Here is a 72089-nt window from a genome sequence, read left to right on the forward strand (position 1 = left end):
AGCAATAAAAATGATCTCTATTGACTTTTAGAAAGGTCTTAACCTCATACTACAAATCCAACAGTTATTATCAAGACACAAGTTCAATCTAATGTATACAAAACACTAGTTTCTCAACACAGTGCAGCAAGTGTCATTAAGGTGTTGCAGAAATTAAGTGAAATTCAGGTGTTGCAGAAATAAGCAAACAAACAAATATGAAAGCCACCAATAATATCCACCAGTTAGAGAGGCATGGGCTATACGCATGAATAAACTGTGGGAAAGAACCGAAATATTTTGTCTTGAGCCAATTCTTCAACTGCAGCTCAGCCACAATTGAGGAAAACCTCGAGGCTAAGCAGCTTCTTACTTGATGGGCTACAATTTGGAAGCAGGTCTACTGTGAAACAAACTGCAGACAACAAATGACCAAATACTCAAGGACCTAAAATCAGAAGCACAGAATGTCATTCTGGTTGACTTTTCATCCTGGGTGAACACACTGAAGCAAGAGAACACCTCTTCCCAGCAATACCGTATGTGCTGTTGTGGTACCAGCTGGGTCCTCAGCCAGGCTTACTGGATGTGGAGATTGAGCTCCAACAAATTTTGAGACAAACAGCAGAAAAAAATCTCTTCTGCCTAAGTCCCACCTCCCTTCCTTTGGTTCTCAGGAAAATGAATGAACATATGCCAACAACACTCAAACCTCCATGTTGTTCGTGAAGAGGAAGGTCTGAGGGGGTTAGAGAGATGTCTCCCACACTAGTTTAAGGAAAATAGCAGAATGGCAGATCTGTCCCCTGCCAAAGGTAAGAAAATTATATGAGAGGAAGGATCATGTTGCTTTTGTCCATTAGTCTATGGTCAATACCTCTGGCAGTACCTGCTACAGAAGGGGCTCAATAAGGATTTGATTTAAAAAAATTATCATTGCAGAAGGTAGGAGTATGGATGTTGAAGTCAGAGATGGTTAGGAGACTTAGATTGGCAACTTTTTGGCTTTGTGTCTTTGGGTAAGTTATATACATTCATGTAATAATAACACCTATCTCACTGTGGGAATTAAAAGACATAATATATTTAAAGTGTTTAGCACATGACTCTGCTGGTTATCCCAGCTTGGTCCTCCAGCTTGGCTTGCTAGTAACGCTATTTTCTACTCTTACCATTTGAGGCCTGCAGAATGGTAAGGGTTCTCCACCATTGAGGATCTTTGGGCTCCTCAACATCCCTTACTGGTTTCTTTAATCCCAACCACAACACTGTAAGGTTTACTTACATGAAAGTTTCTTCAATCTTATGAATTGGATTTTGCTTCCTAATAGTATTTTGAGTGATATAGGGCCTAGAAAAGAGTAATAATGAGAAAGGATGAACTTCTGGTGGTGGTGTTGGTAAGTGGCATTAGTAATGGTCTTAGCAGTAGTAATCAGAGTAGTAGAGCAATAAGAATAGTGGCAACTGTCATTGTTACTGTTGAAGGGCAGAAAGTCTCAAAGTATGACAGAAAAACTGCTACAGCAAACAAACACAAACAATCTAAAATCTATCTTGTATTCCCTAAGAAGAGAGACAACTTTAGACAATAACAATTTTGCATTATCAAGAAAATGAAAGAAAATGTGGAATTTTTTGATACAAGATATTAAAAATATTGATATAGGGGCACCTGCGTGGCTCAGTTGGTTAAGCATCCAACTTTGGCTCAGGTTATGATCTGATGATTCGTGAATTCAAGCCCCACGTCAGGCTCTGTGCTAACAGTTAGAGCCTGGAGCCCACTTCAGATTCTGTATCTTCCTCTCTCTCTGCCCCTCCCCTGCTCATGTTCTGTCTTTCTCTCTCTCAAAAATAAATAAACATTAAAAAAATTTTTTAAGCTTTTGATATAAAATGATTAAGTGATGTATTAACTAAAAATAACAGTACTAATAAAGGAAATAATGTAGAAAATTAATGTTGTTACAAAATATTAGAATAAATTTTAAACTAGAACACGTATTAGCAATCTAAGAAATAGGATCAGTAACATACTTGAGAACTTAATTTAAAAAATTCCAAAGAAGCGGTGCCTGGGTGGCTCATTCAGCTGAGCGTCCAACTTCAGCTCAGGTCATGATCTCACAGTTCGTGGGTTTGAGCCCCCTGTTGGGCTCTGTGCTGACAGCTTGTTCAGAGCCTGGAGCCTGCTTCAGATGCTGTGTCTCCTCTCTTTAACCGACCCCCCCCCACTTGTGCTCTGTCTCTTTCTGTCTCTCAAACATAAATAAAAGTTAAAAATTTTTTGTAATTCCAAGGAAAAATTTTTTAAATGAGGACTGTTAAATAGATATTAGATTCCAATATATGGATAGTTGATTTTCTGAAAAAGAGAACAGAAAGAGTATTCAAAGAAGTATTAGAATAAAAATACTTTAATGAAATGGCATCATCCTATAATTCAGAAAGTTTCATTGCCCATGAAAAAGAGAAAGAGATGAGATAGAGACAGAGAGAAAAAGGAGATAGAAAAAGGGGGAAAGGTTATCCTGGTGAATTAGTGATCTTCAGTTATGTAAAAATATTATTCATTATGCAGGCAAATAAGTAAGTTTACTTATTGGGCTTCTCATTAGCAGTTTTGGATAAAAGAAAGCAGTAGAACAATATTATTAAAAAGTATTGAGTATAAAATTGTGAACCAAGAATTAAATATTTAATCAAGTTTTTCATATGTCAAAGATTAGAAAAATAGACTCAATAATTTAAAAAGTCCATTTGAATATTACTCGACAATCAAAAAGAATGAAATGTTGCCATTTGCAACAATGTGGATGGAACTAGAGTGTATAGTGCTAAGTGAAATAAGTCAGTCAGAGAAAGATAAATATCGTATGACTTCACTCATGTGGAACTGAAGAAACAAAACAGATGAACACAGGGGAAGGGAAGTAAAAATAAGATAAAAACAGAGAGGGAACCAAACCATAAGAGATTCATAAGTACAGAGAATAAACTGAAGTTTGTTTGAGGGGTGTTCAGTGGGGGGATGGACTAAATAGGTGATGGGCATTAAGGAGAGCACTTGTTGAGGATATCAATGACACAGTCATAGGGGTATAGAAAAACAAACATAGATTATATAGCAAATTACAGAAAACAAAAGAAATAAAAATAAGCTGGAGGATGTGAAACCAAATATGATTATTCAGGGGCACCTGGGTGGCTCAGTTGTTCAGGCATCTGACTCTTGATTTTGGCTCAGGTCATGATCTCACGGCTCGTGGGATAGAGCCCAGAGCCCCATGTTGGTTTCTGCACTGACAGTGTCGAGCCTGCTTGGAATTTTCTCTATCTCCCTCTCTTTCTATCCTTATCCTGCTTGTATGCGTATGTGCACGTGCTCTCCCAAAATAAATAAATAAAATTTTAAAAAATATGACTGTTCAGTAATAATTACAAATAAAATAGTGTTTTAGGAGGGGGCGCCTGGGTGACTCAGTTGGTGAAGCATCCGACTTCGGCTCTGAGGTCATTCATGGTCTCACAACTTGTGAGTTCGAGCCCTGCGCTGGGCTCTGTGCTGACAGTCAGAGCCTGGAGCCTGCTTCAGATTCTATGTCTCCCCCCTCTCCCTGGCCCTTCTCTGACTCATGCTCCGTCTCTATCTCTCTCAAAAATGAATAAACATTTAAAAATGTTTAAAAATAGACTTTTAGGATAAAATGATTCTTATTCAAAAAACTTAAAATGATGTGCAATCCACAAAAGAGATACTAAAAATACGTGTTTCAGAAAGTTTGAAAATAAATAATGATCCAAAGAAAAATCAACAGAAAACTAGTAGGAATAATGTCAAATTCAACAACTTACTTATGATGTGTTTTCTTCATGTTTCTTCTTCCTGGGATTCATTGAGCTTTCTGAATCTTGGGTTTGCAGTTTTCATCAAATTTGGAATTTTTTGACTATTATTTCATTAAATATTTTATTATGTTCCCCCTTTTTCCCAGGACTGAAAACATGCATCTTAGGCTGTATAATATAGACTCATATTTCATTGAGGCTCTAACTTTTGTTGTCTTTCTTTCCTCCATTTCATTTTGGTAGTTTCTATCACCTTGTCTGCAAGTTTCCCCACTTTTCTTCTGCAGTTTCTAATCTATATAATCACAGTACCATTTTTCATCTCTAGAATTTTGATTTGAATGTTTTTTATATCCCTCATTCTTCTCCTCATATGTTCATATGGGGAATTTAAAAAACATGTTTTAATGCTCTTATTGAATTGTATTACTTATGTCATTTTAGGGTCTGTTCTATTGACTTTCTCCCTCCTAATTATGGAGCATATTTTCTTGCCTCTTTGCATGCATGTTAAGTTTTGACTGTATGCTGGATATTGGTTCCTTTCTATCTCCTGTGCTGAATCTCTCCCTTTTTTGGTATGGGGGATTTTTTTCTGGGACTCACTAAGTTACTTGGAAACAATCGATCCTTTCATATTCTGCTTTCAAAGTTTGTTAGAGCAGGTCCTGGACAGCCTTTAGTCTAGAGCTAATTTGGCTGCTGAGGCAATGCTTTCCTGAGGACTGACAGATGCTCTGTGTAGAGGAGGCCTTTCCACTTGGCTGGTGGGAGCACAAATTATGTTTGGCCCTGTGTGAGCTCTGGGGATTGTTCTGCTCATTCCTTTCCAGTGGGTCTTTCCTAAGTCTTGGGCTGTTTTCTTATACACAGGTGCATACCAACACTGAGCCAAAAACTTGGGGGATCCTTCAGCAAATCTCCCAGACCATCTCTGTATCTTCCTCCTTCTGGTTCTCCGCTGTGAACACTCTATTCATGTCGGCTTTCATGAACTGCATACTGTTTCTTCAACTCAGCAAGACTGCTGGGCTCTGGGTTTGTCTTCTTTCTGGTACCATCCAGAAACTTGCTATAAGCTGGAGCACTCATAGGTCTAAATTCACTTGTTTTCCTTCTCTTACAAATCACTATCCTGTGTTGTTTGTTGTTCAATGTCTGAAAACTATTGCTTCACATATTAGGTATGGTTTTATAATGGTACAATGTGGGAGATCAGTCCCCATTCCTGTTATTCTACCATGTACAGATGGATATGTCCTCATGCTAAAATCAGACAAATTTGAATTCAAGACAAAAAGCATTAAAATGGACAGTTATTTTTGTTACCATTATAATCCATATGAAAGTATAATTGCCTTATACCTTTTGCACAGAATTAATTCTTTCATCTATTCCACAAATTTTGACTATCTACCATGTGCCAACACTTTTCTGTTACTGGACAATTTAAAAGGGGAGTCAATATTCCTACTCTCAAAAAGCTTCTAATGGAACACAGAAAGATATTAATAAATAAACACCTCCAGATAAAATGATCAATAGTGAATGTTGTAGAGAGAAGTAAAGTTGGGTGATATAATAAGTATTTATCAGATCAGAGCTTCCTGAGACATTGGTAATTTCACCTAAGATCTGAGTAACAAGAAGGAAACCACAATGCACAAAACAGGAAGAGGAACATTCTGGAAAGTGGGAATAGTACACACACTCTATTTATGTGAGTGAGCTTGTCTTATCTGAGGAAGAGAGAGAAGGCCAGTGTGGCTAGAGGGTGCTGGGGAAAGGGAAGGATACGGTCACCGAGAGACAGGCTCAAGCCAAACCTATATACTTTGTGAGCATATCAAAGTGTGCATTTATTCTATGTGGAGTTTGGATGGAAAGCTGTTGGGAGATTTTAAGCAGAGGAGCAGGGGAGTTCATTATGACTTCCATGTGAGATTCAAGAATGGAATCAGAAGATTACTGGAGGGTTGATTTCAGTAATCTATGAAGGAGACAGCTGGCTTGGACTAGAGTAGTGTTAGTAGAGAGAGTGGGAAGTGGATGGATTTGCAATTTGTATGGAGGCAGATTTAACAAGTCTTACTATTGAATTGGATGAGGAAACCCTTTTAATTTTTGGTTTGAGTAACTGGGTTTGTGGTCTTACCATTTATTTATAGAGAGAAGAATGAAAGACAATCTAATTGGGGGATATAAAATAAAAACAACAACATAAAAAATGAGAAACATAGACACACACCAAAAGAAAAACTTTAAAACACTTCAATTTTCCATTGACCAAGAAGAGAAAAGTAAAAATATAAAAAAAGACCAGGTTCGGAGTAATAGAAATATGTATTTAACCTTATATCATTTTAAAAGAGAATATATCTTTTGTTCCAAGGCTCATGAGGCATTTACATAAATTATCTGTGTATTAGGCATGAAAGGAAATGTCAAAAAATTCTAACATATGGAAATAGTAGAGACCAATTTTACTATAGTACAATAAAATTAGAAATAAATTAGGAAATTCAAATAGAATTAAAATGAATACTCAAATACTTGGAAATTTAAAAGTATGATTTAGAAAATAATTCTTGGGTCAAAAAGGAGCACAAAACTACAATGTAAAAAGAAAAAAATATTGTTAAAAATCTACATAATACATATAATGAATCCAAAGATGTGCTCAGGAAAACTGATAGCTTTAAACTTTTTCATTACTAAATAAGAAAAATAAATAAATCAGTACTCAACCCCCAAAACAGAAAATGGCCAACCAAATAGATACATGAAAAACACTGTAGGGAAGTAACAATACCAGAAAGAAAGACCTAAAATGAATGAAATGATAAATTCAAGGATAGTTTATTAGAAATGGCAAAAATACATGAATTATGAGCCAGAAGAAAAATAAGAAAACAAACTTATACCATATTAGAAAAGGTATTAACAAATGAAAACATACGCTATACACAACATTATAATGAGTGAGAAAATTTGGTCTAAACATACCCATTTCTAGGAAAATATAAAATATGAAACTTGAGCCAAGAAGAAAAATAAAAGGGAAAATTTATAGAATAACTTTCTTTTATGTCTCCAAGCCACAGATAAGTTCTAGGTGATTTACACTGTTCCAGAGCATAAGGAAAGAAAGCAAACTTCATAATGTTTTAAATGAATTCAGAAAAACTCAAAAACATTATTTTTCAATGGAAACAAAAAAAGTACAATTTCAGTCTAGCCCCATTTGTAAATATTCACATGAGTATCCTAAATAAAATGTTAGCAATTAGAATCCAGGAAAACATAGAAAGTCTTATAAATTCATGATCATAAAGATTCCTTCCAAGAATGCTATAAATGATGATTATTTTAACGAGTAAAAGGGGAAATATTATCATCCCTAATGATTTCTCAAGAAGTATTTGGTAAAAGTCACTATTTCTGATTTTTTTAAAAGGATTATGTGGGTTGTACCACATACACACATACACACACACACACACACACACACACATACATACACACACTCATGGTATATATTTTATACATAACACTAAAAGTCTGTGTTGAACTTAACTGTGTATCAAACAGACTAATTCTGGGAAATATAGTCAAATAAACTTAGGAATTTCTCCATTAAAATGTCTTTATTACAGGTTTATAAAATGTAAAAAGCACAATAAAAGCCTTACGACACTGTATAAAAGAAACTTGTTTAACTGTAATGGATAAACCAACAAAAAACCTTTTTTTTTCAGTGCACTATTAACATGTCCTGAAAGACTTTTCATCATGATCAGTTTTGAATTTATATACTAGAAAAGTTCCATTAAGATCAAGAGCGTCATTGTCATGTTAGCCATTGCCACTAGACAATAGAATGAAACACAATATTTTGATATTGGAAATAAATAGGTGAAATTATAATTTTTGTAGATAATATAATTATGTGGAATTTTCCAGAGAATACTAAAAAAATATGAAGTACATTAAGAGTTTATAAAAGTGGCCAATAACAAAATTAACATACAAAACTATACTTTTCTTTATAAACAGTAATTAATTAGAAAATAAAGGTCATAAGCTACAATATTAAAAACAAAATATTAAATTATCTAGATAATAATAAACTTAGAAATAAATATGTAGAACTTTACTTTGAGGAAAACTCTGAAACTACCAAGCACCATAAGGAAGACTTAAATAAAAAGACAGTTCTTAGTCCTATAGTTAACGCTAAATATTTTTAAAATGTAAATTCTCCTGGAAAGCATTTATAAATATATATAATTCCATTTAAAACACCAACTGGATTTTTTGTAATTTAATAGAAAATGATTTTAAATTTTAACTGGCAGTATAAATTCTGGAAAATGTTTAAGAAATTCTGATGAAAGAGAGAGTAAGGAGATATATGCTTTCAAATAGAAAAAATATATTATAAAATAGCAGTCATAAAAATAACTGTATGCTGTAGGAACAAACTGACATTAATGGAAAGGACCAGAGAAACCATGAGTAAGCACATCAGTGTGAGAGTTTAGTGTGATAAATATGACATCTGATGTCAGGTGGAGGGGTGCAGGATTAGTTATGCAAAAAAGGTGGTGAAATAATTGAGGAGCCCATTGAAGAAATGAAACATCCCCAACAAATTGTAGGTTGATTAAATGTTTGTAGAAAATTAAATTATTAGATAATGCATAAATCAAAATTTTTATAATGTTGAGGAAGTTCCTTCTAAATTTTCTTTTTTTTAAATTTTTTTATTTTTTTTAAATTTTTTTATTTTTTGCACTGTTGGTGGGAATCCTTCTAAATTTTCAAGCATATTGTACACATGCACAAGAGACGAGAGAGAGAGAGACAGAGAGATAGAGAAACAGAGAGAGAGAGAGAGAGAGAGAGAGAGAGAAAGAAGAAAAACATAAAAGCAAGGATGAATAGATCTTGATAAAATAAGAAGAGAGAACTTGTGACCTGCAGAAATATAGTAAATGAGTTTAAAAATAACCTCAGGAACCAGGAAAAATACTTGCAACATGTATAATAGATGAAGAGCTAATTTCTCTAATATTAATAAATACATTAAAAATAAATTTAGGGGTGCCTGGGTGGCTCAGTCGGTAAGCATCCGACTTCAGCTCAGGTCATAATCTCACGGATCATGGATTCCAGCCCCACATCAGGCTCTGTGCTGACAGCTCAGAGCCTGGAGTCTGCTTCCTATTCTGTGTCTCCCTCTCTCTCTGCTCCTCCCCTGCTCATGCTCTGTCTCTCTCTTCTCTCAAAAAAAAAAAAAAAAAAAAAAAAAAAAAAAAAAAAAAAAAAAAAAAACCAACCAATAAAACATTAAAAAAACTTTTTTAAAACAAATTTAAAAACATACATACCATGATAGGAAAACAGGCAAAGGAGATGAAAGGCATTTCAGAAAGGAAAAGCATAAATGACCAATGAATATTTGGAAGGATATTCCACTTTATCAGTAATCAAAGAAATGAAACTATCAATGAGTATTTTGAAGAGAAGCACATAACAAAACTCATTATTTTGGAAACGTGGGGACATCCTTACTTGAAATACACATTTGAGCAACTTTTCTAACAGTGTTTAAAATGCTTATCAAATGTAAAACATATATTTTTTAGTCTAGCGATCCAACTGCTATATTAATTAAACCAAGAAAATAATCCTGCAAGTATGTCAACACTCATAAATGAGGACGATGATGTGTGGTTTTACTTTGGTGTGCTCTGTCAGCGTTCACATCGGTGTTCTGATATCTTCAACCAAAGAATTCCGATTTCCTTCTTTATGTTTAATATAAAAGTAGAAACAACTGCATGTTTGTCAAGGGAAGCAAAAGAAGTAAGTGTAGTACTGTAAATGAAACAGGGGAGGTCGATAAAGGGGATTAAGAGGACGCGTGTGACGTGCCCTGAGTAATGTACAGAATTGTTGAATTACTATACTGTACACCCGAAACTAACATAACATTGTATATTAATTATAGTTCAGTTTAAAAAAGAGAGAGAAGTAAATGAAATCTATACTATCATTGAGATCAGTGAGACAAATCTTTTACTGACATTGTTTAATAAAAAAAAGATTAGAAAAACAGTATGTACAGTGCATTTACTTAAAACTCTTGACTGTATATCCATGAAAAGAAAACTGTCCAGAAACAGGTTCAGCTAATCATTTAGAGGGTTTTTTTTTTTTTTACCTGAACTGTGGAATTTGGAGTGATTTTTTCATTTCATCTCTGTATTATTTGATTTTTTTAAACAAATACTACCTATTACTTTTACAATTATTAACACTACAAAATATGTAAATTTAGAGAAAAAGGGATATGTCTAAGTAACATAATTTTAAAGTGGAACAGAAAGAAAGTAATTATGGAAAAGGCCTTCATATCGAGACCAAAGTCTACAATAGTTTTAGAATGGAGAGAAGCTAGATTGTAGGATTTTAAAAAAAGAAAAAGAAGAGCTATAAGAGATACATTTGGAACTTAGACTGGTTTTTCTTTTCCCCGTATTCCATTACCTCTTTTGTACTGCTCCAGCTTTCTCATCTCTTTTCTGCATTTTCTGCATTTCAATATTTAAAAAAAATTTTAATGTTTATTTTTCAGAGAGAGAGACAGACACAGAGTGTGAGCGGGGGAGGGGTAGTGAGAGGGGGAGACACAGAATCTGAAGCAGGCTGCAGGCTCTGAGCTGTCAGCACAGACCCTGATGTGGGGCTCCAACCCATGAGATCATGACCTGAGCCGAAGTCCAAGGCTTAACTGACTGAGCCACCCAGGCGCCCCTCTGCATTTCAATATTAATCTCCTCTCCTTCTTTGCCTTAGAGATGACACCTGGTGGAATGCTATCTAGCTCCCCATTTCTTCTCTCACATTCCACTAAATGATCCATACCACCCCCTCAGAAAGAGGTGTGCAAGCATAGGAAATGTTTTATGTAGGTAAAAAATGCACAAACAGGGTCTTGGATAGAAATACCATGCATTGGAGCAAGAAATATATTGATTTAAACGCTGTTTTGTTAGGGGTTTTTTCTTCAAAACCGATCCCTACCTTTTTAACACTTTATGTTATCCTTCTTCTTTGCTTCTGTCCAATTTCTTCTCTATTGCTTGCTATTTTCTCTATGGCCTGCAGACTTTCATCCATCTTTCACACTTACCCTCCGCCCCTGCTTTCATTCTTTCTTTCGATAGCTGTTTCCTTCCATTTTGAACCTATGTAACATGTTAAAACTGGAGGCCTAGAGTTGTTCTTCTGAGTGTAAAAGGTAGTAGGTAGAACACAGTAATTAGTTTTTGTTTATAGTAAAGACAGCACATCAAAAAGAATAACAATGGGTGAACTAAAGAAAAAAGACCACACAGAGTCAATACCACCTGATAAACTGCACACACTGGGAAGTTAACCTCATAATGAAGGAGTTGTGTTTATGCTTTCATGTTTTCTAACGATACTGCTGTAAGAATGACCGTTTTGCAGGGAAGAGAATGCATCTTATTATATAGCAGTACAGTTAACCTTTAAATGCTGGGGTGGGGTTAGGAGGGTTGACCTCCCCCTCCCCCTGCACAGTGGAAAATCCATGAGTAACTTTTGACTTTCCCAAAACATAACGCTAATAGTCTACTGTTGACTAGAAGCCTTACTGATATCATAAACAGTTCATTAACACATATTTTGTATGCTACATGTATTATATACTATATTCTCACAATAAAGTAAGTTAGAAAAGAAAATGTTATTATGAAAATCATAAGAGGGAGAAAGTACATTTACATAACCATGCTGTACTTACTGGGGAAAAAAAACCCAAGAAACAAAAACTGTGTGTAAGTGGACCTGTGCAGTTCAAACCGGTGGTGTTCAGGGATCAACTGTAATTAGTTCTTATTCATAATAAGTCCTAGTACACTGCCTCCTCCCTCCCTTATTTCCTCCAAGCCCTGTGATTCTCTCCCTCCAGGTGATGCTTTGGATCATTTCACTTCTTTCCATCTCCCATCCCCACTCACAGCAGACGCCTCCCAACAGGCCTCCCCATCTTCTATCTGGACCCTCTAAAACCCATTCTACACACAGCAGCCAGGGTTATCTTTAAAAATATTTATATGATCATAGTAATCCTTACCTTAACACCCTTAAATGACTTCCAATGCTACTTAGAAGAGAATTTAAAGTTGTTAAAATTTAAAAATTTAAATTAACATGTTGTATGATGTCCTGCATGACCTCGCCTGGGCCAGCTTCCATGACTTCCTCCCAATACTGAGCCCCTCATTCACTGACCTCCAGACTCACTGGTCTTCTTTTAAGGTCTCGATGGGCCAACTACTTCCTACCTCAGGGCCCACATGCAAGCTGATCTCCCTCGGTGATTCTTTCCTTCCCACTCTTCACCTGGCCAACACTTTTCCCTCAAGCCTCACTTGTGGCAGATTTTGTGGTTCTCTTGCTCATTACCTCTTCCAATCTCTTCTGGTATAGCATCCTGACTGCATTACTCATACTGCTTTGCTGTCTGAGTTCTGAATGCGATTTATGTTTACCAAACAGAAGCTCTCATGGAAGGCTTGAATCCAGAACTGAGTTAACTGGAGAGAAAAGCAGGGTTTGAGGCAACCATTTTTATGAAGCAGCGCTTAGCCTAGGGGATGTGGTTCTGGGGTCAGCAGTAAGAATTATCAGCTCTCTGATTCTGGCAGAAGTAGTAGCTCCTTTCATGGTCCATCTGTGGTATGGCTTTGGGGACCATTTATGGCAGCTCATTCTAGGGACTATAGCTGAACCACTCATTCTGAAAGCCATTTAATACTCTGCAATGAATACTTTTGCATTTAAGGCTACCTAACACAGATTCTGTTATCTATGGCTGAACCTTGACTGTCCCTCCTCAATCTTCAATCAGACTCCTCAGTTGTACTCTTTAATTATATTTGACATTTCTTTCAGAGCACTTGTTCTAATTTGTAATTACATATTTACTCATGTGTTGGTCTGTCTCAATTGTTAGATTATCAGCTTCATGAGAACATAGTAAGTGCTTAACACACAACTGTTGAAGAAATTAATAAAGCAAAACTATATTAAGATTCTTCTTTACTTACTGCTTGATTACCTGCTTTCCTTAGGTTCTAGAACGGTAGATATATTGGTTGTTTGGATATAACTGCTGTTAGTGATTGTCATTATTCATTCTGCATTCACCCAAAGTCATCTTGTATTGTCTTACCCTGGCAATACAGACTCCATTAGAAGTTCCTTCTTGAATCTGATCTCGCTGCAATGACTAGGGTTAAACTAAGTTTCCCTAACATCCACTCTTGGATATGAAAGAATGTATATTTTGCAGAGAAAGTGTGTAAATAGTGGAGCACAATAAATCTGATATGAGATTTGGACAATTAGGCTAATGTGTTCCTGCTATACAAAGTCTTATTTGGGTTTTTTTTTTTTTTTTTAGTTTATTCTGAGAGAAAGAGAAACAGAGAGAGAGAGAGTAGGGAGGGGCAGAGAGAGAGAGAGAGAGAGAGAGAGAGAGAGAGAGAATCCCAAGCGGGCTCCACACTGCGGCATGGACCCCGATGTGGGGGTCGAACTCACAAATGTGTGAGATCATAACCTAGGCTGAAATCAAGAGTTGGATGCTTAACCAACTGAGCCACCCAGGTGCCCCTTTGGGTTTTTGATATCCAACTAGAAGAAGAAAAAAAATGTTAGTGACAGGAAAGAGCAGAACATTATTGAAACTTGGTTTCCTCAGTTGTATCCTATGTCTTTCACATTAGACAAATTTGTACAGGTGTTTCATGTTAAAGGATGAAACATAGTTAGACCTAGAAATCATCCATTATGCTATATTTCATATGAAGGAGGTCAGTGGGTAGATAGCACAAGATGAAACAGAAGGAAATAAGGCAGCTAAATCATGCAAAGAATGAGCTAGCAGACTCAGAAAGCTTACCTTTTATGAATGGCATGTACAAGTGTTCATGTGCAGATCTAGGTCATCTTTTGGTGACCTTTGAAGAGAGCAAGCCTGCTCCTCTTCCTGGATTCCTTATATCAGTGAATGAAATTACCAACCTAGGAACCCAGACATTAACCTTGATTCTTCCTTCTTTCTTATGGATTCAACTGCTTCATCCAATTTGATCAATAACCACATTCTTTAAATTTCCCTTTTCTTAACCTTTTTTTTGGCTCTAATTTGACAGTATTATTAAAACAGCCTCCTAATTGGTTTTCCATCACTTCAATTTAGAATGATATGCCTAAAATCCAAATATTATCATATTACTCCCTGCTTAAAATCCTTTAGTGGCCTCCCTTTTTAGTCAGGCAAGACACTTTATGACCCCTTCTCATGCCTTACCACTCCCCCACCCATGCCCTCTTTCTACTATCTTTACTGAAATACTTTAAATTCCCAGAAGGCATTGGATCCTCTCCCTACTCCCCATCCCCCCAGGTTTTTGCACTCACTGCTCCATGTCCCTGTTTCCCATACTCTTTGTTTGGCTGACTTCAACTCAGTTTACAGGATTCCGTTTAGATATCACTTGTCTAAGAAACCTTTCCCAAACCCCAGTGCTTGGGTTACACTTAAACTTCATGGTTCTCTAAAAAATTCTATCCCTATCATAATTCATCATCCTTCTGAATTTGCCTCTTGACTTGTCTTCTTGTCCATTAGGATTAGGTTTTGTTTAATATTAAAAAATAATAACAGTGACTTAAACAAGTTGGAGGCTTATTTTTATTTATACAAAGGAAATCAATAAATGGGCAGTCCTGTGCTGGTGTGTCAACTTCAAAGTCATCATGTTTCTAGGACCCTTCTATTTTTCTAAACTTCCACAACACATGGTTTCCATCCCTAGGTTGCCGCATGTCCAGGAGAACTCCAGCAATTATGTCTCCCTATCAGACAGTAGGAAGGAAGAGAAAGCAATGGATAAAAGATGGATTTACTCTGTTTAGTTTCCTTCTATAGCGCTTTCCTGGAAGTCTCACCCAATACCTTACCTTACTTTTTATTGTCCACCCCTAGCTACAGGGGTGACTGGGAAGTGTTACTTTTTCATTGGGCACATTGATGCTTGCCTTTACATGGTAAGGAAGAAGGGAAGGAGGGATTTTGAGTAGACAGCCAGCAATCACTGCTACGCTGGGATATTTCTTCTTCAAGGGCAGGACTATTTGTTTTGTTTTGTTTTGTTTTTTGCATTGTCCTCAGACCTGAGCAGCACACCACACACTGAGTAGATGTTCAATAAGTATTTGCTGAGCCAAATGCATAAATGGTTTAAAAATAAATAGTATAATATTGGCATGCTAACAGACTAGATTGTGCTTCCTCATATATGAAATAGAGAGTCTCCAAAGTTTTTCTTTTTCAAGTTGTGTAATTATTTTTTATTTTCTAAATAAAATCTTATCTAGAATCCGATATGGAGCAATAAAAGTGGAATGCTGGGCTTGGAGCCAAGCAGCCTGCATCTTGATTTGCTCTCCCCTTCTAGATTCCCCAGGAAGAGCCCTGTAATATCTTTTTAGTACTCCAGGCCTTCACAAATCACAATTTGAAGACAACTGGACTCATGATCCCACCAGCGCAGGAATCTCTGAATTAAGGTACTATCGTATCATCAGGAAATAATCAACCCAGCTTGTTATCGACAAAAATTAAGCCAACTCTTTTGTCCCTGACAATGATGTCATCCATTCTTGGAATACTGAAATGCTATACCAAAATGCTGAAGTAAGAAAAGATGCAATTATAATGGCAAATGCAAAACATAACTTGGTGGTCTATATGGAATATCGGAAAGAAAACATACAGTCCTCTTCAGTTTCAATTTTGCCTGTTCTCAAGGTGTAACTCATATCCTAGTTCATCCATAAAGTCTTCACAGATATTCCCCGACTACCCACTTCTAAAGTAGATGTAGGGACTGGATGGAACTTGCCCATTAGATGCAGATCATGGAGTCAAGGGGAGATATAGTATAGAACACTGAGGAGTAAAGCTGGGATGAAAAAGTCAAGCAGACAGTGGGGCACAATTAATCTTCAGATGGTCAGAGAGGTAAAAATAAGTATGAGGCAAAAAGTTAAATACTAGCATAGAGTCAATGGATTTAAAAGAAAAGGTAGAAGAAAGTACGCAAAGTAGTTAGCATATAAGGCTTTTTATCGGTTAGCTCTGACCACCATTGTAATAGCTACGATTCACTTTAACTTTAATATATGCTAGCATTTAAAAAATTTTTTTTAATGTTTATTTATTTTTGAGACAGAGACAGAGTGTAAACAGGGAAGGGGCAGAGAGAGAGGGAGACACAGAATCTGAAACAGGCTCTAGGCTCTGAGCTGTCAGCACAGAGCCTGACGCGGGGCTCGAACCCACGAACTGTGAGATCATGACCTGAGCTGAAGTCCGACTCTTAACCGACTGAGCCACCCAGGCGCCCCAATGCTAGCATTTTGATGGGAATTTTACACATGTTCTTCTTAGTCTTCATACCAACCTTGAAAAACTGCTATTACTATCCCCATTTTTATCAACAAAGTAGCTGTGGCTTTAAAAAGATCAATTCTTCGTATCTTTGATGGGAAAGAAGGAACTATGAACTTGTGGTTCAGTATGTCTTAATCCAGTGCTGCTCTATGTTCTTTCCAACACCAAGATGTTGCTGTGATTGCTGAATTATAGTGCTCTCAGAAAGGATCTTCCTCTTTCATCAGTTTGGCTAATGGCTCTTCAGAGAGGTGTTTAAGACTGCTTCTGTAAATACAGCCTTTAGGGTGAGAACTGAAAAACTTGGTATTTAATGGTAATTATTTCTATTTACTCTTACCTTATGAACTCAGAAGTCTGCACAAACATTGACTCATAAATTGTGAGGTAATGGGTGCTAAACAACATTGACATTTATTATTTTCATAGTACAGTCTATCTCCGTCTTTGATCATCTCCAAAATATACCATCACATTCCTATTGGAAGAATCTCCTTTCATGGTTCAGAAAGGGTCCTGTTTCAGTGGGCAAGGACCTTCTACTGGGACCCCCTCCTGGGGGTTAAATTATGAATTTAAATAGTAGTTAATCAAGGAAACAAGATGCTACAGTTGTCCTGCCCCCACTGACCTATATAGTTACATCTTTCTCATCTTACATTTTCCTTTTTCCTCACTGCCTGGATCTCCACCCCCACCCATCACTGGAAACCAGGTTGAACCCAGCAGTGACTAAATCTCTGAACCATCTCACTCCAACTAATTCATTGGTTGCTGATTGACTGAAAGGCCAACTTTTCCCTTTTAGACTATTTCTGTAAAGTTCACCAGTGAATCATGTGTCATCAAATGGCCATTGAGTCTCCTTAACAGAGAGACAAATGTTACCAAAGTAGAAGCAGTTGTACCTTTTCCTGGAGAAGTTGTTAGAAAGTGTACAAAGCTTTCCACAGCTGTACAGGACTGCACCTGGAGTGGTTCAAGGCTCTATTATATCCATTTTCTGAAATATTCTTCTGGTTTGGCCTCCTTTTCAGAGGAGGAATGTCTTGGGCTCCTTCCCACCAGCATCTCTTTCCTTCCTTCTGGCTGAGAACCATCCCCAGCCTTCTGGGCACTGATGCCTTCAATAACAAGGTGGCATGTGAAATAAGAAATAATTAGATTAATTAATCATGTAATTTAAAGTGAATAATTTACTTTCATCTGAATTATTCAAATGTTTTAAATTTGATGGATTTTTTTGGTAACTTCAATTATATGAATCATTGGCTCGAGTTATTCTGGGTGAATAGAGATTGCCTACATTTTTAAATACAATAGGTCCAACATGTAAGAATTTGATTTTGAAATCCTATGCTACATGAATTTCAAGCTCCTCTCAGGAATATATGGAGCAAGGAGAAAAAAAGGACTTATTGTGATTTTGAATAGTTCAGCCAGTCTTCACTGGATTGTTAGTATTTTTCATTTTTTTGACATATGATTAGCTAATTTTCTTCCATGCCTGTAATGATTTATGTTTTTATATGCGATCATTTCTTTGGTTATCCTTACACTCTTAGCATAGTGTTGGGCACATCCATGGTACTAGTAAAAATGTACTTTGAAACTGATTTTTTTAAATAAAATATTCTAGGGGCACCTGGGTGGCTCAGTTGGTTAAGCATCTGACTTTGGCTCATGTTATGATCTCGCAGTTCATGGGTACAAGCCCCGCATTGGGCTCTGTGCTGACAGCTCAGAGCCTGGAGCCTACTTCAGATTCTGTGTCTCCCTTTCTCTCTGCCCTCCCACCACTCATGCTCTGTCTCTCTCTGAAAAATAAATAAAAAACATAAAAAATATTTAAGGTTTAAAAATAAAATATTCTAGTGTGTGGATTATGATAAATACCAACTTCTCCTACTGGCCACTAGTGATAATAGTAGGATATATTCTCATGGAACACTTAGAGTAGGATTTTGTTTTGTGATGGACTTTCTTAAAGATAAGCAAATAATGGGCTATTTTAAAAGCTTCAAACACTTATGTTTAAATACATCTGTTTCTTAATTGCCCTGAAAATCTTTCCCAGTCTGGGTGTTGTAAGTGGGGCTTCCCTAAAAATAAGCAAGAGTTCAAAATTGGCCACAAATAAGCCCAAAGAGAATAAATTTAAAATGTGGCTCCCTGCCATCTTGCAATGTTCTTACAGTAAATGGGAAGTGCTATGCCCCCTCCCTTAACTATTCTTTGGCTGATGGCTTTTCTTGGGAATATATTTTCCTAGAGAAATCCTACGAATGGTTGTTTCCTTGAAAGGGCGTGTGCTTTTGCTGGTGAATGTTGATATAGGAAGAAGATGAAAGAAATGTGAAGGGCTAGAAAGGCCCCACAGTTGGTGTAGGGGAAGGGGCAGGGAGAGATTCATGTTTGTTGAGTCCCTATTTTAGCTAAGTGCTAACATCTAACATAATTTTTACTCTGTTAGATGATATTATTGCCCATTTTATTGATGAATCACTGAAAATTAATGAAATTGCCTAAATTCACTTTTCTTTCAGAAAAAAGGGAAGAATTTGAAGTTAATAGATTGAAAACAGAATAGTAGGTCTGTTAAGAAGGAACACCTATGCTGCTTCTCTTCGTCAGCCTAGAAGCAGGTCACACAGGGTTGGATCTCACTCGGGCAGACATGAGCCCTACACACCAGCTTCATCTCCTCCTGATGGGAGATGTCTGATGTCTAATTAACAAAGGACTATGCTTTTAGTACCATAATCAGAAAGGAAGGTTCACATGTAAATACCCTGAAGAAAGGCAGCACATAGCTTTCAATTAACACTCAAGTGTTAATAACAATTATGCTACTATACTTACCAAGCATATGGTGAGCACTTGACATATAATTTCTATTTGATTCATAATCACCTTAAAAGTGTTATTTACATGGTAAATATGAAGCAATTATAACTTAGAGTAAATTATTATCACAAGGAATGAAAAGGCCAGTATTGGACACCAAATCTTTTTTTTTCCTTAACTCCCTATAATTTATTTTTTTATAATTTATATCCAAGTTAGCACATGGTACAACAATGATTTTAGGAGTAGATTCCTTAAGCCCCTTTCCCATCAAATCTCTACTCTTAAATGCAGTAGTAATCACGTTTCAGTGTCGCATGTGAAATTAAAAGTGATTATTATCTGGACATTTACTGGTTTTTTTGACCACCTGACCCCAAAGGGGTATTGTTTTTTTGGTAACGTTACCCTCATTTTCCTACTCTCAGTACAAGTGCTTTTTAGTGGTTGACTCCATTTTCAGAAACAGAAGTTGCCCCAGATGAGTCTAAAACTGGTCAGCTCGCACCATCTTCTTGGCCATAGTTATTGGTTCAAGATGGGCATGTATGGAAATGAGAACTGATAAAACACAGAACTAACATTTGGGCTTCTGAGAAAGAGAGACTTTATCTATTTCTTGCAGATTTGATAGTATGAGTGTGAAGTCGGGTGCTGCAGTTATTTTGTGATGATCAGGATGAGTCTAAAGCTGCCAATGCCTACCACCTGGAACATGGGAATGGAGAATGGCACAACTAGTCCTTATGAGTCAGAATAGAGAGATGAATCCTGATGGTCATTTGTCCCTGATTCAGACTCTACCAGAAGATATCATTATTGAAATACTCTACAATTATATGAGACAATGCTTTCCTTTTTTTGTTTATGGCAATTTGAGTTTCCTATTGTTTGGGAGTGAACAAATCCTGATATTTTAATTTTACTCAAAAGCACTAACCATAAAAGCAATTATTACACTAGTTAACTAGACTACACTAAAATTAAGCCCTTATCCATGTGAAAAGTCATCATAATTTGGAAGACAAGATCCCACACAGTAAAAAATATATAACACATAAAATTGAAGGATTAGTATCTCAACTATGTAAAGAATCTTACAAATCAGACCATAATGACAGAAAAAGTAACACATTCATTTTTATAATAAAACTGGCATATATGCACAAAAATTATTTTAAATGATTTAAATGAAACATGATTTCCTGTTAATACCACACCTCCATTCTCCTTGCCCAAAGATATACATTTTTGATCTTTTCTCTTTGCAATATTCTCTTGTTAAACCAAAATATATACTAACATGTATACTTTATATCAGTAAAACTGTATCATGGTATGGGTATGCATATGAGGAAGGACCCCTCAGCCTGGCTGTTCCACACACAGTACATACCCCCTAGCCAATCTCTCTCTAAAAATGTTGACTTAGAGGGGCACCTGGGTGGCTCAGTTGGTTAAACTTCTGACTCCTGGTTTTGGCTCAGGTCACAATTTCATGGTTGGTGAGCTTGAGCCCTGCATTGGGCTCTGCGCTGACACTGAAGCCTGCTTGGGATTCTCTCTTTCCCTCTCTCTCTGACCCTCTGGCAGGGCTCTCTCTCTCTCTTGCTTTCTCTCTCTCTATCTCAAAATAAATTAATAAAATTAAAAAAATTTATTTAAACATGTTGACTTAGAGATGATGGGCTTTCCCCTCAGCTGCAGGAATCCTGTGTGCTCTGAGAGTAGCCTGTTTTCTCAATTCAGTCTTCAGCCTTTCAATGTGATCTCCGGAACCTCGTCAAAATAATCAGTGCAATAATTTCACCCCTTTCAATTGTCAGTGTTGCTATCAATTCAATGTCAGTGGTACACCTCTATTTTTATTTCCATGGGATCTAAGGAAGAGAGGTAAACATATTTCCCCAGTCTTTAATTTGGAAGCTATGGTAAGCAGATTTCTCAGATGGCCCCCAAATTCTCATCTCCTGGTATACGTGCTCCTTCTGGTTATCAGGCAACACTAATCTAGGTGTTGTTGGAAGTGATTTTGCAGATGTAAAGTCCCAAATCAGCTCATGTCAGATTGTCTGGATGGGTCTCATCTAATCACACTAGCTCCTAAAATTTGAGTCAAGAGGTCAGAAATGGAGGAGGCCAGAGATCTGAAGCACAGGAAGGAGTCTATGCACCATCACTGGCTTGAAAATGGAGGGGGCCATGTAGCAAGGAGTGCAGGTGATCTCCAGGAGTGGAGAGTGGTCCCCAGCTGACAGTCCACAGGGATACAGTGCCCCCAGTCCTACAATCACAAAGAATGAAATTCTGCAAACAACCTGAATGAACTTAGAAGTGGATTCTTCCTCAGAGCTTCCGGAGGGCAAATCAGCCCAACTGATCTTGATATCAATTTTTAAGCCATGAGCAGAAAGCCTAGCCACATCATGCCTGGACTTCAGAACTGTGAAACTAATAAATGGATGTTGTTCTAAGCCACTGAGTTTGTGGCCACTTTTACACAGCATAGAAAATGAATAAAAAGTCTAACTTCAAATACCAATCTCAGAAGTTCTGTCCTTTTAAAAAGTTCCACAGGTATTAACCTCTCAGGTTAAGTGCTGGAATTGTACTCTACTGTCTGAAAGCAAGTCTCCTGCGGTATATTGATTAGTGAAGAAGCACCATGGTACTGGATCAGGGTCATGATCTTTTCTCACAAGAGGAAATTTCTCAGGAGTTTTAGAAGCCTTGAAGGTTGAGAAAAACTGAGAGTCCTGCCTGGATGGTGAACTTTTTGTCAGGTTGAATTCTAGACATTAATTCATTCAATAAGCATTTGTGAGCATCGACAACACTCCAGGTACAATAGTCTATTGGATAAAACTTGTGCAAACAACATGCAGTAAACACTGTAATAACCTTGCTAGTCAAAGTGCGAGGCACTTGGGAGTATCCTAAAAGTACTGAATCTCAGACCTCACAAGAGACCTACTGAATCAGAATCTGCATTTTAACAACACCCAGAAGATTTGTTGTTTTTCTTTTAATGTTTATTTATTTTTGAGAGAGAGAAACAGAGTAGGGAAGGGGCAGAGAGAGAGAGGGAGACACAGAATCCGAAACAGGTTCCATGCTCCGAGCTGTCAGCACAGAGCCCGATGCAGGGCTTGAACTCACGAACCGTGAGATCATGACCTGAGCCAAAGTTGGAGGCTTAACCAACTGAGCCATCCAGGCACCCCAAGTCAGCTTCAGTCTTATAACGATAATATTAAACATAGTCTAAGGAAGAGATATTTTCTGTCTCTTAGAAATTAAGGTGATATAACTGATTACTAATAGCATAATAATCATTACCTTTGGCCAGTAGGTTAACTCTGAACTTTATCCACAATTAAGAAAAAAAAATGTTTTTCTTGACATTTCTATTGTCCCGTCCAGCTTGCATCACATTTCATCTATTACATTCTTCATATAGCTCAGCTTATCTTCAGACTAAGAAATTATTTTGATTTATCCTAAAGAAAAGAATAGAGAAGATTTTGTGGAGATGGAACGGCGAGAGAGGACATATGTGAACAATAATGGGATAGAGCATCAGAAAGTCAAATCAAGTAAGACTGAGGGCATTATTGCAATAGATAGATGGGTTGGTCTGAGTGATTTATACATCACTTCTACACCAAAATTACTTGGAAGTTATTAAGATGGTGGGATAAACACTTGTTGAATCTGAACTATCAAATTAAATGAACTTTTATTAATTGCTTCTACCCGTAGTACCTGACTCCGCCTTTACAGAAACGCTTCTCAAATCAAACATAATTGTAGATACATGAAGATATAATTCATTTAGTATACCGCTAATCTGAAAGATTACTGTTCTATATCCAGGATGATCATAAATCTCTGGGGGAGAGATGTTTATATTTCTTTTGTATTCCAAATAACTATTTACCATATGAAAGGCATGCTTCCAATAAATGCTTATTGATTAATGAGTAAATAATTAAATACTATGGAAAAGATACATAGCTGATAATTTTAGCCTCTTAATAGGTGCTTTGGCCCTAGGTCTTTACATCCTGACTTGCCCTTGAGTCACACACATCTGCCAATCTATGAAATTAAGCCTTGAGTTTCCAATGGATTATGGTAATTATTTGAAGCTCTTTTTCCCCAGCTATTTCCACATTGATGAAGCACATTCTCAGGGGTTTCAGAATTGTGCTGCTGGAGGTTCAGATAGTTTTGATCAGAACACCCTCCTTCAGGTGGTCCCCAGAAACTGAACTTCTAGTCCTGGCTTTCCAGTTGACACCTAACTGAACCTATGAATTTCATGTGTGGGAAGGGGATTGTTTGACTTTGGCAAACTCTTTTCAAGCATTTTAGCTTTAATGTGCCTATCAATGTTGATTTTAAAGAAGCATTATTATTAAGGATCAATAGCTTTGGAGGAATAAGTAATGGGTGAATCTTTCCCCTTCTACATGCCTCTAGATACATGAATATTCTTAGAAGCTAGAAAAAATTTGCCTTTGCTAGCCTTGTAATATATTGATTTCATTGCCTGTAGTCAGGCCTGACTTAGCCTTCCATTATTTTTTTCTCAGTAGCTGACATATCAAAATCCATACTATTTTATTTTGTTTTGTGGAAAGGTAATATAGTAGAAACATGACAACTGAAGGCTTCTTCTGAATAGATGGGAATGATTTCTACCAAGCATACAGACATTTGGTGGTTTCCTGCCATTTGTAACTCCATAGTCTCTGTACCTCACTGAATTTAGTTTGAGTCAATGATTGTATTAAGAGTGTAGTAATACAAGTTAAACACTCTCTAAGAGGAATATTGTATTTCATGATACTATTTGCACCTGGGAATTAACTGTTGCTCAGACCAGTAAAGCAGATAATCACATAACAGCTTCTTTAGAGTATAATATTGATCTTTCCCTATCTCTGCTACCATTTTAATATGAGACACATTTAACTTTGAGTTTCACATTGAGTCATAAAAGTTACCAGAAAAAGGTACCTAGCATAATTAAAAAGTCATCTTGTACTTTATTGCAATATAAGCACAAGGTTCCAGTACATTACAAATTCAGCTTAAATTTTATACTAATATTGGCTGAGTTTTGTGTCTTCTGTTTTATGTATATTGGGCTCCCCTCAGTCTGAAAGAAATGGTTTTCTTGTAGGATAATAATGAACACCATGACATAATGACTTCATGACTTCCTGTCAGAAACCTTGCTGCTGGAGCTTGATGTAATGAAAATCGGATTTTTATGCAACTTAATTAACTGTTATCTCCCATTCTCTCCATGTAGTAAAATTAAATGAAATTTCTTCCTTAAATGATGGAAATACAATCTCTTTAATGGAAAAGTTTAATAAATAAATGTTAATTAATAAATGTAAAACAGCATACTAATTTCTTATTTTTTAAAAAAGTATTTTATTAAATAAAAGATGCATTTAATTTGGAAAGAAAGATGTATTTAATTTAGAAAGAAAAAAGTCAATTTCAGGGGGAAAAAGTCTGCCTTTGGATATATGATTTGGTAGCTCATGAAAAATATTGGGTTTTTTTTCCCCTGAAACCTGATCTCTCAAACTACATTATCCTTACCTCAGGATCCAATTGTTTTGTATACTGAATAAATTAATAAAAGAGATGTAAGTTTTCGTTAAAAGAATCTTTGACACACCTTAATTCAAGAAAAGAAGCAACTTAAAGAGAATTTTTTTTTTTTAGGTAATTTTAATGATTAACAATTGTTTGGGCAAAAAATTCATTTCTCAAATGCTACTACTTCGGTTGGTTTAATAAAACAAGGAAATTCGTAAGACATCATTTTTACAGTTTTGTTTATGTTTATTTATTTATTTTGAGAGAGAGAGAACACGTGTGTGCAAGAGTGAGCAAGTGCAAGCAGGGAGGGGCAGAGAGAGAGGAGAGAGAGAATGCTAAGCAGGTTCTAATTGATACCTCAAGAACCTGAGCAGAAATCAAGAGTTGGTTGCTTACCCAATTGAGCTATCCAGGCACCTGCAGCATGCCTCAATAGGTTAAGTGTCCACCTTTTGATTTTGGCTCAGAACGCAGTCCCAGGATCCTGGGGTCAGGCCCCTCTTTGGGCTCCACCCTGTACATGGAGCCTACATGGAGCTTGCTTGAGATTCTCTCTCTCTCTCCATCCCTCTCCCCCACTCATGTTCTTTCTCTCTCAAATAAAAAAATTTTTTAAATAAATACTATGTTTGAACATCACATGTTTTAGAGCTACTGATGAGTGCAATAGGTAGGGAAATAAAATAACCAATGTAAATATTTGAAAAGATTAAATGGCATTATCTTGTTTTGCAAATTACATGATATAAATCTGAGGGATTCTAGTAACACTAACTTATAGAATGATAAAGAAGACTAAATACACTGCTGTATACCAATTGATTGTATACAAGATTGATAGTTTTTCTGTATACTAGTAATAAATATATAGAAATTAAAACTTAAAATACCTTTTGTGTCTAGTTTCTTGCACTTCCATAATGTTTCCAAAGTTCATCAGTGTTGTAGCATGTATCAAGTTCATTCTTTTTAAGTAAAATTCTATTGTATGAATAGTCCTATACTTTGTTCATCTATTATATTTTGATGGACACTTAGGTTCTTCCTAGAATTCTTTCCTTTTTATAGCTTAATATTTCACTGAATGGATATACCACATTTTGTTTATCTATTTTTCAGTTGATGGACATTTGTATTGTTTTTACTTTTTGGATATTATGAATAATGCTACTATGTACATCTACAAACAATTTTTTTTTGTGAACATGTTTTCAGTTATTTTGGGTATATACAGAGGACTGTAATTTCTGGGTCATGTGGTAAATTCTATTTAACTTTTTGAGGAAATGCTGAACTTCTCTACAGTGGCTACACCATTTTACATCTCCAGCAGTAATGTATGATGGTTCCAATTTCCCCATACCCTCATTAATACTTGTTCTCTTTCTTTCTTCTTTCTTTCTTTCTTTCTTTCTTTCTTTCTTTCTTTCTTTTGTCAACCTAATGTATATTAAATAGTATCTCATTGTGGTTTTGATTTGTATTTTCCCAATGATTAATGATGTTGAACATATCTTTCCATATGCATGTATCTTCTTTGGGAAAATGTCTGTTCAAATTCTTTCCCTGTATTCAAGTTGGGTTATTTGTCTTTTTATTATTGAGCTCTAAGTGATCTTTATATATTCTAGATATTAGACTCTAATCAGATATATTATCTCCCATTGCAGGGGTTATCTTTTTACTTTCTTGATACTATCTTTTCATGTACAAAAGCTTTTAATTTGATGAAGTCTAATGAACGATTTAATTTTTAAGAAACTAAATAAGGGGGCACCTGGCTCAGTCGGTTAAGTGGCCAACTCTTGATTTTGGCTCAGGTTCATGAAGTTCGTGAGATGGAGCCCCTCAATGGGCTTTACACTGAGCTGTGGGGTCTGCTTAAGATTCTCTCTCTCTCTCTCTCTCTCTCTCTCTCTCTCTCTCTCTGTCTCTTCCCCCCCCCCCCCCGCCCCCCCCATTTTTGTGCTCTCTAAAAAAAAAAAAAAAAAGAAAGAAATTTAATAATGAAGAGCATTTCATTTTTACATACATATTAAACATTATAGGTCTCTTCATTTCTGTGAGTACACAATTGCTATCTGTTAAACATTTTCCTCCAGCTCTGAGATCTTCCTAACATTTTGTGTGTGTGTGTGTGTGCGCGCACACGCACACGCATAGTTCTGCTAGTGACAAGGTCCTTCAGGTTTTATTTATCTGATAATGTAATGGAGGGAGGTGAGATAATTAGCTTTGCTATTTAAAATCTCTGTACTGTAATGTTTTACTTTTTACAACAAGCTTCTTTTAGTACTATCAAATAATAAGAGTTTAAAAAGAAAAACATTCAATTTCAACAAGGGTTGAATTTATTCATTAAGACAATCTTCTTATATTAACAGGTTACTCATTACAAAGAAAAGAGATAACAAAATTTTGTTTGATCTCTAATTTTTTTCCAGCTTACTGAGTTTTTTGTCCCTCTATGCACTAATGTTAGCTATTCCTCAAAAACTCACTTATTGAATATATTCTAAATAATACATCTACTAAGGCATTTCTGAGAGGGGCAAATAAAGTCAAGATGGGAAAAAGATTCAAAGAAAATTAGGTCAACCAGTTCTATTATTATGATTACATGAGTGGAAAGGTTTCAAAATGGAACTTATTTTCTAACTTACTATTCTTTAATGTCAAATTTTCTTACATATATTAAATGATAATGGTAAGAGCATGGAATGATGTTGATAATATAAAGTAACTTTTCATTCACAAACGCGTAACTTTAAAGAGTAAGAGAAGTTCTACAGAGAAAAAGGTTGAAAGCAATATAAAAGTATTCTAGTCTCCCAGACACTTGAGAATTATTCATAATGCTACTTTTCATGATGCTATCATGATGCTAATTATTCATGATGCTATCATAGACATTTCCTGTATGCAGTCTGGAGGAAGAAGTAGAAAAGTAATTCAGTTTTATTATTTAGGCTATTTATAGTCTTAGGTGAGCAACTGGTATTTCACAAAGTGAGTTATGTTTTGACAGATTGAGGTTCTTCATGTAGGTGATGAAAAAAGATAATTAATTTCTAAAAGTGAATTTAATCCACATAGGCAACTTATCCGTACGTTGCAATTTGGAGGAGGAATGGTACTGTGAAGTGAAAGATTTGTTATTTCTATCCTCTGTAACTGGATGATTTATTTTGTAAGTGCGTGTGTATTACCTGTAGTGTAGCAACACTGGACATAAAATTAGAATACATAATTTTGAGTCTTGGATTTTTTCTTAATTAGCGGGATAAGCATGAGTAAGTCATTTAAACATTTCTAAACTGAGGAGAACCTGGGTGCCTCAGTCGTTTAAGTGTCCAACTTCAGCTCAAGTCATGATCTCACAGTTCATGGGTTTGAGCCCTGTGACAGGCTCTGTGCTGTGTGCTGACAGCTGACCTATCATGTAAGATTAATGAGAGATCAAAATAAGATAATGTTTATCAAGGCAGTTCATAAAACTCTATACAAATAAATGTATCATTATCCCCTCACTCATCATTGTACCATTCTCTATCCATGGGCTTATTCTTTAATGATTATCCTTATGATAGTTTTCTGAATATAAAAGTCATATTTTCTGTAAGCAAAAATACAAATAATTAAATACCTCCACCAAATAATAAATGTTTGGCTACCTTTCCATCTAATTATTACTGGTAATTATAGACAGCTTTTAAAAATGTGTATTATTAAATATATGATCTTCATAGCATTTCATTATGTTTTATTTGGCATTACACTATGAATATTTTCCCAAGTCCTTAACTATACTTTAAGCAATCTAATGACTGTATAGTATGTCATCATATAGTATACAACCTATTTCATTGGTTCTCTCGGGTCAAACATTTATAGTTTAAGACTTTTGTGACATACTCCCAAACTATTCTTACTTACTATTTCATCATCAACATTTCACAATAAAAGAGGTCTATTTCTTAATGGAAACCCCACCCCAAACTGGGTATTATATAATTTTTCTTACTACATTGTTATCTTAAATTGATTTTAATAATTTATGTGAACTATTGCAATAGCTTCATAAATTATCTTCTCTTTCTACCCTTACTATCAATAAACTCTCATAACAGTAACCTTTAAATTTTAAATTATGAAATATTTTTACCAGATTTTAATTTAGATATAACTTACATATAAAATTTGCAATTTAAAATATATGATTCAATGGTTTTTAGCCTATTCACAAGATTGTGTAACCATTACCACAGTCTAATTGAAGAATTTTTTTATCAAAAGTACTTCATACCTATTAGCAGTCACTTCCCATTCCTTTTTCTTCCATTCTCTGTCAATGACTAATCTAATTTTCATCTCTATGATTTCGCCTGTTCTGGATATTTCATACAAATGGAATCCTAGAGAATGTGGCTGTGCAGGAAAAAGCACATCAGGCTTAGGTTACTCAAACTGTGCACATGACTAAGAAAGGTCTATTTTCAGAATTGCCCCTTGGCCAGCTCCTGGGACCTGAGTTCTGAGCCCTTGCAGTGTTCAACCTGGTAACTCTTTGTATGCCAGCAGACTTGGACCATGCTGTATCATTTGCCTGTATACTTTATGTTAACTGTATGATTAGTGTGAAACCTATTTTTTTGCTCTGCAGATCTGGAGTCTGAGTAGCTGAATGTGAGTACATGAGTAGCTGAATCTGAGTAGCCTATGTGACTGACCCTGAGTAAAAATCCTGGATATCAAGGCTCATGTCAGCCTCCCTAATGGACAACACTTTGCATCTGTTGTCACACACATCTGTTGCTGTGAGAATTAAGTGCATCCTATGTGACTTCACCAGAGGCGTTCACTTGGAAACTTACACATGGTTTCTCCTCAACTTCCTCATATGCACTTTTTCCTTTTGCTTTTCATTGGCATCCTTTTCTGTAGTAAATCAAAACCATGAATAATATAACAACATCTGGTTCTTCTGAGTTTTTCTAGTGAGCCATCAAGTCTGAGGATGGTCTTGGGAACCACTGACAGAGGGAATTTAGTGTTTGGCTTCTTTAATTTAGTATAATGTTTTCAAGGTTTATCCATACCATATGTATGAGTACTTTGTATCTTTTTTATTTCTGAATAATATTTCATTGTATGGATATACCATATTTTGTTTATGAATTTATCTGTTAATGGACACTTGGGTTATTTCTACTTTGGGGATATTATGAACAGTACTGCTATGAAAATGCATGAACAAGTTTTTTCTGTGAACTTATTTTTTCAATTTTCTTTTGTATATAACTAGGAGTTGAATTGCTGGGTCATATGGTAACTCTATATTTAACTTTTTGAGGACCTGCCAAATTGTTTTTCACAGCAATGCATCATTTTACACTCCTACCAGCAATGTATGAGAGCTCCAATTTCTCAACATCCTCACCAACCCTCGTTTTCTTTCTTTTTTTATTATGACCACCCTAGGGGGTGTGAAAAGGTATCTTGTGGTTTTGATTTGCATTTCCCTAGTAAATACTGATGTTGAGCATCTTTTCACATGATTATTGGTTGCTGTATATCTTCTTTGAAGAAACACCTACTCAGATCCTTTGCTCATCTTTAAATTGGGTTATTTGTCTTTTTATTGTTGAGTTGTAAGAGTTCTTTATATATTCTGGATACCAGACCTTTATTATATATATGACTTACAAATATTTTCTCCCATTGTGTGGATTCTCTTTTCATTTACTTGATGGTATCCTTTGAAGCACAAACAGTTTTAATTTTGATGAATTTATTTTTTCTTTTGTTTCTTGGGCTTTTGATGTCATATACACACTATATTAAACATTCAGAAAAAAATAATATGGCATGTAATTATGTACTCACAACAGTTAACATTTTTCTGCAGTATTTGTGTTTTTTTTAGGAAGTAACATGTGACTTAACATCTATCTTTTCCTGTTTTTGTTTTCACTCAGAGTATATAAAAATCCTGAAGCTGATATGTACCATTTCCTCCTAAATTATTTTCAATAATTTTATGATATGGGTAAAAATCTTCAGTTAATTATAGCATTATTTTATTGTATAAAACATTTACATAAATGGCATCATGTGCCTAGCTTTTTATAATGTTTTTCTCTATATTAATGTTTTAAAAATTTATTCACATTCCCATGTAGATCTTATTTTCACCTCTGTATTGTGTTCAATTATGTAAATAAATTAGTTTATTTTTTTTCATTTTCTACAAATGTAAGATTAGGTTGCTTTCAATTTTTTTCTTCTATAAATAATGCTTTCATGTGCATTTTTGTACGTGTCTCTAAGCACACAAGGGGAAACTTTTGGGGCGGGGGAGAGGGCAAGCGGGGGACAGGCTCTGCACTGACAGGCTGAAGCAAGGAGCCTGATGCAGGGCTTGAGCTCATGAACTGCGAGATTATGACCTGAGCTGAAGTCGGGTGTTCAACTGACTAAGCCACCCAGGTGCCCCACAAGGGGGAACATTTTTAATGCTATCTACCTAAAAATAAAATTATTAGATTAAAAATATACTTACGATAATTTTACTACAAATTGCCAAACTGCTCTGTATAATAATTTATATCCAACTAGCAAAGTATGAGTCAAGATATTTCTACTTGTTCATCGACATTTTGTTAGACTTGTAAATGTTTACTAATGAGATAGTTATAACTTCATATCTCATCAAATTATAACTTTAATTAATCTGGGGGCACCTGGGAGGCTCAGTCAGTTAAACCTCTGACTCTTGATTTCAGTTTAGGTCATGATCTCATTGTTGTGAGGTCAAGCCCTACACAGACTCTGTGCTGACAGTATGGAGCCTGCTTGGGATTCTCTCTCTCCCCCTCTCTCTTTACACTTCCCCTGCTCATGTTCTCTCTCTTTCTCAAAATAAATAAATAAACCTTAAAAATAATTGGAATTCCTAAATGTCCATCAACTGATGAATGGATAAAGAAATTGTGGTTTATATACACAATGGAGTACTACATGGCAATGAGAAAGAATGAAATATGGCCCTTTGTAGCAACGTGGATGGAACTGGAGAGTGTGATGCTAAGTGAAATAAGCCATACAGAGAAAGACAGATACCATACGTTTTCACTCTTATGTGGATCCTGAGAAACTTAACAGAAACCCATGGGGGAGGGGAAGGAAAAAAAAAAAGAGGTAAGAGTGGGAGAGAGCCAAAGCATAAGAGACTCTTAAAAACTGAAAAAAAAAAAAAAAAAAAAAGAAGATGTGGTTTATATATATAATGGACTACTACTTGGCAATGAAAAAGAATGAAATCCTGCCATTTGCAACAATGTGGATAGAACTGGAGGGGATTATGCTAGGTGAAATAAGTTAGTCATAGAAAGACAGATATCATATGTTTTCACTCATATGTGGAACTTAAGAAACTTAACAGAATACCATGGGGGAAGGGAAGGAGAAAAAATAGTTTCAAACAGAGAGGAAGGCAAACACATAAGAGACTCTTAAGTACAGAGAACAAACCGAGGGTTTATTTGGGGGGCTGGGGGGGGGGGTGGGAGACAGGAAAATGGGTGATGGGCATTGAGGAGGGCACTTGTTGGGATGAGCACTGGGTGTTGTGTGTAAGCGATGAATCATGGGAATCTACCCCCGAAACCAAGAGCACACTATATTCAATGTATGTTACCTAACTTGACAATAAATTATATTAAAAAAAAAAAAAAAAAAAAAAAAAAAAAGAGAACAAACTGAGCGTTGATGGGGGGTGAGAGGGAGGGGAGAGTGGGTGATGGGTATTGAGGAGGGCACCTTTTGGGATGAGCACTGGGTGTTTTATGGAAACCAATCTGACAATAAATTTCATATATTGAAAAAAAATAATTGGAATTAATCTGTTTATTAGTAAGATTGGTCCTCATAATTACTGGCTATTGAATTTCCTTTCTTATAAAATTTTTGTTCATATTATTTGACCATTCTACTACTGCTTTTGCTCCTGAGAGCTTCTTATAGATTTGTTACAGTTTTTAATATATTCTGGATATTAATGCATCACCAGTTGCATGCATTGCTCATACCTGCATTTTTATTTTTATGCTATTCTTTCCAAAGAGAAGCTTTAAATTTTAGTTTATTAGTCTTTTTCTTTATGATTTGTTTTCTGTGTATTTTGAAACACTTATTATGAAACCCTTCCATACCCCACCTTCATGAAAATATTATCTTATATTTCCCTAAAATTTTGAAAGATTTTATTTTATGTTGGGGTTATTAATCCATCTTGATTTGAATTTCGCATACAGTATGCACCAGGTAATTAATTTTATTTTTCCATAGAGACAGTCAAGCATTACAGCAGTATTAATAAAGTAGTTTACCATTATACATCTTGGCTGATAGGTTATTTCATTTGTATAAGAAATTCTCAAGTATAAATTATGTTTCTCCATTAAGTTATTGAATACCTTACACTAAATCTATCCTTTGATTATATATTTTATTGTTCTTGTGAATGGCATCTTATTACTATTTTAATTTTAATGGGATTTGCTATTTATATTTTTTGTGCTTAATTTGCATTCAGAAAGCTATCAGTGCTATTAAAAATTTCTTCCTGAAGTACATTCTATAATAATACAGTGAGGATCTGTGAGTGGCAAATTATCTTAATCTTTGACTGAAAATGCCCTAATTTCATCCTTATTCTTGCATTGTATTTTATCCATGTATAGAAGTCTTGGTTGATAAGATTTTTACCTTCAGCACTGTTGGGATATCATTCTATAATTTTTTGGGTTTTATTTTGGTTATTGAGAGGCTGCTGCCAATCAAATTTGTTTTCTTTGTTGGTTATGTGACCTTTCTTTCTGGTAGCATTTATGTTTTTCTTTTACTCTTTATCTTCTTGATATATGTAATTTCATTAAAATATGGTCAAAGTTAAATTTCTTTTTAATTATTATGCCCAGGAATTTTTAGCTCCTTTATTTTTAGGATTCATACCTTTTATTAATAGTGGAAAATTCTGTCATTATTTTGAAAATTATGATCTTTGCCCATTCTGTCATTCTCTCCTTCTGAAATTTCTATTTTGATATGGTAGGTCTTTTCATCCTTTCTTCAATGTTTTGAATCCCTTTTTCATATTTTTCATCTCTTCAACTTCTTATGTTGTATTCTGAGTAATTTCCTCAGATATTTCTTCTAATACATTATCTCTTCAGCTATATTTAATCTTTTAAACCAATCTACATAGTGTGCTAAGGTTTTTATTTCTGCAACTACTTGTTGGATTTCTGGAATTTCTCTTTATATTTTCTCAGAATCTGTCGACTATTTTAAAAATTTATATTTTATTTATTTATTTACACTATTTATGTATTATTGTGGCTTGTATTACTTTATTTATCTTCAGTTATTTTAAACATTCTTCCTTTTGAGGTTCTCATAATATTGTTTGATGATATCAAGCTCAAGGGATGCTAACCCTCCTATTTGTTGTTGTTGTTTCTGCTGACTCTTGCTCATGAGGAACTTTGTGCATTTTTGATCACACGCTTATCTTCAGTAGAGAGTTTTTCCTCTAGCAAATCCATAAAATTTGAACTGTAAATTTCTCTGCAGAGAATAGTTTGCATTTACTTCACTGGGAAATAAGCTAAGAAGAGTCTATATATTGATTTCTCAGTTTGAGGATTCCTCAAACTGAGGTAGTACAGTAAATTTTACTTTTTATTCTACCTAGAATCCTATAGCTTCCATGTTCCAGTGGTTGGAGGTTTAAAAACATCACCCTTGGTGAAAAGTCTTTAGAAAAAAATCTCATCACTATCATTTTACTATTTGGAAACACAAAGCCATAGCTCTTGTTCCTACTGGGCTTATTACTTATTACTTCAGGTTTTAGCATTAGGTCTTATATCCATGTCCACATTTTTCCTAAGTCTACTCTGGTGACAACCCCTGAGCTTATATTAACTAATTTTCTGTTTACTTGACTTCTGTCACTTGAGGTTACTCTTTTCTTTCCTTTAGACTCTTCCATATATTTCAAATTTTGCTTTGTTTTAATTCAGCATTTCTATATGATGTTATCAGAGAGGTTCAGTATTAAGCCAGTGTTAATGCATTCTATTAATGCATACTATTCTAAACAGAATAGTACTCAGAGCAAAGCATGTGTAATTTCTATATTTAGAAAGCTACTGACTGCTCCTTTGTGGGCTACTATGGTCAATTTTTGTAAATTATACCTGGATTATTTAAAACAAAGAGAAAATCTCTTACATTAATAGTTTATTTAATCAAGTTTGGTATGCTTCTCCAATTCAATTTTGTAACTTTATACTTGATTTGCTGGGCTAAGTATTATGTAAAATTCACTTACCAATATTACCATACTGATGTTTATTTCTCCTTGTATTTTCAACAGCTTTTGTTTTATACTTTATTAGTATGTCTTATTGAATGTTTTCTTAGTAAAAAGTTACCTGTATGTGCCATTTCTTCTTAAAACCTTATATTCAAATTTGACTCATTCTAATATTCTGATCCCTTCTTTCTTTGTGCTTGCATTTGTTGGGTAGATCTTTAAATACCTTAAAGATCCCAAGTCAAAACTGTGTCTCTTATAGACATCATACGATTCCATCTGTTTTTTGGACCCTAACTGATACGAACATATATTATTTGCATGTTTGCTATTGTTATGGCAGATGTTTGGGTCTTTTGTCATTTACTTTATGCTTAATGGCTTGGCTTCTAAAATTTTTCACTGCTATTTCCTTTGATATATAATTGTTATTTATTTGATTTCTTCACTCTGATAATTTAGAAGAAATATGTGCTATATTTTTATATATTTCAATAATAAATGTATACCAATATTTCTGAATTAGTAAATTTAAAAACCTAAACAATATGTGATGTCTCCCTGTATATATATTTATAGAGGTTATAGATTAACAACTTTTATATATCCTTGACTATTTTTCTAGTCAGATACAATTCTTTTTCAATTAATGCTGATAACTTATATTTTCCCTCAAATTAAATAATTTCTTAATATTTCCTTTTGTATTTTATGTATCGGTAGGGTTTTGTCTTCTTGATTAGACTTGCATAGGGATCTATTTTGTTGCCTTTACTATTGTTTCACCATAAAACTCCAATTCCTAGGTTTATCATTTAAGTTTACAGCTTTTCCTTTAAAAATGTATTATATTATTTTCTCCTTCTATTTATGTATTTTATTCTTCTTGCTTTCCTTATGTTTGTATGCTTGTTCTTTCAACTTCTTCAGTTCTTATGCATATTTTATTAAAGGCTATAAATGCACTTCAGAACAGCTTTGTCCTCAGTCTCCCGATTTTGATACATATTGATCTTATTGTTGGCACAGATATTTTGTTTTATTTATTTTATTTCTTTAATATAATTTATTGTCAGATTGGTTTCCATACAATACCCAGTGCTCATCCCAACAAGTGCCCTCCTCCCTGTCCATCACCCACTTCCCCTCTCTCCCACCCCTCATCTACCCTTAGTTTGTTCTCAGTCCTTGAGAGTCTTTTATGGTTTGCCTCCCTCCCTCTCTGTAACTTTTTTTCCCCTCCCCCATGAGAGGGGGAGACCTTCCCCTCCCCCATGGTCTTCTGTTAAGTTTCTCAAGATCCACATATGAGTGAAAACATATGGTATCTGTCTTTCTCTGCCTGACTTATTTCACTTAACATAATACCCTCCAGTTCCATCCACATTGCAGCAAATGGCCATATTTCATTCTTTCTCATTGCCAAGTAGTATTCCATTGTATATATAACCCACATCTTCTTTACCCATTCGTCAGTTGATGGACATTTAGGCTCTTTCCATAATTTGGCTATTGTTTAAAGTGCTGCTACACACATTGGGGTACATGTGCCCCTATGCATCAGCACTCCTGTATCCTTTGGGTAGATACCTAGCAGTCGCACAGATATTTTAAATATCCTCTTTGGCCAAAGAGTTATTAAAAATAATCTTTTGAGGGGTGACTGGGTGGCTCAGTTGATTATGCGTCCGACTTTGGCTCAGGTCATGATCTCACAGTTAGAGCCCTGAGTGGGGTTCCGTGCTGACAGCTCAGATATGGGAGCCTGCTTCAGATTCTGTGTCTCCCTCTCTCTGCTCCTCCCCTGCTCACGCTCTATCTCTTTCTTAAAAACAAATAAACATTTCAAAAAATTAAAAAATACTATGTTTACCTTTCATTAAATTTGCTTATTAAAAACATCTTCTTGGGAACCTGGGTGGCTCAGTCAGTTAAGCCTCCAACTTCAGCTCAGGTTTTGATCTCACAGTTCCTGAGTTCGAGCCCTGCATCTAGGAATCCTCTGTCTCCCTCTGTCTCTGCCCCTTCCCCGCTCATGCACATGAGTGCACATATGTGCGTGCGCTCTCTCTCAAAAATAAATAAGCATATTTTTAAAAGTTAAAAAGAATTAAAAACATCCTGTTCTTAAGTACAATTTATTGTTTATGGTTAGAATATACAATCTACTCACAATTTTTGTTTTGTGGAATTCGTAAAAGTTTGTCAACATTTTAAGATCATCTGAAAACATTGTCTATTCTGTTTGTAGGTTAGAGTCTTTTTTATTTCTAGCAATCTACATTAACGAAGATTGTGTAAGTGCTTTAAAAAATCTGTATTGGCATGGGGCTCAGTTGGTTAAGGTCATGATCTCATGGTTTGTGGATTCAAGTCCCGCATCGGGCTCTGTGCTGAACTCTTGCTCAGAGCCTGGAGACTGCTTCAGATTCTGTGTCTCCTTCTCTCTCTGCCCCTCCTCCGTTCACACTCTGTCTCACCCTGTCTCTCAAAAATAAATAAATAAATGTAAAAAAGATTAAATATTAAAAAATCTGTATTGGCTTAACTGAAATAATAAACTTCGTTTCTTGTTCCTGCAATAGTCTAAGGTGGCTATAACTGGTCTGGTGATCTGCTCCGATGATTTAGGGATCCAGTCTCCTTTTGCCTTCCTAGGGCACTACTACTCAAAGTGTAGCAATGTACAAATTGTTATCTGTCAGCAATAAAATAAGCAGCTCATAGCAGAATATAAATCAACCGCATTACTTAATACGGTGTTTAATTCAGTTGATATATTGTTCATAGCCAAACTTTTCTCCATGAAGGATGCAGTGCCTGCTTTAGGGCCTGAGAGTGCTCTACTGTATCTTCTATATCTTATTAGTAGGCCAGGAAAAGAGACAGCAGAGAGAATTGTTAGGAGACTGCTTTTGGTAGTAGCCATGCCTAGAAGTGGCATATATCATTCTGCCCACATCTCACTGATCACAATTCACATGACTTCGTGCAACTATAAGAGAAGCTGGAAAAATATAGGATGGCTAAGTGCCCAAGAAGAAGAAAAAATGGTTTTGTGAACACAGTAGTATCTGCTACAACTTTTTCTGTATTTTCCATTCTCCGTGCTCATCATAGGAATATCTGCAACACTTTTTGTTCTCAATCCATTACTAACAACCACATATATATGCATTTCTTCTTACCCAAGACATAAGGATGACTTTCAATCAATACTTATTTTAAGACACAATATTGGGCTTTGTTTTTCTATTTTCTTCATTTGACCTATAAATAAGCTTTTTCCCTCAGTTTATGCATACTTTTTAACAGACATCATTAGGTTGGTTCTCTGCCAACAGTAAATAACAGAACTAGCTGTGTCCATCCTGCCTTGAAGACTTTTTCCAGTTCTGATCACATGTCACACTATTGCTGTTGGTACATTTTAGAAACATACATGAATCAGATGCTTGGCCAGTATTATTTTCTAAACTCTTCAACTTGTCAGAGGCTTCTGAATGGCACAAATAAAATTTTTAAATTCTAATCTCACCATGACTTGTATTGTTAGTCCCACTTTACACAAAATTGTGTAGTTTTCTCTACATATTCAGAACTTGGGGGTTATAAAAGATTTCTTGATTTTTTTATTATAGGGCTAACTTTTCTGGAAGAGAAAATTTTGTTCACTCTTTCAGACAAATGGTTTAATTTTTTCCCTTTTAATGACCCAATATGGATCTTCCACAGCAACTTGAAGAATGTATTTTAAAACTCATGATTCTTGAAGAACCACCCTAAATCTTAAAGCACAAAGACAAACCAGAGATTTCTGGAATCTCTGTGATAACTCAGCTTAAATCCAGGAAATATAAATGTAAAAACTAATGGGCCATAAAGATCTGAGGAAGTAAGTTTATTACAATCAGACTTGCAAGAGTGACTAATTTATCTCTCAGTTCAGTTCAAGCAATTGTATGTTTACTTTATGCTTGGTAGCCTATTTTGAAAAATAATTGTAATAATTTGTCCAACTTGCTTTGCTGCAATGTAGTGTGTTTTAACTTGGTATGCTTTGTTTGAGCAGCTTTGTCAATAATGCAAATTTCTGATTTGTGGCAGAATGTGTGTGGTAACAGCAAAACCCAGACCTGGTTTCTATAGAAGGTGGGGTGAAGTTCATATACTTACCTATTTGGAAAGCTATAAAAAAGACAAAGTAATTACTCTATGGCATCTGAAAGGCTGAAACTTGAGTTCTATATATTGCACATTTTAAAAAGTGTGGATCATTTCTATTATTTTTTTCTGTAAAACTTGACTAGGATATCTGTATTTGGGTACCAATCATTGGTCCTTTGCTGTCATTACTTAGTAATCTTAACATCATGTTTTTAAATGTCAGATTCATCCTATCCAATAGTATGGGTTTTTCCTTTTTTTGCAGTACTTGGGACTATTTCAGAGTTATTATAAGAACTCATTTTTCACTGGATTAGCACTGTGGCTCTCTGATGATCAATGTACGTTTTACAACCTTGTATTCATTTTATTGTCCATATCACTTTTAAAACGTAGCGATGATGGATTAGTTAGTGTCATGAACTTGAGTTCATTTTGTTCAGCAAGAATTTTCCAACTTTTTAGCCCTCCTCTTTATTAAAAAAAATTAACGTTTACTTACTATTGTGAGACAGAGAGAGAGAGAGACAGAGCATGAGCAGGGGAGGGGCAGAGAGAGAGGGAGACACAGAATCTAAAGCAGGCTCCAGGCTCTGAGCTGCCAGCACAGACCCCGACACAGGGCTTGAACCCATGATCTGTGAGATTGTGACCTGAGCCAAAGTCAGAAGCTTAACCAACTGAGCCACCCTGGCACCCCTAGCCCTCTTCTTTAAAAAGCAACACCTTCTTTCCCATAAATAGCAATCTTTGGTAGCCATGCCTTTTCATGCTCACCTCAGAAACTTGATTGGAAGGCAATTCTGTGTAGTTGGTCAAATTTCTGGATCACTAAGGGATGAACAGAACTTAGTCCTGTGCTACCATGGTAGACTGTGATGACAATACATTGGTACCTAGCACATTTAATCTCAGAAATATTTTCATATTTTTGTTTATATTTGGTATTAGTACATGGACAAATGTTTTATTCTTTTGTTGGCTTTCTCTTTAGGTTTTCATAATCTATGTTTGAAAGGGGCTGAGAAAACTCTGCAAGACAACTTTGATACTAAAAAACAATGGAGCACTGTAATATTTGTCATTGTCATTTCTAATTGGTTTCATTTATACTATAGCAAGACCTAGTTTGATTTTAAGAGAGCTTATTTTCTCTATGTAGAGCATTGTATAGCAGCTAGCATACCATTTGTTATGTAGTAGATATAAAATTAAATATATTTCTAACCTTACTTGTGGGCGAAGGATAGTCTTATTTTAGACAGCAGTCAGTAAGTTCTGATGCCTTCATTCAGAAGTGATGACAGAATTTCCATACCTCATAAAGAATGCTCAGGAATGCTAAGAGATAGCCTCAAGGGAACTGGGGTATGTGTGTGTATAGGGAGGCTCTGTACAGCTCAGTGACATATGGCCACAGGGTATAATAGAAACAATGTTGAGTCAGCAGGACTGGGTGGCAATGCGAGGATTCTGTCTCAGCCCCTTGAGTTCAACTCTGACCTGGGGAGGCAGGACTAGGTTGTCACTGAGAGTACTTTCTATCTCTACAATCATTCAATTTATGACAGGCCCCTGAAATGTGTCATTTCTAAAGCTAGATATATCTCAGTCCAGTTCTAAATTATGCCAAATGCTCTAAATTAAAACATTTAATTAACAAAATCACTAGGTGTTGCATGCATTCGTTATTAAATATCTGATCTACTCATAATCACTGAGTATCCTCTGGTGAAGAGTCAGCCTTTCTAAACTGCCTCACTCACAAAGGCTGATAATCTTTCCCTTATAGAGGCAGTTGGCACCATTGGGTACTTTTGATTTTCTATTCTGACTTTACTAATGTTTCTGTGATACTGATGAACATCCTGGATTTCTATCTCCTTAAAGAGCTACACTGGATATTAGTTGCATTTTTCTTGAGACTTGTAGCTTATTCTTATATTAAAGCTAATCATTGGGGTATAAATAATATACAAACATACATCCCTTCAGATGTTTCTATAATGTCCATTCCTCCTTTCTCTCATTGCTGACCTCATCCTTAAGTCTGAAAACCTTTTCTGATCTATTTCCTGCCTTTGAGAAACTTAAAGTCATGCAGTCATTTGTAGGTGCCTATCCTATTCTTAAAACATAACTCTGAAATTGCTGGTGAAATTGCTGGTTCATACCAAAAAAGGAGACTTTAATTCATTTCCCTGAAAAGTTGCCATATCCTTTTCTCTCCCCTTCTTACCTTACAGAGATATCTCTCTCCTCTGACTTTTTCCTCATCCCAACCACCTGAGCGACCCCCCTTCAACTTCCCCTCCCCCTCTGCCACACATAATCTTTCAGGTACCAATGCGACAAAGAGCTCCCGTGTGTTAACTGACAACTGTGATGAATTCATAGTGACCGACCATCAGACATATGTGGTAAGGGATGAAAAGTTTGCATCCAGTCTCCTTGGAAAGGTGTTCTTAGGTCAGTAGTTGTTTGCTGCGGGCATGGGATGACTAACTGAAGGCAACGAGATGTGTATTCAGAGTCTCCTTATTCTGTTTGAGGACCACTCACTGTGGACAGTCCAGTCTGAGCGCCTTAGAAGCAATGAAGTATTACGTGATGTAATATATTATTTTCATTATCCTTCCTCTTTTATAATATGCAAGGTCTATTTATAGGTGAACTGAAAGATTTTACTGATGATACTTCACAGTATAGGTATTGTACCTTTCATCTTGTTTTCAGTTGTGTAAGAAACACAACGAGTAACTTGAACAGCATCTGTCCATTTGTGAGGAGGATGCATCTGACTAATGAATGAGTCAATTACTCTGAGGATATTTCCTCACGTTGAGATGCTGTGACTCTAGGACAAATTTGGAGATACATTTCAACCATTATCTAAACGCAATGCTACTTGCAGAACAAGGGTCTGCAAACATTCTTTTGTGCAGGGGCTGATAATAAGTATTTTCAGCTTTGTGGGCCATTTAAGAGATCTTGGTTGCACATTATTCTTTTTTTAAAAATCCTTTAAAAATGGAAAAAGTGCTAGCACACGGTTCTTACAAAGTTTACCAACTTTTTGTTTAGATTGCAAACATCAGAGAAACTGCGGTACATAGAACTTTATGAGCTTGCCCCCTTAGACAACAATATTCTCAGTAAAATGGACTAAACTTCAATATAACAATTATAAAATTAAAATGCAATCCTAAGACAACGAGATGTATTTTCCATTATCACATATCTTATGGTTAACAAAGTTTTGATTTTTGTCCTCTACATAAGTAATATAAGGAGAATATATAACAATAAAAAATGAAAAAAAAAACTACTTAAAAATATTCCTATCTGGACAAGTTCCAGAAGGCTAGGAGTTTTAAATCACAAAGTAAAAATGATCATCTTCAGTGTAACCCAACTTACTCTTTACTTGAAACTCATCATTGTCTTCATGCCTATGCCATCTCACTATATACGTCCATTTGCGACCAAAAGAAATTTATTAAAAATTCCATTCTGAGCATAAAAAACATCTAGCACATATCAGATCAACATTCAAAATGCTGATGGTTAGTGATGAGAATCAGACACCATATAGAAGTATTCCCTTTGTAGACATCAAAGAGAGTCTTTTTATCTAGGGAAGGACACACAACAGACGCTTTCAGAAGCACTATGATTAGTTGGTAGAGCCTGAGTATTCATTACATGTGACCTAAACAAATAGAAATGGCTTGGCTTTTAGCTGATTTTGTCATGATGTCCAATCATTCATAATTGTGAATAAAGAGGATGCACTACTGTAAATCATACATTAACTGAATACAGGTGACCAATTGGAAAATAACTCACTTTTTGTCTTTTCTGAAATTCTGCTTCCTCATATATGGTGCTGATATACTGGTAAATAATTTAGTGATTCTGAAACAAACAAAAAATTATTGGGTTAAGCCTTCTCAATGCTAAGAAAGAAGGTCTTTTTTAGATTAGCAGAATGTTCATAGAGGACAACTATAATTTTTCTGTGTAGCATAAGTAAGGCTAAGAAACATTTATCACTGAATTTCTCAAACCATTTTGTGCTGGAAAGCCTTATCAATCATTTGAGTATATGGCATTATTTTTGTTTTACTTCTTTTTTCCATATATATATATAAAACAACCTATAAGTAACCTGAGTGAAGATTCAACATGAGTCACAAATACACATTCCATAACAGGAACTGCACAATATCATTTAAAAGCTTCTGAACAGAAAGTTTCTATTACATTTTTGTGCTCCAAAGGAAACCCAATGTCCTCATATCTCAAAAATCTTTTGGAGAGAACTTGTGATTTAAGCAAGTGGAAAAAAATCAATTGCATATTCTCTCTTCTAAGGGAGTATTTTACTTAATGCGTTCAATATTATTAATTTCTTCTCAATTATGAATTGCTCTATTTGTGAAAATTACTTTGGGCCAAATAGTAAAGTAAGTGCTTAATATGGAAAGGCAAATAAATGGGTTTCAGTCTCATTAATTTTTTGTTTTCTTTTATTTCATAAAATGTATTTCCATTCAGCAAATTTTAATTACTCACCAATTGTATGTAAAGTCCTAGGTTATAATAGGTATATTATGGGATACCAAGATGGATCAAGGATGGTCCTTGTTCTGAAAGTGCTTAGCTTTAGTGATTATGACAATCAAGACATCCAAAACAATATTAAAATAGGGAGACACAGCGGCGCCTGGGTGGCTCAGTTGGTTAAGTGTCCAACTTTGGCTCAGGTCATGATCTCATGGTTCGTGGGTTCGAGCCACGCATCGGGCTCTGTGCTGACAGCTCAGAGTCTGGAGCCTGCTTCAGATTCTGTGTCTCCCTCTCTTTCTTACCCTCCCCTGTCCCCTCTCTCTCTCTCTCTCTCAAAAGTAATAAAACATTAAAAAATAAAAGACAGAGACCTATTATATGAAATGTCATAAACGAAATAAAGCTGCTTTTACCCTGATTGTTCACACGGATATCCTGGTCTGTACAATGACTTGTCTAAATGTGTCCTTCATAGCTTTCTTGTTACATATGTGATGATAAGAAAGCTTACTCTTAAAATTAGTTGCTGATATATGAAGAAGAGGCAGGCACACAGATACATACAGAACAAGAAAGCTGAAAACTATAAATAGATTGTCAACAACTCTGAAGCTAATTATGAAAATGGAAAGTTAATAGAAATGCTTTGAACACATGCTAAATTTCTATGGTAAGTCATTCAATCTCTTTAAATATTTGCTAATGCTATAGTGCTTTTGTACAAGTTATTTTTATAGATCAAGAAATCTGTGATTCTCTTTTATTTAGAAATGATTTTCTATTCTGTAGCATGTGTAAGGTATGATTATACATTTTGAGAGCAATTGAAGCTCTACCTCGTCATTACAGTGAATCCTTCCAGACAGAACCATAAACAAACAGCCTAGTCCTCTGTGGGAGACAAGGATGTACACGTTTGATTAATGGTTGGCACGGATGACACCTGGAATCCAAACAGTTGGAGTCATACCTCAGGAAATGCTTCAAGGACATAAGGAAGCACCATCTGAAGCAACACAGATGCTGATAACAGAGAAATAGTTATATCCAGGATGAAAACTGTGAATAAAGGAAGCAACTGAACTTAAATAGAAACCAGAGGGCAGAATGCAGAGCAGGAAAGGGACGATGAAAGAACAAAAGCAGTGGGCCTGACAAGTGGCACCTGCTCTCATGAATCATACACCTTTTCCCCTCCTTTCGAGTCACTCTTGAGCTAGCTCCTCTTCAGTATTCCCTCCTCCAGATAGGGTCGCCGAGCCATTCTCTCCTTTAACATTTGTTCTTCCCTTATTTTAACTCTATCTCTGTGTCTTGCTCATTTAAACTTTCATTCTTCCTCCTTGCTTGCTTTCCCGCTCTACCCCTGTTCTTTTTTCCTGAAGGATAAGGTCCATCTTTCTAAGATTGAAAAATTACGGCTTCATTAAAAACTCTATATTTATTTCTGGACAATGGTATTTATACGGATAACATTTTAGTGAGTGAAGACTCACTTACGGAAAGGATCTATTACTGCAAGTCCCACGTGGCCACACTGGTCACAGTGGGATTTCCGAGGAAATAGAAGTCACAGTTGATCATCAAGTCTTATAAGTTCAGGTGTTTTTCTGAGGCTCAGTTGATTTATATCTAAAGTGGAGCTGATATTGCATTTTTGAGGGTGGAAATTTATCTCGCTGAGAGCTGAGATTCTGAAATGACTACTTATGAAGAAATTGCCTTATATCTATGTTCCTTAAAAAGTTTCTGTTCTTTTGATATGTTCTCAAAATTATGCTCTGATGTAGCCTGGACATGTATTTCCCAGTCCTGAAAGAAGATTTATATCAAAAGAAATAAAGGCACATGACCCTACTAATGATGGGTACTGAGAAAACAGACAATATAGTTATTTTATGTCTCTCAGCTAAGCTAGTGATTTAAAGGTAAAAGAAAAGCTTAAAGCAATTTTCTTTAGAACATAAAGACAGAGAAAAGTCCAGATGGACATAAACTATGCTCTTGGTGAAAGACACACAACTACAAATATTCATATTGCTGGTGAGTGGATGTACAGTATAGGTATTATCTCTTGTCGATCTCATGAGTAAAAAATGTAGCTTCTCTTTACAATAAAGTTAGGGAGAGACAGGACAATTCGTGTTAGTAAGGTGAAAAATCCTTTGCCAGTCAAAGGCTTTTTGGTAAGAGTTAAAGCTCATAGTAAATAAAGAATTCTGGAATCAACAGTGTGGACAGGCTTCAGGAAGACCCTACACTTAGCTTACTTTAGACTAGGGTCACTCTATTATTGCATTGATAATAGTGAAGCGTTTATGATTTTAACAACTACTTTTTCAAAAGTTATGTCATCTATACTTTAACATACAAATCATTGAGTTTAAGTCATGGTTCATTTTCTTAGTTAACCATCAGAGGTCATGCTCACTCATTGGATTATTATCCCTGGTGACAACATACTTTATAGTTACTGTACCAAGGGGAAACCAATTCACCTCCTAACTCCCCAAGCATTGGCTGTGCAAAACATAATTTATTTGTTCATCCTGATATTAACTTAACAAAAATTTTAGTTTATGCCCTCGGCGTTGGAGATGCAATAATAAACAAGAAAGACACAGTTTCTTCCCTTATAGAAAGGGAGAAAGAAAATTAAATTATAATGGATTCAAAGAAGGGTAATTCATAAAGAATACATAATTCTTCTTAGGATGGCCAGAGAAAGGGCTGGTGTTTTGGCAAAGCGTTGTGAAAAGATGCAATTAAAACTTTTTAAACAAGGGAGAAGAGTGGCCAGATTTGTGATGTAGAAAGACCTTATTGGCTACAATGTAAATAATTGAATAGAGGATGACAAGAGTGAAAGCCAAGAATATCTTTTGAAGTTTGTCAGGTCTTTGATGACAATAACCTGGCTGAGGGAGGTGACATTAGGTAAGGAGAGAAAAGAAGAGATTCAAGACCATTTGAGAATAAATTAAGAAGCTTTGATAATTTATTAGATGTGAGGAGTCAGGGAAAGGACAGGACTCAAGAATGACATTCAGATTTGAGCATCTGAGTAGATGGCCAATCAAGGACATTCAGTAAGTATTTGGATCTATATCATCTGAATGCACAAATATAGACAGTGGAGTAGCCAGCATAGACACGGTGCTATGTAGTTCCGTCTGTGATGGGGATTAATAGTTTAGAAAGCAACACAAGTGCTTTTTTAATGGTTGCTAATGGGAAGAATGTGGCAAATTAATAAGAATTCCCCAGGCTTTAAAATTAGCTTTTCACTTTTGTTGGTTTCCAAGAAAGTCCTTCATAGAAGAATTAATTAATTTCATGAATTTATTTAAAAAGTAATTACTTAAGAATAATTGTGAAATTATAAAAACTATTAACCTGTTTGCATGTATATCCTAAATGGGAATATCAATCATACTTAAAAAGCACATTTTTCTTATATTTTTTCATTTTTAATTTATTTAAACACCACATTTTAAAACAATGCATATTTTCAATCTTAGATAATTTGACTATAACAGGAATTCTAAATAGGAAATCACCAAGTATTCATACAAAAACCACTTATAGCCTCTACTAATTTAGGCTCAGGGTTGGGGGAAGTTCAGTAATAACCAACTATAAGCAGTTCATTTGATTCACTGAAGGCAACCATGAATAGTTATTGTAACTTGCCTGATTAAAAAGTTTCCTGGGCTATGGATGAATAAACTATAGTCAATGAACTTTCAGATAAGATGACTTAATTAATTTTAGCTTATGTTATTTATAATAAACCTTTTCTTAACATTTACTCTAACTCATCATTAGTTTGCTCATGATTTCCCAATGTTTACCTTCAACTCACATTTATCTTTTGAACTCTAAACAAATTGGGTAAAACAATATTTTGAGATATGATTTAAGGTTTCCTCCTCAACATTTTCTTATAATTTTTGCTCTGCCACCAATTCAGTCATAGTAATTCATTACCTCAGGGAGGGATGATGCAATAGAAAGCAGAAGTAAATTTTGGGGCTTTTCGATTTCAACAGCCTATCCCTCAAGAGAATATGGGGAAGAATTCAGAACATAAAAATGGATTTGGAAGGATATATGATAGTCAAAGGGCACAGGTTTTCCATTCTGGAGACGATTGAGTGTCTCTTGGCTGGGAAAGAAAATGAATCAGAGAAGCAAAGAAAGCTGAGATACTGATGCATCCCTGAGAAGGTTTTTTGTGTCTGCCTCTCTCTCATTCACCTCGCCACATTCAAGCCAGGACCAGGTCCCAAGGCAGTGGCTGGAATCCTAGTGTAGACAGAAGTTGTTTTTCCCCAGACCCTCTCCAGACTTACAGTACTACACATCAAGACTTACTAAAAAGCAACATTAATTAAAACAATGAAATTTTAGGGTGCCTGGGTAGCTCAGTGTATTGAACATCTGACTCTTGGTGTCAGCTCAGGTCATGATCTCATGGATCATGGGTTCAAGCCCAAGGTGGGCTCCACACCGACAGCATGGAGGATGCTTGGGATTCTCTCTCTTTCCCTCCTCTCTGCCCTTCACCTGCTCAAGCTTGCTCTCTCTCTCTCTCTCTCTCTCTCTCTCTCTGCAATTAAACTACTGGCTCAATTAAAATATCAATATTGGGAAAATTGGGATTTTGCTCCTACCTCAAACCAAAATATCAAGTCCAGGTGGATCATTTATCTAGATGTGAAAGTTAAAACAATAAAGTTTTAAAATGTTTATTTATTTTTGAGAGAGATAGAGACAGAGAGACAGAGAGAGAAGGAGGGAGAGAGAGAGGGAGACAGAGAATCCCGAGCAGGCCCCGCACCATCAGCGCAAAGCTGGACATGGGGCTTTAACTCATGAATGGTGAGAACATGCCCTGAGCTGAAATCAAGAGGTGCTTAATCGACTGAGCCACCCAGGTGCCCCAAAACAATAAAGCTTTTAGAAGATAATATAGGAGAATATCTACACAACCTTAAACTTAGAACAAAGAAAGACTTCTTAAACAACGTATAAAAAGCACAAAACCTAAAGTAAAATGGTACAGTCCTGATCCTCAAATGGCTTTGGCACAGTCTACAAAGATGCTTTAGCTTTCTTTCAGGTTTTTCCAATTCACGTGGCACACAAATAGCAATCACGGTGGCTAACACATCTCCCAGAAACAACACTACAGCAGTTATTGATACAGATTCTTCAAAGATCTCCTTATCTCATCATTTGCTATAGCGAAGGCTGATTTTGTAGGTTCAAGGACAAAGGTAATTATTTCAAATCTTTAAGGGAAAAATTTTAAAGCCGTATCAAAGGAGAATTGGGGAAAGGGAAGGCTAATTTTCTGAGATCCAGGAATCCTGTGTTCCATGCTGCCTCTTCTGCTAGCTTAGAAAATATCAGTGTTTCTGGGCTTCATATTCATCCCCAAATGGAGAATGATAATGTCAATTTGTGATCGACTATTCAAAGGATGTGATAAACATAAATGCAGTATTAAAGCTTTGTGAATTCTTCACAGAAAATAAACGCAATGTAAAGCCAGCAATGCCATGATTAAAACATGCTTTATCTTCTCTATATTTCTAGACATAACGGTTATTTACATAATCCTTCCAGTACCTAGAAGAGCTTATGCCCACATCATTTCACTTAAATCGATTGCTCTATAGAACCCACAGATACCTGTACTTGGATTTCTTGAGTAATAACCACTGCAGCTAATTATAACTTTTTGAGAAAGAAATTTTAAAAAGAGTGTCTTCCTCAAATGGGCTACATTTAAAATTCAGTGAATGAAATTTGACAAAAATCCATTAAATTAAGTCAGGGTTATCCAATATTGTATTAGAAAACCTCATCAGTATAGTAAAGTAAGAAAAAGAAATAAAGATGTTTGGAATTTCAGATGGTAGGATTGTATCTATAGAAAATCCAAACAAATGTATAACTAAATTATTAAAGCTGATAAGTGAGTTTTACAAGGTTAGTGGATATAAAGTCAATATTGGCAAAAATTAATTGTAATGTTAATACCAGCAGGAAAACATTTAGTTAAATTTGAAATGCAATGCTTTCACAAGAGCATAAAAGCATGAATATGTAGGAATAAATCTCACAAATGATGTTTAAGACCTCTATCCGAAAACCATAATTATCACTGAAATGAATTAACAAAGGCCAAAGTAAATAAGGTAATATATATCTGAAGAAAATAAATCACTGTCTCAAGAAGATATCTGCACTCCCATGTTCACTGCAGCATTATTAACAATAACCAAGACATGGATACAACCTGAGTCCACTGAGAAATAAGAGGATAAAGAAGTTGTGACACACACTCAAACTCTAAGATGAATCAGTTCTGGGCATACAGCATGGTGACTATAGTTGAAAATACTGTGTTGTATATTTGAAAGTTGCTAACAAAGCAGGTCTTAAAAGTTCTTACCACACGCGCACACGTACACACACATATGTAACTGTAGGGTGATGGGTGTGTTAGCTAACCTTAGTTTGGTAACGATTTTGCAATGTATATGTATATCAAAATGTCACCATGTACACTTTAAATGTAATGTTATAAGTTAAATTATATCTGAATAAACCCGGGCGGGGGGCGGGGGCGGAATTCTGTCCCTTAAAGATTTGAAATAGTTACTTCTGTCCCTGAAACTTCAAAGTCAACCTTCACTACAGGGACTAATTAGATCCAGAGGTTTTCAAAGAATCTGTATCACAGCAGCTACAGTGTTGCTTACTATAAGATGTCTTTACCCACAGTGATTGCTACATGCGTGCCCAGTGCAATGGAAAAGTCTGAGAAACAGCTAAAAGCCAAGGCCATTTGAGGATTTGTGGTTGTATCATTAGTTGCTAGACATGTTTGAATCTCTATCACACTCACAGTTAGCTTTAAGCATTTCCTTCAGAAAGTTCTTCTCCGTCGCTCACTGATTCCAAGCACATTTGGCTGCTGCCTGTGTAATGAATGCTATTGTTTCTTAATTTTTTCTGCTTGTTTGGTGAAACTGCTTCAAGGTTGCTGTAAAACGTTTTCTGACACTCCATTTCTGCTCTTGGCACATGACACACAGAGTCCTGTCGTAAAATTGTAAAATATTTGGTATCTGTAAGTTTTGAGGAAGCTCATGGCAGGAATTATATTGACAGCTTCAAATGTGAATTTTGAGCCCAATTCTAATTATAAATTTGACATTTTGCTGTTTTTTAAAAACTCCCTTTCTTTTGGTTTTATATTTTCATTTGACCTCTTTTTTTTTTTTTTTAACTCAAAGCAAATTAGTGCTGTGGTGATGTCTTCCCAGGAAGGAGACTCCCCACAGAATGCATACTGCAGCTACATCAAGCACGGCATATGAAACCACAGAAACTAGGGATACCGTTAATCTGGGTGGGAGGTCTGGCTCTAAAAAGCCAAAGAAGTCTTCTACTCTCACTTATGGTTTTATGTATCAGCATGAACCAAGAGCCAAGGTGACTTGGGTTTCTATTTTCAGTGTATAATTTGGTTCCTTGAGATGATATTGAACTACTTATATAACAAACATACAGACATCGAATCAATACAACTTTGCTATAGCTGTTGTTGCTGTGTTACTATGTTGAAAACAAAAAGCTGTATGTTGGAATCTTCTTTTTTTTAAAGTTTATTTATTTATTTTGAGAGAGACAGAGAGAGACAGAGAGAGAGAGAATGGGCAGCAGAGGGGCAAAGAGAGGGAGAGAGAGAAATCCAAGCAGGCTCCGTGCTGTCAGCACAGAGCCCGAGGTGGGGCTCAATCACAGGAACCAAAACATGAGAACATGACCTGAGCCAAAATCAAGAGTTAGACACTTAACTGACTGAGCCACCCAGGCACCCCAGATTGGAATTTTCAAAAATGTAATTCTAGGGCAACAACCAGGTGACAACATCAGGCAATATTTATCAACCTCTTATTTTTATCATTGTGTTATATTGTGATTGTTATCAGTACAAAATGCTTTCCCTCCTGACAGTGATTTCTAGGGAACCCAACAGGATTGTGTTCCACTGGCCAACTCGCAGGAGAGACCAGAAGACATCTGAAGGAAAGAATTTGAAGTATTAATTTCTAGACTAGGGAGTCTGGCAATTTGGAATACAGTGGAGTGTCTGTCTTGCTAGGGAGGAGCAGGACAGAGGGGGGAAAGGGCAGCCAGTGAAAAGGACTGCCAACCATATAAGAAAAGGTAGCTTTTAAGAAATTTACCTCCTTTCCCCACTGAAATCAATTATCTGGGTGTTGATGTGAGAGACACAAAGAAGGGTCCTTTACTCACTTATGGTCCCTGAGAAGAGAGGACAGCATGGAGCAAAGCGGAACAGCAGAACATGGACGAGCCTTAGAGGTCAGGGGTGGGGGGTGCAAGACCAACTGAGTCTTGGGCAGAGCACTGCAGCTCCTGGGCACTACCTCAGCAGTTAGGGCAGAAAAGGGAAGAGATCTGCTCCCTTATGCATGTGAAGTGTCTGGTGCATGGTAAAGAAAGTCGACCCAGAAAATTACTGTTTGTTGCTGTTCTTCTGTTCCTATTTTCAGTCCCAGGCCAATACGACCTGCAAAATGCAGATTACATAAAAATTGAAATACTCTCTTGAGAAAAAGAAAGGCACACCCTTCAACTTTCCCTTGGCCCATATTCCTTCCTAATTTTCCATCTTCTTAGATAATGTTTCTTATACCTGAAACATCTCTCTACTTCTCTGCTGCCCCCCACCCCATTTAATCGTATCAGTCATGGTGTAGAAGCCATGTTAAACTGAATTCTAACTCACATCCTACATCATAGTGTGGATGGTTTGAATTTATTCTTTCATCTGCTTCCCTTATTTGTGTTTCTTTTCCTGGTCAATTTTATCCGTCTGTCAGGTCACCTAATGTAAGGCCTTTGGAGCCACCCCAACTCCTCTTTCAGCCTCACTCTCATTCTGCACATTGCACATTTCCTCTGCTCTCTCACTGGGCTGTACTCCACTCTCAGGCCCTCACAGCCAGCCACACACAGCTCTGCCCTAAACTGTGAACACAGCTTCCTACCTGCAGCCACTATCCCCTCTTCTGTCCTCTGGAAGCTACCAGAATTATGTCTGCAGAATTCAAATCAGATTATGTCATTTCTTTATTTTTCTTTAAAGTTTATTTATTTACTTTGAGAGAGAGAGAGAGAGAGAGAGAGAGAGAGAGAAAACATGAGCAGGGGAGGGGCAGAAAGAGAGGGAGAGACAGAGACTCCCAAGCATGCTCCGTGCTGTCAGCGCAAAGCCCCACACAGGGCTTGAATCCACAAACCATGAAATCATGACCTGATCCAAAATCAAGAGTCAGACGCTTAACTGACCGAGCCACCCAGGCGCCCCAAATTATGTCATTTCTTTAACTTAAAATTGCCCGTGCTTCTACAAAGAACACACTAGATGTTTTTTAAACTGGGAGTGGGGGGATAAAGAGATGCATGATGGCTTTCAAGGAGGTCTAAGAACCCTCTGATACTGCACTCAAGGACTTGTTTTATGAGCATGACGTATGCTTGTCACTAAGTGTCAGCAGATTTCAACAGACCCTCAAAAGTGTCTGTGCTGTGACACGGCCTGTGCTCGCCACCAAGTCAACCAAAGCAGTGCAGTGCAATGCAAGGGGAAGGAGCACACAGTGCTGAGGGTACCATTGAGTTCCAGAGTCAGACAGTCCTGGGTTCAGTCACCTTGCTGGCTGATCTGGCACATGGGGTAATATCCCTCTTCTCATAGGACTGTTTTAGATATTAACTTTAATAACAATGTAAGGTAACTGGGAAATAATAGACACTCAGCAAATTGTTGCTTCTTCACCGTAAATCTTCGGACGTCCAAAGACAAAATATTTGTAAGAACACTACTTTCAACCTCCCTAGCAATAAATCCCTCCTTTATCAGTTGGTGATTTTTGCTTCAAGTCATAAAAGTCCATATCAAATTGGCTACATCATTTAAGGGAATATATTACCTCATGTGGCTCAAAAAGGCTCAGAGAGAGAGAGTATGCTTCAGGTGCACTTTGTACGAGACTCCACCTCCAGTGTTCTCTTCTACTTGGCTCTGTTCTTCCCTGTGCATCAGATTCTTCTTTGGGCCAGTTTTCCTCGTGGTGACAAAGTGACTACAGTAACTCCAGCCCTCACAACTGCACTTCACACCATCTAGAACAATTAACAGTATTTGCATCCGGGAATTCCCAGCCAAAGTCCGAGATTCCTTCTACTCGGACTGAGATGCCCTCACTGGCCCACCCCTGAGTCCACCTCTACCCCTGAGGTTACATCTTTTGCCATAAGCATCTCTTGAGCCAGCTGAATCCACAAAGGGAATGCAGGGCCATTGTGAAGAACAATATTTACAAAATTTAACAATCCATATGACGCAAACAACTAATCTGAACACATACCAGCCCATTCAGAACAGATGTCAGTTGGAAAACAACTGGTATTTCTGGACTGGTGCTGAGAACTGAGTCTCAACTCTGCCTTGGGGGAGGAAAAAGATGTTGGCACCTCTCAGGGATCCACTGTGCATACCTACTCAAGAATGAGCTAATCTTCATCATTCTTCACATCGTGCTTTGCAGCTAGAAAATCAGGATTCAGCTTGTGCTACCTGCTAATGGGCTTCGCCTAGAAAACAAGGTAGGAAGAGAGAAAAAAGGCAGTTATGACATCTCCTATTCTCTATAAAGAAATAAATCCACTGGAGAGGAAAAAAACCCTCTTAACTCTAAAAATGTTTCTAAAAAGTTCTACTTTAACACTTTCGGTTGGTAATTTATACCACTCTCATACACAGAAACACTTAGAAATGCATTACTTCCTTTTAATCATTTCAAGTCATTTTCAAAAGTTTAGCAATCCCGAATCAATTTTTAGTCTATGATAGGAAGACCAATTAACACTGTTTGCTATTGTTTAGTTTCATTTCATATGAAATTATTCACAAGTCATTTCTCGAATCCAACCCAGGAATTCAAACTGTGAACACAGAACAGAGCCTCACATTATGGAGAAACATAACTGGGCAACTTTGCTTCTCCTTTGCCTCTAAGTTCTGCTTTTCTCAGCTATGGGTCTGGAAACTTTCCAGATGCCAACAGGGCGGGGGAGTTGTAACACCGGCTTGGCATGTGAACCACACCACAGATTCTTCATCAAAACGTCAGAGTAATAATGTGAATGTGCTGGAATGTGGGGGGGAGAGTGGCAGCTGGTCTTTAATCTTAGGTAGTATTTTCTTCTGAAAAATCAAATTAAAAAGAGAATGTGTGTCCAGATTAGCTGGTTTGAAAACCCTTGGTTTATCTGAAAGTAGGAAGTAGCTTTAATATGTCTCAGAGGCAAGGATAAATCTGTTACTATTCTGTTTGTTGTAGTCAAAGGATGCAGTTACCGTGGAGGACTTCCACAAGAATAACTTATTTTAGAACTTCACATGAAATATATGAGGAACACATGTCATGGTCCCGTTTCACTCATTCATTTATTTGCTCATTCATTCCATTCAAGAAATGGCTGCTGAACCAAGAACACTTGGTTGTCAGGCAATGTTCTACCTCCTTCGAGGACAGAATACAACCAAATAGGCTAAGTCCTTGCTCTCTTGGAGGCTGTATCCCAGCGCAAGGTGGACGAAAGAACAAATAAATTTTAAAATAGCAAACAAATAAGCACAAAATATATAGAATGGTGACAAATGATATGAAAAAGATCAATAGAGTTACTGAATGGAGAGAGGGGTCAGTGGTGAGGTGATACGTGTAGGAGGTCAGGGAAGACCTTGCCTTTGGGTAGAGAATCCTGAATGAGTAGGAGAACAAGCCTGCAATATCTGGGCTAGAGTGTTCCAGGCCACAAGAACAGACAGCATGCACAAACCACACAGAGAAGCCTCTCAACACCCCTGTGACATGGGTAGGGCAGGTAATTGAGCCTTGGAGACCCAAGGAAACTGGGATTCAGAGCACTACATAGCAGACCCAGGAATGGAGCTCATCAGTTCAAACTCCCAATCTTTTGTTCTAGAAAGATCAAGTGCTACTTAAGTGCTTTCCGAGCTTTTCAGAGTCGCTTTTTAACTGAGACACTTCCCTTGAATAAAAATTTAAGTGGAATCTTAATTTGTGAAATGGATAAAAATGTAACCCCTAGGGAAGAAGTGAGCAGGAAGTGTTTGCTCATGCCTCATGCCCAGCCCTGGCCCCAGCCCGGGAGGCCTTTCCTCTGAGGATCCCGGGCATCTCCTGCAGGCTCCTTGCACCTCCCTCGGTGCTCCTGACACAACCCTCCGTGCCTAGGGGAAAGAATGCGTGAGAGTGGCTAGTGAAGGATACAGAAGGAAAAACAAATAAACAAGGCATATTACGCCAAGACCAATCGTCTCCATCTGCTTGCAGACCTGCAGAAAATGGCCTTTTATTTTTTTCAAGATCCAATACAAAGTTTCCTCAGTTTTGCAGGGAGGCAGCATTCGATATCTATTTCTCCACCACAAATTACTCCCAAACTTAGTGATTTAATACATCAAATAGTTATTATGTCTCAGTTTCTGTGGGTCAGGAATCTGGGCACAGTTTATCTGGATCCTCTGACTAACGCCTTCCATGAAGCTAGGATTAATGTGTTGTCATGTCATTTGGGCAGCAGGGATCTCAGGGCTCTGCTGGAGGAGGATCCGCTTCCAGACTCATTCGTGTGCTTGTGCTAAGGTTGAATTTTGTGCAGGTTGTTGGACTGAGGGCCTTAGTGTCTTGCTAGCTGTTGGCTGGGAGCCCTTAGTATCTCGTCACCTGGGTCACTGCACAGGATAGCTCACTCCATACAGCAAGCAGCTGGTTTCGCTCAGAGCAAGAGAGCAGACAGAGAGAGAGTAGACAAAAGGAAGTCAGAGTGTTTGTGTAGCCTCACTTCCAAGGGGACATCCCACCACTTCTGCTTATTTTACTCATTAAAAGGGGATCACTGGGCCCAGGCCTCACTCAAGAAGAAAGATTACACAAAGGCGTGAATTCCAGGAGGCAGGGATCTTTGGGGGACATTTTTGAGGCTCCCTACTACAAGAAGGAAAACATAAATTCACATAATCATTAAATGGTTAATATATGCAATAAACTTTTAGTCTTTTTATAGATTATTTTACCTTGCTTTACAACAACCTAAAATATGTATGTTGGTGTTTCTTTCATCAGTCATTTTTAATATGGTATCCTTGTTCTGTATGCCTTTTTTTTTTTTTTTTTTTACTCTATGCTAGGAAATAAAACTTCTTTTTGAAAAGACCCTATTCAGAAATTTCTTGCTTACATGATTAGTTATAATTCCACTTCAGTACAGATAGAAACCTTCATTATAGATATTATTAAAATTCTTGACATCTTTTCTAGAAGTACAAGGAAAACCTCAGTAAGTGCCCTCAAAAGTACTCACAAGCAAGTTTTGTGGGCGAGCTAAAAAATATCCTGGACTATTTCTGTGTTTAATTATCTATGTCATCAATTAGTCTTTCTAAAGTTACCTACAGAATGATGAAGTTGAGTGTATTGAAGAAGTTTGTCCACCTGTCTGCATTCTTCAACAAACTGTAAAGCATCTTTTTTTAAATTTTTCTTAATATTTATTTATTTTGAGGGAGAGACAGAGTGCGAGCAGGGGAGGGGTGGAGAGAGAGAGGGGACACAGAATCTGAAGCAGGCTATAAGCTCTGAGCTGTCAGCACAGAGCCTGATGCAGGGCTCAAACTCACAAACCACAAGATCGTGACCTGAGCCGAAGTCGAACGCTTAACCAACTGAGCCACCCAGGCACCCCACCAAACTGTAAGCTTCTGGAGGGACCACTCTTTATATACACAGTGCCTGGCACACACAAGTGCTCTGCAAACATATGCTGAATGAGTGACCAGCAGTGACTTCACAGGGAATCACAAGAAAACTCTGCCAAAATAGCCATATCTAACTAATTAAAATAATTAACAGTCTTTATGTGATAACATTCTTCAGGGAAGAATTCAAGAATTTATATAGCAGATAACAGTTCTAAAGGATCCTAGACATCAGATATCAGCTCCTCCAGTTGGTCCAAAAATATAGGTGAAGAGCTCAGTCAATATAGTCCAGAAGTTACTCTAATGAGTGACATGTATTCTGTGACTCGGCACTTAAAATAGATTGTGAAGACATCAAGAAGGCAGAGTACAGAGCCTTCCATCCAACTGCAGCAGAAGCATTTTTAAACAATTTTGCTTACTTTATTTACTATTCATGTTATGGGGATTGAGCGGGATTGGGTGGAGATCCAAGATTAGGTTCCATCTAGATGGCAGTGCTCTTAAAATGTGAGAGGTGGTCAAGGAAGAGGAAATCAAGGGTGGGGAGGTTTAAGGAACTAAAAGAGATGCTGGAGCCAGTGTATCAGTCCAATCAGCAGCAAATTTTCTGGTTCTTTCCTCCTCTCTTTCCTGGTTCATTAGAGAGGGTTGGGTAAGGGAACCATACCTGGTTTTCAGCCTCCCAATTCTCCGATCCTATTTATTATCCTGAGATGCCACTAGCTTCTCTCCGGTTCTTGCTAGGTATTCCCTCTGCCTTTACTTTACATTAAACAAATTGTGAGGAGGTGGATTTTTGAACTAGCAGAGATGACCATCAATGGCTAAGCTTGGCTTTGCCTTCCAACCACCACTGGCCTCCTTGCTCCTGCTGTGACCCACCTGCCACACACAGGATTTACCCTGAGGCACACCAGTAGTTAAGTTAGGGCTACAAGATTTTTTCTTTTGTTTTGTTTTGCTTTGTTTTTGCTTTTGTTTTTTAGCAGCGATTTTTTACAAAAATAATTTTGAAGCAATCAAATGCAATACACTGCAATGACCTCTGTTTCACAAAGCTTTATCTAACAAACCCCCAGCTGATTTAAATGACCCTCTTCTTTATGCCTTTCCTGCCCTGCCCTGTATCTCTATCCCAGTACTCACCATATTGTACTGTCATCCCTGATTTACTTGTTCCTCTCCCGACTAGGCTGGGACCTTTAGGATCATGGCATATTAGACATGCTGGATGCCACAAGCTCTTAATATTATTTGACTAAAATAGTAAAATAAGAGAGTGAAAGAAATGAGGATTTAATTAGAGGCATCTTTCTTTTTCATTCTAAATCTGTCTATCAACTAAGCTGACTGGGAAAGAGGTAGATGAGAACTTCTGGATGGTCTCTTACTTTAACAAAGTGTTAAGAAGCAACTTCTTCCAACCCCAGCACCACTACCACCAGGCAGGTTTTGTAGGAAGGTTCAAACCCATCACTTTGGAAGCTGTGTGCATTTTGATGAACTGTTATTTGGGCTGAGATTGAATGCAAACTGACCTCCCTGAGCCAACGTAACTGTCACTGTTTATTATCTTATAGAGGGGATTGCATAGTATTTACATTATATAGTATTTACAGTATTACATTCATAGCACTTACGAAGACTTTGGTGCAAGGCATGGTTTCTCCACTTGGAGTCATGTAATCTTGGTCAGACTATTTAACTGCCTGAGTTTCTCCATTTGTGCAATGGAGGTAACAATAACAATAAGAAGAAATAATATCAACAAACACAGCAACACTTGCTTCTCCCTTGTGATGCAGTTGTGAGGACCAAGGTGATGATGATTGTGCAACTACTTCCTAAACTATAAAGTACAGTTTCTGCCAAGAGCCTCTCTGAGAAGCAAACGTAGAAAGCAAGAATTGCTTTCAGAGTGAGTATGAGATGTTAACACTCTGTTTGAGGAGAAGGATTTTCCAAAATCATAATGTCTTTATGAGTCAGCACAGGGCTCAACTTCAAACTCTCCTTTCACATATGAATATGCTTTAACTTTATTTCATATTTCATGATGTTGGTGAGGAACAAATTCTGGGTAAACACACCAAGCGCACTCTTATCTCTGGGGCCATTAATGAATTTTAGCTTCTGGGTGTCTCTTAAGATCTTACAAAGACTGAAAGCTCTTGAGTAGAGAAGAATGATTTTAAACAAATAACCCAAAATTACTGCCAACATTCCTAGGTAGAACACTGCGTATTTCTACATCAGTAAATGTTATCTTCTTTAGCATGCTATATGCTAGACTTTCACGGCAAAACTTCACAGCTCAGTGTAGGCACATTCTACTGGACCACGAAGACCTACTCTAGCTGGGGTACACCCCATCCCCAAGAGGCCAGCTGTTTCTCAGAAAGGAACCAGAAATCCTGCACCTTCTTAAGATCTTTTTTTTTTTTCTATTGTTTTTCCATAGACTCACTGCAAACAGCTCCTCTGGAAAGAAAAAGTAGAGTGAGATTTCCAGAAGGGAAACTTGTAGCTTAAGAGAGGGGATTTATGCTGTAAGAAGTATGTCTTGAACATACATAGGCAATTTAAGCACCACCTTTCTTTGACTTTGTCTCTCTGAAATGGGCAAAACAATAAGAAACGAGTTTTACTTACGAACACCCCATTGTTAAAAATCAGAACTTAGGAGAATGGGGGAGGTCGGAAAAATGGGTGAAGGGGGTCAAAAGTTACAAACTTCCAGTTATAACATGAGTAAGTCATGAGGATGTAATATATAGCATTGTGACTATAGTTAATAATACTGTATTGCATTTTTGAAAGTTGCTAAGAGAGTAGATGTTATAAGTGCTCCTCCCAAGAAAAGAATTTGTAACTATGTATGGTGATGGATGGTAACTAGACTTATTGTGATGATCATTTTGCAAAATACACAAATATCTAATCATTATGTTGTACACCTGAAACTAATATAAGGTAATATGTCAATCATTCCTTGGTTATAAAGAAAATGAGAAACTGGTTAACTTTAGCTCATTCTCAAGATATCAGCAGCCACTGACCAGGTTTCCCATTTTTCCAAATCAATCATTATATGTTCTTGTAGTACTATATCTCTCTCCTTCATAATGATTAGCATAGTGGTGATTTTATAGCTCTGTGTGTGACTCCTTTGTTTAAAAGTGCAGGCTCTGGACCCAAATTACATGGGTTAAAATTCTGACTCTGCCACCTACAAGGCTGGGTGAATAAGCACCTTCCTTTCAGCTCTAATCTGCTACTTCTTCATCTGTAGATTGGGGACCATAATGGTCCCTATGTCATAGAGTTGTGAGAATTAAACATACAGAGATAACATATAGAGCCCTTATAACAATGCCCTCCACAGAGTAAGTGCTTCATAAATGTTAACAATTTGTTTTGTTGAAGATCTGACAGCTTCAAGTTTTATGAGAGCAGGCATATCATTGCCTAATATCCATCATAATGTCATATGAAAGAGCCCTTTTAAGTAAACATTTGTTGAATAAATGAATAAACAACCTATTCTGTAAGATTTCATCCAGGTTTACAAGTATTCTGTTTTTGTAGTAACTTCAGAAAATAAAGTAGAAAGCAAAATCAATTGTGGTGGAAAGTGATTCATGAACACTTGACATTTGACCTCAATTACTTCTTAGATTAATACAAGGTAAAATTAATAAAACATTAAACACTGTAGACTAAGGATAGTATTTCTAAAAAACTCATACATACTTGTTAAATTTTCTGTTATAGCTAAACAAACCATTTGTTTTTGGGGGAGGAATGAAAACCATTAGAATACATTTAAAATATTGATACATGATAGCTCCAGAATCTAGTGCTAAAAATTTATGAAAACTTTTAAGATCTATGCTCTCCGTAACTTTCAAATATATAACACAGTATTATTAACTACAGTTAAAGCGTTAAAAATATATCAGCACATGGTTCAGATTGGCCTTGCCTAAAACTGGCTTTGATGACTTCCCTACAAAGAGTTTTCTAGGATAACTACTGAAAAGACCATATTTATTATCATTGAATAAAAAAATATGAGGTGATTTTTTAAAATCCTTGGTTATAACATCATCTCGAAGAGCAATAACTCAGATGTAAAAGCTGAGAGAAAATACATCAATATACTAAGGCCATTGTATACAATCCAAAATAAGTGATTAAAAAGAAGTGTGCCTTCAAAAAACCTCCCAAAGGATAATATAATTTTTAAAGCTTTTCCTGAAAGCATCTCCTTTACATTTTGCCATTTCTGTCAGCAAAGATTAACTGTATAAGCACCATCTTGCTATACTGGAGGAAAGTAGTAGGCAGTTGGGAGATCTGTCTTTCTTGTGACATAATATTAGGGGCTCTGGGAGCACTTCCTTGAAAATAGTTCCTTTCCTTTCTGATTGACAGTCCTAACATTTCTTTAAGGAGTTAAAGTCTATTTACTCAATGATTAGAATGAAGACTTAAAACGCAAATACTCTCACTGACTTCAAGTTAAAATGAAGTGTTGATGACTGATCTGGGCACTTTCTAAATGGGTGTTGATAGGAGACAAAAGAATGGGGAAGAATTTTAGTGCAATAAATAAATTAAATAAGAAAGGGGAGGTTGTTGACCTCAAAGACAAATGTCAACATAATAATTTTGGCCAACCAAACCTCTGATTAAATCTGAAGTTAAAGCCATAAATGCTCCCTGGAAATAAACTTTTTGTTGGAAAAAGATCCTTTTTCCTTCGATTTTCTTAGGGTTTCCTTCTACTCTATTATTTTTAATCTACATTATGGAAAATAAAACACAATATTGTTATGGCTTGTCAAAGAAAGTTCACCTCTTTTGCTTCTACTGTTTTTGGCAGAGATGACAGAGCCTCAATAACATAAATATTTTCATTGCATTATTGAAAGCAACAGACAGAAATGACAAGTCATAAATGTTTATTTACTCAATTAATGAATAAATGAATGGATGGATGAATAAAAGAATGATGAGGGAGGAAGCAGAGATACAGTTTTTGGAATGGGTGCAGCTTTCTACATGGGCAGTCACAGAAAGAAAGGCACTAATTTGCAGAAAGGAATTGGCACACAAAGACTATATGTAAGCATTTCTTGTTTCATAGTTTTTTTTGGACCGGTGGTAGTTTATACTGGCAAAAAGGGTTTCACTTGTGCTGAAACTTTTCCAGTTTACGGTTTAAGTCTAGAAATAATTTTCTATTTAAGCCATTGGACTAAACAGTGGATAATTAAGAGGATGTCAAAGCTTAGGCATACTGCTAAAGCCACATTCTCAAAGGTCACTGATTATTTCCTGATTTACAAGTTCATTCATCTTTTCTTTATTCCTATCCTCCCTGATCTTTCACAAGAATTGACATTCTTGACTACCCCATCATTGAAGACATCTGTAGTCTGCATCACTTCCCTCTCTTGCTCCTACTGATGGCTTCTCTTTCTAGGCTGCCCCCTAATGGTATGTATTGCTTTAGTTTCAGTCTTCTATCCTGCTCTTTTCTATCTTCTCTATTGGAGCTCCCATTTGGCTTCAACTCCATCAATAAATTCCTCTAGATTAAGGCCTGTATTTTGCAGTTTTGATCTGCCTCTTGAACTCTTATCCCACATTTTCAATATTGGGATGAATAGTTCCTCCTGGAGATTGCATTGGTGATTCACAATTAACAATGAAATTCATTATTCTCTGTGAATTGGCTGCTCCATTTCACTTCCTTTGTTTTTTTGAACCCTGCTTCCAGAAGATACACTTTTGAGCAATAGAACAAGCTACACTGGGAGTGACCAGAAAGTGGAAGCTAAACATTGTGCTTGGGATAGGAGGGAAAAGCCAAAAACAAGTAGAGACAAGAAGTTTGGCCAAACCATATCCTATATCATAATGATACTGAAAGTTCTAGAAGACGGTCTCAGCTTTATAGTTTTGTTTTGTTTAAGTTTTTTAGCTTTGATTTTAAAAGTTTTGAGGTATTTTGGTTCTGAGAAGATGATCACATCCAGGGATAGGCAGTAAGATAAGGATTTTGTCATAAGAACTAAAGTAAAAGATCAGGGTCTAAGTTAAGGCAAGTTACTTAGTTTCCCTGAATGCCATCTTCTTATCATTAAAAAAAATGGGGCAACAGTTAACTTGAAGTTTTTTTGTAGAGATTAGAAATGATACACATCAAAATGTGATTCTTAGTGTGTTCAATATATACTAGTCATTATTACCTCTATCACTTGATTTTCCCAATTTGAACCTGAGTTGTTTTTAGTTGTTTTCTTTAACCAGCAGCCCTGTGTCGAATTGAACACTAACACTAAGACTGTTCCACAGTCTTCCTTATACATTTTTACTAACTCCACCTTACGGCAAGTCCTGAAATGCACCAGCAGGAGCCTTCCAGTGGTATCGACATTGAAATATTTTCTTTCAATGGCACAACTCTTATTACATTTCCCTATCCAAATGTATTGTCATGGCTTACCCCTGCTTTCCAGATATGATCTGTAATTATTGACAGATCACAAAGAGCCGTGCACAATGTGGCCACATCCTCATTTTCCAGTATAGCATAATTTGTCAACTCACTGTTTTATGAACTCTACTCACTTCTGTCTCTATGCCTTTCATCACATTTCCCCCCTTTCCCCAATACCTTCTCCCTTCCTCTTTAGCTCTCAAATCCTAGATACTTTTTCCATCTTGGCTTAAATCACTCCTTCAAAAACCTTTACCAAATCACTCTAGCTCACCAAACAGTCTCTGCCCCCGAATTTGTAGCACATGCTGTATAAACATTTAGTTGGCCATTAGTTATATACATAAGCCTTGTCAGTTTGTGGCCCATATTGTTAATTAATGCTCCCACATCATTTGTGTCTTTCATGTCAACTATTTTAAGTCACCAACATTGTTGACTCTAACTTTGATTTAGGGACCAGTGAAGAACATACTCAATAAACTTTGGGGTCAATATTAAACTTTTGCATTTGTTATTCATTCAATATATGTCTATTTTATAACTTAACGTATGAGGCATATTGTTGGCTGTGGGATAGAAAATGAATCAGATATAGGCTAAAGATCTCACAGTCCAATGAGCAATATGGACAGGTAAATAACTGATTAAGGTGCAGCAGAAATCCTATAGAAGACACATGCACAAAACCAACAATATTACAGTGATAGGCTACTTAACTCTGCTCTGCCAGAAGGGAAGGCCAGAGGGATCTTCACAGAGTAACTAATACTTGAGTTGTGAATGGATGAGTATGGGTTCTCCATAGTGGGAGGCAGTCAGGGAGAGCTGTACAGAAATAGCAAACAAGAAAAACATGCACAAAGACATGGATCCCTAAGTACAATTTTGTATGACTGATTCATGCATATGGTATATAGTAGTGGGGCTCAGAAATAAGATTGAAGAGAAGGACCCTAGAACCAAATCATGAAGAAACTATATGCTAAGAGGTCAGGTCATTATCTAGAAGGTAAAACAAACAAACAAACGGAATAGTGAAAGTTTTTTTTAAGACCCTTCAGAGGGAAATGATTAATTTGTGTTTTAGGAAGATCACTTAGAAAAGGATGCTGTGAGACAGCCTGGTGACAAGAGGCCTGATAGAAATCAATTTCAATAGTCCAACAAGAGATTATGACATTGGTAGTACACAGAAGCCATCAGATTCAAGGGATGTTTTAGTGGTAGATAAAATTTGGGAATATTGGGGCATGGGTGAGATCATGGAATTGAGAAAATTCCGAGTGATCCAAGTTTTCTAAACTGCAGGTAAACGATGATGCCATTAGCCAAGAAAAGGAAGAGAGCATTATAGTCCAGAGTTCATTTTATAATATATTTCTCTACCACTTCTTTTAAAAGGCTCGATGTAAACAGAGAAGCCAAAAACATCCAGTTGAAAAAGATAATACTTTATGTTTTATTCACATTAATTCTTTGGAACAACAGAAAGCAATTATTAGTTGGAAAGAATGTATTAAGCATAAAAATTTTATGAGAGTGACTTAGTATATACAGTAATTTATGATAACATTACATTCTGGCAGTTTAGCTTTTAGGTCTCCGTTTTTAATTGAGACAAAATAATTTTATGGAATAGAAAGTAAACTCAAAAACTTCATGAATTACTTTAATATCATTATATCACACGATTACATATTCTTACACCACTATTTTGAGGTTCATCCAGCTATTCTTAGGAAAAGGCCATTTAAGCAATAATCAGTGATTAAAGAAGAATCTATGCATGCGTAATTCTTCATGATAAATAAGGAAAATATGTCAGCCTTAATATTTCAGATGAGATGGAGTTGGGAGAGTCTTAATTTACTTAGTATTAGAACTATATAACCAAATATTTTAAAACCTGGAAAGGGACTAAATTGTTTGGTTCTACCTTTTTATTTAATGGATGAAGAAACTGAGAATTATTAATGTAAGTGATATAAACAGGGCCAAAATTGGGTTTAAAACTACTGTCTAAACCAGTAAAAGTTTCTTAAATGTCAATGTGGTACAATTGAAAGGGAAAACTATTTCAAATGAAAAGAAACATGTTTCAGTCCCAACTCTGACACTAGCTATGTGATCAACCACAAACCATTTAATCATTGTGACACCCAGTTTCCTTATCTGTAAGACAGGAATCATACTTTTTGTTTCACAGGATCATCATAAGGAACAAATACAATGATATATATATAAACTCTTTGTGTGAACTATAAAACACTCAAAATGTAATAGATTATATTTGTAGAGTGAATATTTAGCTGTGATTTAATGAAACAACCTGGCATTTGTTGAGTAGCTGCTCTATGCCAGAATCTTTTTTTTGTATGCTATTTTATTTTATCCTTACATCAACCATTGAAGTAAATGCTATTCTACAATTTTATAGATGAAAAAGATAAAGGAAGCTCAGCAAGAGTAAATAACCTTCTCCAGATCACACAGCAGATACATAGAGGAACCAGGATTCAAAGCTTCATCTGCTTGGTAACAAATTTACCAATAGACTTTCCACTACTATATAATTCTGGCAGTCATGAAAAAGAAAACCACCTCCTGAATTTGGGCTAGCATGGATAAAAAAAGAATGAGGATTGGGGGACAGAAAGAGAGCCTGATGGACTTGAATATAAGCATGAATTCTACTCCAGGCAATGAGAAATAATCCAGGTTTTGTAATTCGTGGTCAGAAGCATGGCTAGATGAAGATGTAAAAGCACCCAAGAAGGATGATAAATTGGGCTCTTGGGTGGATTCATAATTGGTCCCTTCAAACTTTTATTCTTTAAGTAACTGTTCAACAATTTAAAGTCCTCCAGCTGAGAGCTGTGTGCAGAAGGGAGAAGGAACACCCTAGAGTGGATCAATCTCTCCTCTTTTCTCAAGAAAAATTGAGAATTTGCCCCAAATTAACACATTTCCTTTAGCAAAAGAAAAACACTGAAATCAGCCGGAGCTATTTGGATTCAGAGTGTGTGTGGGTGTGTGGTGTGGTATGATGTGGTGCGATGTGGTGTGGGAGTATGTGCACAAGCATGTGTGCACATGTGGTGGGAGGGAACATCGGGATGAAAGTCTTTCCTTTGCCTTATTCTAAAGATATTTTAATGTACCTCATTTTAACTTCCAGGAGAGGAGTTTGGATAAACACATTTTATTTTAGTATGCAATTGATAATTCACCATCCCTCATAGATGAATGCTCCAACAATTTTTTCTTTTACCCTTAATCTGGCTCTTGACAAAAATGTGATCCAAACTAGGTATAGGAAATATCGTGAGGGTCTGCAAACAGAATGGAGTGGAAGTTTATTCTATTCTATTTTATTTACTTGTTTGTTTATTTATTTATTTATTTATTTATTTAAAAAAAATTTTTTTGAGTAAACTCCATGCCAGATGTGGGAACTCCATGCCAGATGTGGGACCTCCAAGATTAAGAGTTGCATGCTCTGCCAACTGAGCCAGCCAGGCACCTACAGAAGATGATTTTTTAAAATGTTTTCTTTACTTTTGTGACAGAGAGAGACAGTGTGCAAGTGGGGCAGGGGCAGAGAGAGACAGGGAGACACAGAATCTATAGCAGGCTCCAGGCTCTGAGCTGTCAACATAGAGAGTTGACCTGGGCTTAAACTTATGAACTATGAGATCATAACCTGAGCCAAAGTCAGATGCTTAACTGATTGAGACACCCAGGCACCCCTGGAAGATGATTTTAAAGTGAAACACTGGGCAGGTTAGGACAGAGAGGAATCGAAGCTAAGAGCCATCCATAGACAATTGATCAGGGCCAATAACTAGCAAAATTTAAGTTGAAAAAATAAACAATGTTCCCAAAGTGTAGATCTAGTTCTTTTCTTACAATGTGATGTTAGGCAAAACTCTTAAATCAGTTTCATCATCTGAAACCTGGGGTATTTACTTAGCACTTTTTCATATAGATATATATATATATACACACATATATATATACACACATATATATACACACATATATATGTGCATATAATATCTATATGAGAAAGATATACACAGATATAGATGTGTATATATATATATTCTTTTTCATGTATGTGCTTACATATAAACATATGCCTAGTCCTTGTCATATATATTTGGCACACACACACACACACACACACACACACACACGTATGTATATTTAAGTTTTTCAGGGGAGAGCTTTGAGAACAAAAGCTAACAAACAAGATGGGTTCCCTCATGTCAAGGGAGAGAAACCAAAATTTTAATCAGGTCGAATGATCATGAGACTGAATGGCCGTCAGCACAACCTGAGGTGACAAGCTTGCACAAATTTCAACAAAATTCGCAGAAAGATTCTTGCAACACATCTTACCATGCTTTTCAGAGATTGCCACATCCTAAAGTTGCTATCAGAAATAATGAAGTGTATCCCTGCTTGTCACTGCTCCTAAAGTTGCTTTTTGGAACATGGGTCTCACCAACTTCCATAAGTGTACAAAACTTGCAGCTTTTGCCTATTTAACCTTAGGCTTAAACCTTCCCCTTTGAAGCATACTTTCAGTTTGTAGCCAAAGGTTATGTCTCTCTGGTTTGCAAACTATATGGCAATAAAGCTTTCCCTTGCCTCTGACAAATCTTTGCATCCCAGGAATTTTTGTTGACATTCCTTAATGTCAGAAGTGGGATGTACAATGACTCCCAGACCCCTCTCCACATCCTCTCAGACCAACTCCATCAGGCTCATTTGCTCCTCAGTGGTGTCGGGAGACATTCAGGAGCACCCTGTCACATCCAAGTTCTCCCACTTTTTCTGGTTCAGGTCTCAGAAGTTTTCTGCCTCGGTAAGAATCCTACCCTCCAGGAGGGTCTTCTCTCATTAAGGTTGTGAGATCTCACACTCCAGAAGGGTTGCTCCCTCATTCAGGTTTGACCACTGCAACACGAAAGGATGTTGTTGTTTGGGACCTGAGCCTGACCAACCTCAATGAGGACACAGAACTTGCAGTTTTTCCTATTTAATCCAAAGCCTAAACCTTCCCCTTTGGAGCATACTTTCAGTTTGTAGCCAAAGCCTATGTCTCCCTGGTTTGCAAACTGTACGGCAATAAAGTTTTCCCTTGCCTCTGACCAAATCTTTGCATCCCAGGGATTTTTGTTGACAGCTTTTAATAAATATATTTATCATTTAGTAAGGACTAAACATTTTATAAATACTCATTCATTCCTCAGAGCCACCCTATGATGTAGGTGCTGTTACACTGCATTTTGCAGAAGTATAGAAGGTTAGGATATAAAGCTAATGAGTGACAGAGATGGGATTGGAACGCTGGCTGTCTGTTTTCAGAATCTGTATTAACCTTTCCACTATGATACTTAGCCAATTTATAGAATTACTGGGATGATTAAGTGGAAAAGTTACCTTTCCATAAGATAATTATCTTAATAGACTTACCTATCACTTTCAATGTTTTTAGTTTCATGGACTGCTTTGAGAATCTGGTGAAATCATTGATATCATACCAGCAGAATACATAGATACACTAAGCATAAAAACTATTGTGCCATTTCCAAGATTTTATAGACTTCAAAAGTCTATTAACGGACATGAGGCTAACAAAAAGACTGATAGACCTGGTTGGATTCCCTAAACTTCAGTCTCTTCCCACAAGAAATAAGACTGAAAATACAGCAATCCACTTCCCAGCTACCAGGTTCAGGGCTGAGAGATATACATGTAATTTAGGGATAAATTCCATACTACTTTAAATTGCTTAACTGTGTATTATTCAGGAGTCTTGGTTTAAATTTCCTTTGCTAGTTTATATTCAGGGTTAAACATGGAGCGGGGAGAAAGAGTTTGGCCAAAGTGTTTGGTCTTTGTGGAATCCAAAATACAGTATTTGAAAACTAGTGTGGAGGAGATGGCGGCATTTAGACATCCTGAGTTGCAAGAATCACATCTTGTCAGCTTTCGCAGATTTGCTTTTTTTTTTTAAATATGAAATTTATTGTCAAGTTGGTTTCCATACAACACCCAGTGCTCATCCCAACAGGTGCCCTCCTCAATGCCCATCACCCACTTTCCCCTCCCTCCCACCCCCCATCAACCCTCAGTTTATTCTCAGTTTTTAAGAGTCTCTTATGGTTTGCCTCCCTCCCTCCCTTTTTTTCCCCCTTCCCCTCCCCCATGGTCTTCTGTTAAGTTTCTCAAGATCCACATAAGAGTGAAAACATGTGGTATCTGTCTTTCTCTGTAGAACTTATTTCACTTAGCATAACATTCTCCAGTTCCATCCACGTTGCTACAAAAGGCCAGATTTCATTCTTTCTCATTGCCAAGTAGTATTCCATTGTATATATAAACCACAACTTCCTTATCCATTCATCAGTTGATGGACATTTAGGCTCTTTGCAGATTTGCTTTTGACCTCAATTATCTCTACATCCCTTCTTCATTAGAGCACATTGGGAGAGTCAACAAAATGGTGCCATTCAGGGCCACATTAAGGAAAACCTTCCTTGCAAGTTGTACATTCCTTCACTTTTTCTGACACTTAAAAATTCTGAATAAGGTTATTATGTTGTTTGAAACCCCACTGTGATTCAAATCAATAAGTTCAGTAGAGAAAATCCACTGAACAATTAACTGTGGCTTCTAATGGCTGTTCGTATTCTCGCCAGCAGACACAACAGCAAACCCATACTGTTTACCACTGATTACTAAGACCAGAAAGCAAGAAAAAAAAAAGGCATTGTTAGTTTTGTTTTGGTTTCCAGTTGGTTGTCTCTCCAAAAAAGACACAATTGTATTTTAAATCAAATTCTTAACCCCCTTTTTTTCTATTCCATGTTGATAGGTCCAATTACAATTAATGAAGAAGTAAAGAACAGTTGTGTAACTTAGCATTATTTTAAATTTTCTCCAGTTGATTCAAGAGCAGCTGAACAGATACTGACAAGATTATTTTATGATTTTAAAAACTTAAGGTAAAAAGTTATGGTGTGTATAAGAAATGCCAAAAATCTCTGCTTTGATGTGAGCCACTGAAATCAGCAAGAGAGAATCTGTGTGTGTGTGTGTGTGTGTGTGTGTGTGTGTGTGTGTGTTTAAGCTGATCAATGAATTAACAAAGCCCAGTTCTTTACTGCTTCAGACAATTTTACCTATTAAGCTTTCACTCCCCTAGTCAAACCCATTCTACCAATTTCAATTCTATTTCTAAATCAGTGTTTTGCTCAACTTGAAAGGAGATTCATAAATTATTGGTAAGCATCGGTATCTATGTTCTAGGGAAAGTGCAGAGAGATAAATTAGCTCAACTATTAGTGGAATTTTGCAGGTTTTGTTCCAACTAAGAATTCTCAAGGAAACAATGTGAATGTAGTAGTTTCATATCGTACTTTCTAGTTAGCAGAAACTATTGGTCAATCATATTCAATGAGATGGTTTATAGAAATACTTTTGTCCTTTGAGGGAAAAGCCACTATGCAATACTAAGCTGGTGGTATGATTAGAATACTTATTGAAAAATAGGTATTTTTCACACTCACCAATATGATAGGAAAATTATAAAAGAAAATTTTCTTGGCTCAAAGAATGTCTCAGATTCTCTAATGTATTAGCTCTTTTTCTGCCACACACTATT

At 36.4% G+C, this 72089-nt stretch overlaps 1 long non-coding RNA gene across 1 annotated transcript; it reads right to left on the bottom strand.

The window, feature by feature from the left end:
* Positions 1-13989: 13989 nt before the first annotated feature.
* LOC125921232 (uncharacterized) lies at positions 13990-43377 on the bottom strand. The gene is made up of 3 exons (XR_007457348.1): positions 43269-43377; positions 22580-22740; positions 13990-17517 (listed from the first exon to the last, which is right to left on the bottom strand). It is a non-coding gene; the product is annotated as an uncharacterized LOC125921232 (long non-coding RNA).
* Positions 43378-72089: the final 28712 nt, after the last annotated feature.

Source organism: Panthera uncia, chromosome C2, assembly GCF_023721935.1.
Source record: "Panthera uncia isolate 11264 chromosome C2, Puncia_PCG_1.0, whole genome shotgun sequence".
Taxonomy (NCBI): domain Eukaryota; kingdom Metazoa; phylum Chordata; class Mammalia; order Carnivora; family Felidae; genus Panthera; species Panthera uncia.